Consider the following 65544-nt stretch of genomic DNA (forward strand, 5'->3'; position numbering starts at 1 on the left):
TTAATAAAAAAATAGCATTGACCCATATTTTCAAGAAACAAAAGCCTTTAAAATTTAAATTAATTTAAATAAACATGTTGTGGGATGTTTAAAATGAGTAAGAAAATGAAGAAATTTAAATACAAATGTTTACTTAAACATTCACATATATTTATAAGGATTGACTTACCGAAGTTTATTACATTTTATATGCGGATATTTGTTATACTCGTCAGAGGGTATTATAAAATTGGCCATGAGCACGTTTTAAAAAAAATATAAAATTTTAGCTTTGCTGTTTTTTTTATTTTTTGGATAAAATTCTTTCAGATATAACTGCGCTGGTTTTCAATTTTCGTTTTTTGTCAACCAATTTCAATTAACCGGCTGCACAAGAAAAATGCAGGCTAAATGCAGTAAAGCAAGTGTCGCTAAAACACAAACCACAACTGACATTATTCTACTTTGGGTTTGACTTCGCTTAGTTCAGGGGTAAAAAAGTTTTTAATTTGCTTTCATAGCCTTTTAAACTTTTTAGATTCGTTTTTTTTTCGTCTATGTGTACACAATTTGGTGGCAGATTAAATAAGCAAGCAAAGCGTACATGTATATGTATAACCTGAAATATACATATGAATGAAACACCTTTCAGCGAGTTTGTGCGCAGAAAAGTATGCAACAGAAATTTCGGGGTCGCGCTTTTCGTGCTACATTTAAAGCTTAATAAGCGTTTCAGCTGCTCAACTTTAATATGGAAAGCATGTGTGAAGGGAGGGTAGTCTTTTTTTTTTTTGGAAGAATGGCGAAAGTGGGCTTGGTTGTCTGTAAGCATACAATTTGGAAGAATTTGGGGCTGGATTTGCGGGTTACAGTGTAAGCAGCCAATCAAGAAAATCATGAGATAAGTTGGGTTACACCTTTTTTAACATAATTGAAGAATGTGAGTGGACTAAAAAAGTATGTTTGTTATAAAATTGAAGGACCAGACCATCCTTCTTAAGTTTAAATTATTGCAGAAAGGCATTAGAAATAAGACATTTGGAAAAGATTTACCCAGATAGCTTAAAAATTGGCAGATTGAATCGTGTAGAATCGGCGGACTTGAATTATGCTGATCAATCATATTTGTATTTGTATTTATTATAAAATTTCATCCTAACGCTACAAGTTTGGAACTTATAAGTTAAAGCGCTAGTCACTACGAGTTTGCAAATATCTAATTGTTACATTATACTTAAAACTAATTTTCATAAAAACTAACCTAAGTCGCCTTCTATTTTTACTTTAATTTACGTAATACTGTTTTTAAGGTGTGTGAATAATTTTATCTTGAATTGCGTGGCACTGCTAATATTTTTAAGATGGTTTGGGAGCTGATTCCAAGATCGAATAGCATTAATTAAAAATTGTCTTTCGGATGTCAATGATCTAGGTCTTATGCAAGTAAGGTTGTTTGCTCTTCTAGAGGATGTAAATTGAAGTTTTTCGAAAAGATACAAAGGTTCTTTTTGGAAAATAATTTTTTGCAGAAAAATTAAGTTCCGCATCTTTATCCATTCATTTAGCGAGATATCGAATAATTTCAGCGAAAATTCGGATACGTGATCTGTACGTGGTTGGTTGAATATATACCTGGCTATGCAATTAAATAGAACTTTAATTCTGTTCTTACTGGTAGTGTCACAGTTTGAAAAAACTTCTACTCCATAAAATAGCGCTGGAACAATGCAGGTTTTAGCTATTAGTAAACGTATATGGGTGGGCAGGCAATTTTTAGTTACGGATAATGTCCTTATTATGCCATATGTTTTCCCTACAGACTTTTTAATATGAGCATTCCAGGTAAGAGTTCTGTTGAATGTAAAACCTAAGTTTACAGCTGTATCAACGTACTCAAGTGGCGTGCTATTCATACTCAGTGGCTGCAAATTGTTAAAAATCATCTTTCTTTTACTTATGACAAGACATTTTGATTTTGATGGGTTGATCCCAAGTCCATTGTTGCCGGCCCACTCATTTATACGTTAAAGTTCTCTGTTACAAACATCTATACATTCATTTATTCTGTTTAAAGGACGACTCTCATACATTTGGACATCATCAGCATACAAGTGTACATTACATTCAGATAACGCATTGGGAAGGTCATTAACATATAAGGTAAACAATAAGGGACCAAGCACAGACCCTTGGGGTACACCACGATTAACATTTTCATATGAGGACGAAACGCTAGACAGTACAACGGATTGACGACGATTTTGTAGGTACGAGGACACAAGTTTGACAGAAGTTTTAGAAAACATAAACATATTACGTAGTTTGGCACAAAGGACATTATGGTTTACTGTATCGAAGGCCTTACTATAGTCCAGTTTTTCCTAAAACCAGACTGATTATTAGTAAGCATTGCATTGTCGGACATAAATTTATTAATTTGATCAGCCATGAGATTCTCAAATACCTTTGATAGGTATGGTAAAATGGAGATGGGTCTGTACTCATTATTTGATTTAGGAATCGGAATTATTTTTGCCGCTTTCCAACAGTCCGGATAAGTAGATTTTGTCAGTACAGTATTAAAGGTATAGGTTATGTATGGCAGGATTTTTGGCAGCAGAATTTTTATGAATTTAGGGTTTATGTTGTCAGACCCAGTGGCGTCACTCTTAATTCTTAGTATACTTTGTAGGACATCACACTGATTAACACACAAAAACCTAAATCTAATATCACAGACAGTTTCGGATACAAATCGTGGGTTCAGATATTTATTTTCAGTGATTTCAGGTACTTTGCAGCTTAAGAACTTTTTATTAAGTTCATTTACATTAATGTCTTGTTCAAGTCTTGGTTTAACTTTGCATATTCCCAGCTTTTTAATTATTTTCCATGTCTGAGCAGTGGAAGATGCGTTGTTGAATTTATGGGAATAGAAATTTGCCTTGGCAGTGTCAGTAAGTTTGGTCACTTTTTTTCTCAATGACTTGAACACTGCGTAAGCTTGAGGTGTCCTGTACCTTCTCCACTTATTGTACGCCCCGTCACGCTGTAATATTGCGTCTTTGATGTTTCCTTGGAACCATGGTTTTTCAGAAAAACGAATAACTTTGCTACGAACAGGTACGACACAGTTATATAAATAACAAATATTGTTTTGTAAAAGGTTAACTTGTTCGTCTACTTCGGAAAGGGAATATATGTCATTCCAATTGCACAAATTAAAGGTGGAGTCCAAAATATATATTACTTTTGAATAAAATTTGACTAGCTTTTGTAATTGTCATTCAACGAGATAAGCCATCTGGGCATAGTCACTTAAAGAATTTATATTATTTCCCAACGGAGCCTCGAATTCACAATTAACATTACTGCAAATGTAAACACAAAATAAGAAATATGTATAAGAAAAATCTGAAAATGCTTTATTATAAAAATGTATACTTAGATTTAAATTTCAGATTTCCCTATATTCCTTATATTGACAGGACTTTTTAAAAACTTTTATTTCCGGTCCCTGATTTAACCAAATCATTCTCTTATTAATTTATCTTTATTTTTTCCTATACTTAACAGATAAAAAATAAACCGGGTCAATTTTAAAATCAGGTAAGCTGCCAATTCTGTCTGTCTATTTAACTAATAAAATATATTTTTATATATTTTTATTTAACAGTCAAGGGATCAAGCTTTCTATATATTTCCAAAGTTTCTTGCTTCGCCTTTCAGTCGCATTGAGACAAAAGTTTTCCTTCAATTTAGTTAATTAGCAGACTCACATGTAGACCCTGGCCCTCCTTTTCTCCATTTCCCATCACGAACTGCCTATGAAATTATCATCATGCTCTTTGGGGTCTATTAAAGTTATCTCAGAAAAACTTTTCTTCACGCACTGTATAACACTTTTATTTCAATTTTTGTCCGGCGTTTTCCTTTCTGTTTTGGTTGTCACGGCGAAGCGTTAAAGTCCATGCCTTTTGGGCATCTTTTGCCTTATCAATATTGGAAGTAAGTTCCAGCACACACACACACACACACACACACACACACATAAGGCATAAGAAGGCTGTCGTATGCTGCAGGTCCTGGACCAGTGCTGGTCATATTTTAGAAGATAGGCAAAACATTAAGCGGATTAGTTTTCCTGCTCCGGAAACAAGGACGAGACACCGGTCCAGGTGGGTAGGCCATTAGTTGTACGTCGTCGCAAGCTTTTTGAAGCGGCAGAGAATAGGGGGCAGCGGCCATCTCAAGCTAGTTATAAATTGTTGGCTATTAGTTAAATGAACTTGCCGTTTTCTTGCTCGAGCACGGCTTTGGCCATTTCAGTTAGCAGCCACTAAGCCACTGAAAGAGGCCAACTCAAATAGATTTTCATTTAAATGTTTCCTAAGAACTTAAAGCTTATGAAAGGTGAATGATTCCCAGCGAAATATAGATACATTGAAATGCAAAGTGAGAAAGAGAGAAAGGAAGAGGGTTTGAAAAGGATAAAGTCCCTCCTAGTAGTTGGTTCAACAAGTGAGACTAATTAAGAGAGGTTCTGTTTAGTTTTAAGAGCACTCTTTTCATTGCGGTTGATATGATAACTTATGTCTAAAAATTTGTAAATCAGGCTAAGGAAACCGAGTCATTCTATTACCACAGTGATCATGATTTTATCTCAATTTTTTTTTAAATTGTATTTTACATGATTGACATAAAATTGTAGTAATTAAACATGACAGGGTTGAAAAGCTGCAGCGGCTGAAAAAAGGTTTCTCAACCCGGTCATGTTAAATTACTACAGTTTTATGTCAATCTTGTAAAAATGTACATGAATATTGTAGGCATTTCACAACAATTGTATTCCTACTTTTAGCACCACCAACCAAAGTGCTTTTCGGTCTTTTCGCGTGATTTCATTGTTTTTCAAAAATAAAATGTTAAAAAAATCTCTCGACTGTTTTGACTTTGAGGATCCTAAGTCAAATACTATCATAGCCAAAAAATATCATAGGCTTAGGCAGTAAAATTCAGTTCGGCCGTTAATTAGAGTCAAAGTACCCGAAAAAACGTCCTTTTTGGCTCTTTGAGATCATTTTTCCCAAAATTTAGGGCTGAACAATCGCAAAAAAAATACAAAAAAAATTATAACTTTGCTGTTTTTAAATTTTTCCATTAGTTCTTCGACATATAGTCATGATAAAAAATTTCAGAATTAGGGTTTAAATTTCATCAAAATCGGACGGCTTTATCATATAGCTACCATAGAAATAATAAAAATATATAATAAACTCTCTAATAATTGAGCTGCAAGTCATCATAGATTCAATGATTTTAGACATATACGAAAGTAAATCATAATTTTAATGTTTTAAAAAATATTTAATTCATGCAATAGCTGATAGCTGTTTATTTTAAAATTAAATATATTAACAAATTTGATGTACAGAAATTGTGTTAACGAATGGTGCATTAGTTTTGCAATAATAATGTAGATTTAAAATGAAAAGACAGTTACTAAACACTGACAGGACAGAAGCGAACACAGTTTAGTGATTAACGTAACCGATTTTAGCAAATACCTTATATTTTAATGCGACTTATTCGGAATAACATATTTTAAAAATGATGTTTTGTTAATTTGTCACGGAGTGGTAAACTTTTTCATATGTTCATAAATACGTTCTAGTTATGAACCGAAAATTGTTTGTTTTGCTACGGAAAATTGATTATGAACTGGACCAATGCTTATTTGCATAATCCGAATCAATAACGAGTGGGTTGTGCAGTTGGTAAATGGGCGTTGTGGGGTCGAACTCACAATCAATGGCAATCGGTTACATTGACAATTTTAGCCGCATTTCACGACAATTAGAGTTCATTCAAAATTCAGACGACCTAATTTTGTCTGTCAAACGGTTCGGCAGGTTTTCCCACCAACCCACTAACCAGCAACCACAGGCAGTTAACTTTTTGGCACAGATAGGAATATTTTGTGGGCCACGTCAAAGTTTTTTCTCTCTCTTGATGTTCTTTCATTTCGGCTTGTTTATTCATGAAATTCAATTTCTCTGTTTCTCCATTTTTTATCAGGTGAAGTCAGATGCGGTAGGACTTTACGCACACATGCACGCAGTCAAATGAGATTAATAATAATTTAATTAAAACTCGTGGGCTTAATGCATTTCGCTTGTAACAGACTTCAATGCGGACTTCTGTGCGATGCTCCTCTTTTCTATGGATTTTTTTTGCCTGAAATGGAATTTAATTAAATTTTGCACTTATCGTTTTTACACATCCACATGGACGAAGGCGTCAAACGAAAGTTGGACTGCCATTCAAATGCAGTGCCACGCCCACCAATGACCAATGCTCAACGCTTTTTTTGTTGAAGAGCAGAACCTACATTTTCAGTCATTTTTTTTCTAAGTGTTTTTCTTTCAGTTTTCTCTTTATTTTAATTAATTAATTGACCGTTGTGTTTGTTATTCAATTTGTTTATGTATATGTGGCCTCAAACAGTCATATTCAAAATAAATTTACACAGAATAACACAAACAAAAAATTTATTTAAAACCACCATAAAGTGATAACAGCTTATAAAGTCAAAAATGTTTAATTTTAGGTAAGATTTTTTTTATATGTATAATATCAGTAAATCCATTTTCGTATAAAGAGGGTATCTTAAAGGGTTGTCGATTCAAATTACCAAAATGTTGAAAACCAGATTATTTTTTACCTGTTAACTGCCGAAGAATTTGGTCTAACTGAAGGAGAAAAACATTTTTTTCTTATTTCTTTTTTTAAGGTCTAAGATCAACTCAAAAAGAAAAACCTTTTTAACTTATGTTTACTATGACAAGTTTTATAAATTACATGATTTTAAATAAATAAAATAATATATTATTTTAAAAATGTATACTAAAACAAATTTTAATTTGACTGAGGCCGAAATTTTATTTTTATGAGCTCTTAACAAAACAAATTGATATTGTGATATCAAACACAAACACCACGTGAAAAGAAACTCTAAAAAAATTGACCCTTTAACAAAATATTTCTGCTTTAAAATTATTTGCCCACTGTATGACTATATTTTCGTTTAAAAATTTTACAAATTTTTTCAACATATTTTTATGATAAATGAGTAAATTTATTTGAAATATAAAAATAATAAAATAACAATTAATACGTTAATAAATATCTCCCAGAACCGTGCTCAAGTGAATGGAATAGGGGCATGATTAAAGATTTTATTTTCTTCCCTCAAACACATAAATAATTTTTGTAACCACACCCAAAAAAATAAAATGAAAGTTTTGTTTTAATAAGCGTGTCTTAAAAATATTACAGATAGTATTAGAGTATAAATATTAATTCAATACTAAAAAATATTCATTTTAGGATCAATTTTATACTAAAGAGTGTAAACATTTAGGCTAAGACCTTGTTTTTGAACAACGTAAGATTAATTTTCATAACTTAGTAATTTAATACCCATCTTATTGAGAAATTTTGGACACCCAATAGTTTAATGTTTGCGTCATTATTTCTATGAAAAATTTTTGGTGCACTTAAGGGATTAAACTAGTTTTACAACCTCTGAAGGTCATTTGGGACGTTGCAAAAAAAAGATAAAACCAAATCAGAAAATTTAAAATCCCACCACAGTTGAGTCTAATTGGAATTTCGTTGTTGTTATTGTATGTCACTCATTTATAATGAACTCAAAATATTTGTGTAATCCTTTGTCGCTGTTTAATTACATAATTTAATTTAAAAGCAATTCATTACGTTTGCAATTATTAGTTGTTGTTAGTCTCTTTTGTGCGTTAAATTTTAATCCCTTTCATTAAGGGGGCTCAAAATTTAACCCACTTTTCACTCACTCTTCCCATTGAAACAATCGCAAATTGCAGTAATCGCAAATTTCAATAAAAAAGGAAAGCTTTTGTGACTTTTTTGACTAAACTTAACAATAATGGCCTAACATCAAAAAATACAAACTGGTCAAAAAATGTATTAATCTTATATTTACCGTTGTTAAGCATATTGTAGGAAAGTTAATTAGTTTTTCCCTCTATCTTTCATAGTCATTGAGATATTTGCGTGTATATGAATGCAATTTTAAAAAATCTAATTTTTTTTCCTTTTAAATTCTGTAACATTGTCCTAATTTTTAAAGTTGATCCGAGTGATAGTTTTGGAAAAACAGCTTTGAAAAGTTGTGCGTTCGCTTTCCACTTTTATAGTCACTTGAAACTTTAAACCCGATTTTCTCGAAATTGTGTTTTTAAAGTTGGTTGTTAAGATTTCCCTTACTATACCGATCTTAATGAAAATTAGGACATGTTTTCGAGATGTATAATAATTTACAAGGTCATGATCGAACGATTTTAATTTCAATACAGCAATTTAAAAAAAAAAAAAACAAGAGAGGAAGCAACCTTCGTGAAACCGAAGTTTATATACCCTTCGGCAAGCCGAAGTTCATATACCCTAGCAGCTATTACAAAAAATATCGATTAAAAACGACTAAATTGCGTATATGTATGTACATACATATGTATAAAAATAATGAAGCAATGTCGATTTTGCGCTGAATTTTTCGATCGTTCCCAGTTAAATGATATCGTCGCTCGATCATAAAAAAGTTAAACCAGTAATTCTAATATAGTAAACCTACAAAACTGAAAATTAAATCTACTTCATGTTTGTCTTCAAGTCTGTTTAATTAATTCTTTTGAACTACGCTAATGATTATAATAACGAGTCGATTAACTTAAACAAATTTCTTAACATTTTGGGAAATAATTTTAATGCTAGTAATTTATTTATAATAATTTTTTACTTTACAAATTTGTTTTAAAAATTAATGACAAAATATATTCTTTTTAGAAAGTTTTGGTCTATAGTCTAAATGAAGTCATGAAACAATTTTCAAAATTTGTGAAAAAAAGCATTAAGAAAACATATTCAGGAAACCCCCAACGAAATAGTCAAATAATTAACTTAAAAAAGAAATTTTATATTTTTTATAGGATATAGGAGTTTTGGACGCTCGATATTAGTAACCATTAAAAACAAGGAAGAAATATTAATGTTTGGTTAAACCTAATTTTTTAAAAAATTTACATTCCTTTAATTCTTTTCTATTTTGTAAGTGATTAAATCTCAATTTATTTGCTATTATTTTACGTTTGTCTGATTTGATCTACACTGTTGCCCTCTGTTACCTCTGTTAGTGATCGAGAAATCAAATCAGAATTTCTGTTAATTGTAACAGAACCGAAGAACTCAAAAACATCACACTCCACTCAATTCTCCCGATCATGCGCAGGCGAGGCCTCCGTAAGTGCGAGGGAGACGACCATATTAAGATGAATCGCACACTCACTGGACTCTCGTTTCTCTCGCTCGCTCTCTATTTGAGCGCTAGGTACACCCCCGTCGCCTTTTCCGTTGTTCATCGCTGTATCTGCTTCACCTTTTGGTCCGGCAGGAGAGCGCGAGAGACAGAATTGAGTGATTTTTTGAGTGTGACCCACACTTTGGTGAACCGCGCCTGCGCAGAAAGGCAAAAAGTACCAAAATATCCCTAGAATTGCGCGCTCGCAGCCGAAATAGGCTCAAGCAGCGTTAACGGTGTGCAAGAGCTAGAGTGATTTTTCAAATATAGTACTCGCTAGAGATGGGAAAATGTTGATGACTCTGTGCCAAGCATCGAGAAGCGTGATGTTTTGAAAACTTCGATGTTCTTAGCAAGTAAACTTACATTTTTGTTAAGTAAACGTTCATTTTTAACATATCTGCTCGGTAAACTTTGATGTGTACCGTTTCTGTTGGGAAATCATTTGTCATCGATAGTTGGAAAACATCGATGACATTGTGCCAACATCGATAACTTGTGTTTTATCTCGCTCAAACGCGAAAAAACATCGATGATTCTTGTTTTATCTTGCTCAAACGGCGAAAAAAATTGGTGGTGTTCGGTTGTACGTCGCGCAAAGTCCCGCAAGTCCGCAGAGCAAAATATATCTCACAAAATCGCAAGTTTACAGATTCACTTCAGCTTACGGTGTGTAGCAGAACCACTTAAAAGTAACGACCGGAAGAAATTCAACAATACGCATTGCAAATGCAAGTCTAAAGTGTGCGCAGGCAAACGCAGTGTGAAAGGAAACAGCGAAGCACTGAATTGTTAATTAACGTGTAATAACAATCCGGCAAATAAACCACATACCGTATCCGATCTACAGCAGAAAAACGTGAGCACCTTTAAATCTAAATTTTAATTGTTTTTCGGACCCTTTTATAACGGCCCGCCGCGTGAATTTGTTCCGAAGCGGTGTTTTGTGTTTGATTAACAACAAATTAAGCATAATTAAAACGTTCTCTCTCTGCGTATTTCTCTGAATTTTACCCCAACCGGCGAAAAAGCCGTCGCGTGTTGCTGTCTGTGTTTCTCCGTGCTTGTGAGTGTGTGTGTACTGCATACAGCTTTTTAAACTTTGTGCAAAAAAAGAGGAAAGAACATAATAAGTCCAGCATCCACTCAAATTGATTTTTGTTCTCCTCCGTCGTTATTTTTCCTATTTGCCTTCTCGCGTTCTCCGCTCTTTGTTGTCATTGCCAATTCCCTTTGCGCCTGCATTCGCCGTGATACCCTGTAAATCTGTAAAAACGGCGAGGAATGTGATAAGCCGTCGTTGTTTTGGTGTCCGATTCGCCACCCTTATCGGGTGGAAGGGCCAGTTCTGCATTTTCGCTGCCCAATTCCAAAACCAGTCCCATTATGCTCTCTATACCCTGGCAAAAAAAAAACGCTTCGTTGTTTTACGCGCGTCTTTGCCTCAGTCGCTCTCGTTCTCTCGCGCCCTGAGCGCAAGTCGCTCTTTGCGCTCAATTGTTCAATTGCCAGACAAACTGGCTCTATTTGCACTGGTGTGCGTCCGTGTGCGTGGCGTCAGGCAGTGTTGCAAAGCGCCGCCCAGTTGGACTTAAAAATTCTAATTGGCGTGGGCAGCGGCTCAGGCAAAGCGCGCGTTTTCCTTTGCCTCGTTTCTTTGTTGTTGGTCTCCCACTCATGGCCTGGCTTGTTAGCCCTTAAATGAATTATTTACTTGTTTTGCATTTATAGAACAAACATATTTCGCCCCTTTCAAATCTATACCTGGTTTTTAAACATCATAAATTGGTAATTAATGAAAACCATCGACTTTCTGGATATGGGTAATTAAAAAATTAATTAAATATTTGGTTCGTAAATAATTTTCCAATTCATCTTGGTTTCTCATAGTTCACAAATCAAATATGTATATATGTATGTGATTTTATTATTATTCGTATTTCCGAAATAAAGTAATTGCTAGATGTTAAACAAACTTTTAATGAAGGCACAAGTCTTTCCCCCCATCAATTCAATCCTTAAGGCCATTATAAACAATCTAACACATCAACATCCAATATCTTTGAGTGCGTTTATGCCCTATAAGTGAAACTTTCTATGACTGGACTTGTGAGAATCAATTTTAGAAACCAGCCCTTTTCCCTTTTTTTCCGTTTAATCACTTCCGCGTCGTCAAACGTTTGACTCTGACTCGCAAAAAAGGCGTTGCCAGGGTCCTTTTTGATACATATATACATATATATATATATGAAATATAAGTCTTATCAGACCTTGCCAAGGCAACAAATTTATCCCAAGAAAACTTTTTGCAGCTTTACCGTTTTCATTGTTGTTTTTGTTGCTGCCTGCAGCTGGGGAAACTCAATTGTGATTACTTTTAAAGGCGAAACCGTCGCCGTCGCCGTCGTCGTCGCCTCGCTGCACTTGAAAACGGATTTGAATCTCCCATACACTGAGAATTTTGCATTGCAAAAACATAAAACCCATGTTCAACCAATAAAAAGTCTTTATGTGCCGAACTGGTTTTTAACGTGAGCGATAATGCTTGAAGTTTTATCTAAAAAGATTTAAAATCGATAAGATTAGATTTCAAATCTTCCTAATTTCTGACTGGTTTCTTTTTGTTATATAAACTAGACTCCGAATCTAAGACACCCTCTTCGGAAGCACGTTTTTTCCATTCTGAAAATATTTTAAAATCTAGTAAGAAAGATGAAATGCACTAACAAATGTTCCATTTCCTTAAATTAGTTAATTTTTGTATGTTTGTTAAAAAATATAACACACTGAAATCAAAATAATAATCGTAATCATAACAAAACTATTTTAGGAACGTCAAATTAATATAAACTATAACCAGAATGGTTACAGTTTGTTTTATTAAAACTGTTTAATGGATTTTCGGATATATGTGACTATACTTATAAAAGATCCTATAGTCTAAGGAACTTCGAAATAATTCAAAATCTGAACACTGATTTTAATGAGAAAATATAAAAATGAATTAAAAACTCGTAGTACTAGAAAGCAGAGTATTTGCTCTTTATCATCACTTTTTAGTTCTTGCAGCTTTTTTCAGTGCAGCGCACAACATCGCCCTTGTTTTCTTTGTTACTGCGGGGAAATATCAGTTACTATATTTACGAATGCGGGGGAGTAACTTTCTGGAGCTCAGCTCACAGCAATTATTCCAATCGGTTATTCATAGCAAACAATTATTGCTGAAATTACATTTTATGGCATTACACGAAATCTGCTGAGCCCATTATTTAACAGAAGTTCAATTTGACCCTATATAAATAACAAAAATTGTGTTTTGCAATAAATTAATTACTTACAACAGTTTTATTTTCATTCAGACTAAAGAAAAGTAAAAGTTAATTCATATTAAATAAATTAGCAACTGTATGTTAAAAGATTGATTTTGCACGTTTTAGATTAAATGGAGGAGGAGACATTGTTTAGGGGTTACTCCCTGAATAAAAGTTTTGAAGCGCAAGTTCTTTCAATTCTATGATGACATATAGTATTAGAAATTTTTGTAAACCCGATTTTAAGTATATTTTTGGTTAATTTTGAAACAAATTAGGCGACGTATATTAACTTTAAGGCAAGGGAAATGATTTAACTACCAACAAGTTTATTTGTTTGATTTTTAATTAAAAAGCTTCGTACTTACTTACCTAATTCAAATATTTACTATTGATCAAAAAGAATCTCTGTCTAGAGAACACGTTCGTTATTTGTATTTGTATATACTTACATGTAACTTAAAGTTTATTAAAGAAAATAAGAGGATATGTAGTTGCTACCAAGATGTTCATTTGTTCACATTTAAATCACATTTTTTTTTAGAGATTTATTTGAGAGAACAATGTGTAAATAAAATGCATTTTTACTGCAATTGTGGAAAGGCATCCAAGCTTCTTGCCTGGCTCCATCTCAACCAGTTTTCCTATACTTTCGTCCCCTTTCTCCTCGCTTTTGGGTCCGCTTTTCTTTGAGTCCACGGCTTTTGGTTGCTTCGCTTTACGCTTTTGTTGCAATTTCTTTTTAGGCATGTGTTTCCCACCTTCTCTGCAAATTTTTCGCACTCGGCCTGTTTTGTGCAATCGCTTTGTCGCCGTCGTCTTCGTCGTCTTCGTCGTCAACGTCATCAGCGTTTTGCCTTTTTTGTTGTGTGCATTTTCCTTGCCGTTTTCCATTTACTTTTCCCCAGTCGCTTCGCTCGTTCGTTCGTTCTGCTGCGTTGGATTTCAACCTGTCAAGGGGGCGCAAGGGGGCGGTGGGTGTTGGGGTGGTCCGCCTGCCCTGTGTAAGTGTGTGTGTGTGTGTGTGTGAGTATCTGTGTGTGCGTTGGCTGGGCTGCAGATTGAGGTCTGTACTTTGTTGCACTTTCTTGCCCGCCTGCATTTTCTAACTGGTTGGGCTAGAACCCATCGTCGCTAAGTCGTCGCTGCCGCTGCCGATGCCGATGCCGCTGTGAGTGCAGACTGCAGTCTGTAGGCCGTTGACTGCATTGAGTGGCGTCTCCTTCCTGCCCCGCCACTCCCCCTTACCAGCCCCTTTGCCGCCCCCCAAAAGCACCGCCTCTTATTGTTGACCCTGCGCGCCACTTATTTCGTTCCTCTTCGCCTGCATCTTCTGCTGCTGGTGCCAGTGCAGTGCATTTCTTTTGCTTCGAAGCCCCACCAGAGCCAAGCACTCAACCCGTTTGGTGGTGGCTACAGTTAGGGTACAGTGGGCACTCAGTGCGAGAACTTCTATTTCGGATCGTATTGGACGAGTACACTCAAATTTTGGCTTAGCTCTACTAACTTCACACCCAATTGTGCTACTAATTTGTTGGCTTTGTCGAAATTTAATTAAAATATTTACCTTATTTGCTTATTTTCCATGTTGAAACTTAACATGAACAACTCGTATGTTTAGAAAATTCATCGCAAATTTGTTTTGAATGCCACAAACAAATAGTTAATATCCAAATCAGATATTTGCTTCAAAAATTATTAAGAAAATATGTTGAAAACACGTCTTCGATAAATACTCCTGGCCGGCAGATGGCGCTACATCTTTATTACTTGTAGCGGCGCCATCTGAGGATGGAATATTCATTAAAAAACTGCTTAACAGAGTTATAGATCGGGGCAACCACTTTAATCAATATCCTTAGAATTTTGCAGATCAACATTAAATGACTATTCGTGATTTTATTTCCCATATAAATGTGCATAAAGTTAGCAGAACAACTTTTGAAATTTAAACTTTTTTCTTATCGACAATTTGCCGTTATTTATCCGTAAATTATTCGTGAAAGAAAAAAATTTGCCGCTCAATTTTTTAAAAAATTATGAGATGTTCTGCTAACTTGATATCAAGTTAGCAGAACATCTTACTAAACTTCAACTTTTCCAAAAAATTTTTAACTGGCAATTCCAAGCTAAAAAAATTTTGGAAAAGTTAAAGTTTAATAAGATGTTCTGCTAACTTGATATCAAGTTAGCAGAACAACTATGTTTTTTTAAAAAAAAATCCTTAAAACAGGAGCGGCAAATTTTTTTCTTTCACGAATAATTTACGGATAAATAACGGCAAATTGCCAGCTAAAAATTTTTTGGAAAAGTTGAAGTTTAGTAAGATGTTCTGCTAACTTGATATCAAGTTAGCAGAACATCTCATAATTTTTAAAAAAATTGAGCGGCAAATTTTTTTCTTTCACGAATAATCTACGGATAAATAACGGCAAATTGTCGATAAGAAAAAAGTTTAAATTTCAAAAGTTGTTCTGCTAACTTTATGCACATCCCATATAAGACTGCAAAAGCAAAGGACGCAACCCCAGCATGTTACTCTTCTTCAAGAGGGGTTTACTGCCATAAATCATTGCGTTGAAACGAAGGAGTTGTCTTAATGGTTTCAGACCATCAATTTTATGTTCTTTTCTGTGATGCCGGATGAATTAGCAAATACATTCCTTTCCTTTGGCAAAGACTTGTCATACCGAGTCCGTCCTGTTGTGCAGAAGTGGGCATAGGCTTTTTCTGTAAGGGCTTTTGGTTGGTGGTGCTGCTACCTCGCCACTTAACCGCTTTTCCGTCTTTTGGCTTTTGTCTTTTCACACTCTACACTGAAGGTATGGGGTTTGTAGGATGAGGAACGGTGTAGGTGTAGGTGTAGGTGTAGGAGCAACCACCTGACCTGCCAAGCAATTGGCATATGCCACCGAATGTCATTTAATCCACCCAGCCACCCACTCGAGTCGCCCGTTCTGCTCCGTTCTCTGGGCTGGTGAAATATGCAAGGCAAATGTAATCATTATTGATTTTGTGGTCTCTCTGGAACTGAGTACTGAGCCATTCCGGAAAGCAGGGGACTGACTGGGCATTCGCACACATTAGTATGTTAGATTATCCAAGCCGTTGCTGCTGAGGCTGCTTAAATATGCAAAACGTTGGCGATCCTTGCGGGCGGCAGAGGGTGGACGCGGGTGCACGGATGGGTGGGGGCGCCTAAAGAGACCAAGGACCCGTCACACACATTAGAAATTTAACAGGTTAATGTCCAAAGTCGTAAACGAGACCATTTATTTATGGCCACATCCCGTCATTTCCTCGACCCTCTTTCTCAGTCAGTCAGGTTTTCCTAATTTTCATAAAATATATGAGACCACCTCCACTCGAGTGTGTGCGTGTCGTGAACATAAAAATCTGTAAAACAAGCGCTTGCCTTGAGAGACCTTGAAGGGCTTTGATAATGACTGCTGCCTCTCTCTAACCGCCTCACCCCCTTTCGCTTCATCCCCGGCCCCTTTGTCACCCCCTTTGTCACCCCCTTTGTTGCCAGCATAAGCTTTATGTTGTTGAGCTCCTTTTGGGGGTTGGAGAAGCGCTCGTTTCTTTTTTCGGGCCAGCTGTCAGATTTGTCAAAGGATTGAAGGACTCGAGCGACTTGGGGCAGCTTGTGTGGCAGGAAGTTGCTTTGGCGGCACAGGAGCGCGGCGAGGAAATGCATGAAGTTGTGGGGAGGCGGTAAAAAGGATCTGGATTCGGAGGGAATGTATCTATCAATCTTCATAATTGCACGCGAAGGGTAGGGCTGGAGTTGCGCTTGTTCGCTGTATCTGCGGATGGCAAATACATAGCGCAGCCATTATTCACGGAGAGCAACAACTAGACGAATTTGGAGAGCATTTTTTTGTTAGTCTTTTAAATTGATTGTAAACGAGAACGAATTTTAACATTGAAAAGTGTAGCTAGGTTTATTATATATCTTCCCCATTATTGTTAGATTTTCTTTTGTTGTGCCAGAAATGTAAAGGTGATCTGGACTCTCTAAGGTGGCAGTCGTCATGTACGTATACAGCCGTGCATCATTTGCAATTATCTATGAACACATCCCGGATACATTTCTCCTCCACCGAAATGTATGTTTTTACTTGATAGTCAAGGAAGTATTTATCAATTCAAAATGATATCTGGTCAATCTGAAAAGTATTCGCAATCGGCTCAACCAGTTTGATTTGCATCTCGAAATGTGTATCTGCAGTGTGGAAAACCAGTTGGGTGGGCACATTAAGACCGAAAATAGCTGATATTTCATCAATTCTGTTGACAGTTGCAAAACGTATCGCAAGTTGCCTAAATTGCATCTAGTGAGACCACCCCGTCTGGAGAAGTGAAACACCAACCGATAGCCAGGCAATCGTGTTCGCCAATCAAAAACGCATTCGGATTTCAGGCCATCCTTTCCCTGTATCTTTCAGTTGCTATGCCGCATCTCGACTAGACATTCATCCAAGCGTCCACTTAATCAGTGGCGTGACCATTTCTAGGAACTTTTTTGAGCCCGGCACAGCAGCTGCCTCACCATGTTGTTGTTGCTAATTACCACACAGCCAAATAGCGAGCCGCAAAAAGGCAAAGCACCAGAAACTGCAATAAACATTGATTTTTCCAAAGACGTCGAAGCGGCTTTAGCCTCTTGTCCATATTGGTGTCGTCGCTGGGCCATATTTGGCCAAAGCAAAACGATTTTTCTTTCCCAAGAAAAGGCAAAAAAATTGCCCAATTTGTCGTAGACACATTGCTAAGATAACATTTAATTTTGCCGGTTGAAATCAATTAGCAACTGTAAACTGCATTGTTACCCTGATGCTAAATGTCAACCTATAAATTTCGCTCGCATTTTCTTCGTGCGAAATAATATATGTATCTCAAAGATACAGCGATATGGCAACAAATCTTAAGGCATGTCGGCAATTCGAACAATTCTAAACGGGTCGACATCTCGACAGAGACTTCGACCTGTTTATGCAAATCAGGCGAGAGGCAGAGAATATCTTGTTCGCAAATTTCTATACAAAAAGTTGATCAAAAATATACAAAAGCGCGAAAAAAATAAAAACATTTTTATTGAGTTAAACTGCCTGCAATGTGTGGGCTGGCCTATAAATGCTTTCAACGAGGAGAAAATACAATAGGGGCATGAGGCAAGTAGGGGCGAGCAAGCCAATTGCGGGGCGTATGCGATTATTAAGGCAATTTGATGATTAATACTTGTAGTTTGTAGTAATGGAAGCGTATCAGAGGTTGCGGATGATTGACATTGAAGGGAACCCTTAAGTTTTTCGTGTCTTGTTAACATTCCATTTTTTTTAAACTCAAAGGACAACAGATTTTATAATTTTAAATTTGTACTATACAAAGACTCAAATTTCTTACTGTTTGAAAGCTAACTAAATTCGTAAACGGTACGGTATACGCTCATTTGAAAACTTTATGACTAATGTGTGCACTATTCAAATACTTATGACAAAATGCAGTTAAACAGTTAAAAAAAAAACGTAAAAAACAAACACAAAAATCGTAATTTTATGTTTTGTTAACTTAACTTAAGAAGTAAACAAATTAAAATAAACGTTTAAAAAAATCATACAAATCCTAATTTTATGTCTTGTTTATTAACTTAATTAGGAAAAAAGGTGATAATTAATAAAAGCAACATTTTTTTGTTTGTTTGAAAACATTTTTTTTTCGGCACTGCCAGAAATGTGAGAATAACAGACCAAATCTAATAAGACCATATCTAAACTTGTTTTAATTTTGCACGAAACTTCAATGTTTTTAAACGTGCTCTCGCATTAGCTTTCTGTTGATACTCTCACCTAACCTTTTTTATTTTGACATTTAATGTTTTCGCTGATTTCGTGTAAACATTTTGTCCGGCAATTAATTATTTTAAACGTGACGCATAGCGAGAGAGCTAGCGCTCTCCAGCTTTGAGTTTGATAAACAATTATGATGGCTCTCTAAAAACGCCTTCTGTTTCTGTTTATTTGATTTTAAATGTTTTTTTTTTCGCTGTTGCTTTTTCGCTTTTGATCAAGTAAACTAAACGTGTGTGTGTGCCACAGTTGTTGGTTTTGCTTTTGTTTATGTGTCGGCATTTTCATTCATAGTCAGTCGGACAGTTTTAGATGATAAATCTTTTTATGCGAGGGGCAGCACGCGCTATTTTTTTTTATGTACTCATCGCGGTTGTATCTGTAGAGGAAAATGTGTGCTCTGTGTGTTATGGCATTATCATTAGCTCTTGGGACTTTTCGTTCTCTTCCTCAGGCAAGTTCATTAACTTTTAGATTGTGCGCGGGGGCAACAATTTGTCAAAAATTCTGTCTGACATGCGATTTTTTAATTATTATTTTATATACCCGTATTATGTGCACATAATTTCTGTTTATATTTTGTTTACTTCTTTCTCGCTTTCTGGCATTCTCCATCCAAGCTGACCCATATGCGTTCTGATCATTTCGTCTCCATACTTCGCTATTTATGCTTGACATGCGAGCTACCAAATAAAAGTTTGCCCAAGCAATTAAGAAGGCCCAGACAAAGTTGTGTCCGGTTTTAATTTTTGGAGTTGTCTTTGATTAGTTGCTGCTGCCCCACTTGACCAAATGATGGACACACTGACTGACTGGCTGACTGACTGACTGACTGACTGACTTGCTACCTGCTGAGCTGGTTTACTTTGGCTTTTAACATCTGTGTGTTTAGGGGTTAGCAGTACCAGTTCCGTTTCGTAGCCCAAGTGACGTCACAATGATTTAAAACCAGAAGAGTTTAGACTATGTTGAGCACCTGTCTACGAGATAACAACGGATTATGCCATTTAAGTCATAATTCGCATATTGTTTATGCAAATAGTGATGTGGGAAAAGCATATATACCCTGTTATTGAATCCAAGTCAAGGGTACATTAAGTACCGGTTCAATAAAACAAGCGTAGAAACCAACCGGACTTATTTTATCCTCTATTTATCAGCTTCCTTGTGCAAAAAGAGACAAAAGATTAAATCAGTCATTTTATTTGCATATCAAACTCGATTAAATTTTAAAGAAATACTGATGGGATTTTATGAAATTTAAGCAATCTTGTTCCCACAGTGCGCACTGTGTCTAGTAAGGAGTAATTTTCCGTTTCCTGGTCCAATCTAAACATTCCAAATGTGTTTTCCAACAGCTGGTTGCCAAAGTAACATAGCCGCAAGAGAAAAATCCAATAAATTCATCTTTTAGCGGCCAAGATTGTTTATCTTTCAGATACTTTCCTTAGCTCATATAGTTTTCCGTCTTAAAATTATTTACTTTGCTTGAGTTGCTATTAAATTGGAAGTTTGTGCCTGAGTTAATTTCATATGCAAATGTTTCCGGTGAAGATTCTAATTTATTTACTTGAATGATTTAAAACTATTTTGTTTTCCACTTGCTTAGAACCGTATACTCATTACATATTCTTTTTCTTCTCGTTTCAGGTACGTGTCCATGCATTGAATTTTGCGCCAAACAATTTTGAAAGCATTTCCCATTTCGTGTACGATTTTTTCCCCGCCCATTAAATGTCTGGCTGTGAATAGATTTCTGGGAATGAACTTTTTCCAGTAGCAGATGTTTCAGTAATTACGGCATTCAGTCTAGTTGGCTAGCAAGCGATTTAGCCATCAACAAATTAGGATTAATCATTGAAACAGAAGTAAGAGATTAAGAGGGAGAAAAAAGCATTGGGGTACTTTAATAGGGCAAATATCGCACAGAATTAAGATACCTTTTATTGTTGCAAATAACTAAGATCGTCAAGACTACTTTGTGCTTTTTCCTATATACCCGTTCATTGCTTGACTAGTCTTCTGGACTTTTATCTAAATCAATTACTTCTTTTGCCACCACAAATCTAGGGCATTAACTAGCAAAATCAATATTTGAACAATCGGGTTTTGGTTCCGAGGCAAACCCAAGAATAACTAACAATTTCCGCTCTAGAGAAAGGAAGTCGGTTATTTCCAATGCGGATTTCAGATCCCCTTTTTCAATCACATTCATTTGCGGTCGGTTCGGGAGCGGCATCTAAAAGCGGCGTATAAGCTTGATGACTGACAAATACGTATTAGAGAAATGTTTGAAAAATCTTTTTTTTTTTGGCGAGGAAAAAACTAGTTATTTCTGCAACTCTTCTGCCTGTTTTTTTCGTGTTTAAGAAAAGTTTTCCCCGCTCGGGCAGCTGGTGGTTATCTAGTAGCAAAAACTCGTATAATGGTCGAGAGACGTTCGTCTCTTTGTGATGCCTGGGCCACAGTCAGAGCCAGATTCAGAAAGTTTTCCATCATAATCTACTTAACTTTTGCTGCAATCAATTGCAGACTTTTGTAGCAGCGTTGTGCCGCTTCATTGCATTTTACACAGCCTCTCCAGTGGTTCTCCTCCCGTATCTGTGCCCAGATTTCTTTGTGTAGATACAAAACGAACTGAGAGATACTTTGCCTTTGCTTTTCGCATTCGTCGAGCGGGCCGTTAATAGAAAAGTTGTCAATGTTTTTTTTTAGTGGGCAGAAGGGGCGAGTGTCAGCCCGCTCTTATCTTATCAGTGCAAAGCGGGGGGAGGTAAAGTTGTAACATTCTGCTGCCTGTCTTTTGCATAGTCTGGGCTGAGGATGCATCTGCGTTTCGTCCGGCTTCAGATATAGATACAACAGCAGATACAACTGCATCAACAGCACCGGGTACGAGTTTATGCTATAAGTAAAAGCTATCTAAATACGAACACAAAGAGAGAGAGAGAGAAAGAGAGAGTACACACACAAAAGCTCGCAATATACGTAGATACAGCCCACAGGCGGCACATGTATTCTGTAGATACAATATCTTAAAGATGCATTGAAGCGTAATTGTTGTTACCTATCCCAACAGTCGCTCTCTTTCTCTCTCTCTCTCTTTCTTGTTTTCCCCTTGCGTGCAGGTCTTATTGAGCTTGTTAATATTATTGAACAAAAACAAGTAAAGCTATTGGTTTCGTCCAGCACCGAAGGTTACAGAGTATAAATCAAAGAAAGGGCAATGTTCTTTACAATGATTGTTCTTTAAACGCAACAAAGGGCAATGCATAAACGTTATATTGAATGCTGAAACACACGAGATTTCCTATTTTATTATAGTACATTTACAACATTTAAGAATTTTTGCATTTTATTTATTCTATCACATCCTCTAAAAAAAAAATCTTGTTTCTGAAGCTATTGCAGTCGACCTCTCTAAATGTTACTGGAATAGCTACTTTTACCATTTTTTAAATTATAAAATAATCATTTTGTTAAAGTAAATCGACGGCCAAGGAGAGCAACTTACTAGGTCCGGGATAAAGAGTTATATATCATTCGAAATGATTTCCCATACAGACTTATCAAACTAATTAACTTCCTCTGAAGCGGTCTTTTCGACTGACCTGCTTAGTCACCTTGGAGCAAAATGCCAACTCTAAATTGGACTGGGGATTCAAAGGCTTGAGTCAAGCCATGTTGAATCCTCAAGCCCCCTTAAGCCCTCGTCTTCCCCATTGTATCTAAGTATCTCGTTTTTCAAAATTGACACATGAGTCTGGGTACTATCAGACTCCATCTCCCTCTTGCATCGCTCTCTGTCTCTCTCTCTTTTCGATTTAGTTTGAGTTTAAGGCTTTGTGCTGCGCTGACTTCTGGCTAATTGTTTGCTGCTGTTTTGTTATTGCGTTGGCAGTATCTATCTGAGCGAGTAAGTGGATGTATCTGTGAGTATCGAGTATCTATTTGCCATCGTTCTGTTGTCTCGTTTGCGCACATAATTGTAATTGATAGTTTGACTTTTACAAAGCGAGGTAGAGAGAGTCAGAGAGTCGGATGCACTGTGCGAGTGCAATGTGCATTAGTTAAGGGCTCTGTTTACGGGCCCGCTTCTCTGTAGTTGCTTCTGTGACAGGGTAATCGGATAGCTACGAAAATAGTCCAGCCCAAAGACCTTCAGCTTGACTTGGGACGCAGTCGAATCGCTTGAACTGTGATATTTTCCGCATTAAACCTTTGCAAACCAGTTTTCCCACCACAATGGCAAACATTACTCATACGCCAAGTGGAACATTAGCACTTCTCTCGGGAGACTCTAGCTCAATTCTTCGCTAAATTATGTGCATTTCAAATGTGTGAGCAAGGAAAAAAGTTCATTCTCCTCTTCCTTATCCGTTTTGTTGTTATTCTATCGCAAACTCAATCAAATGGTTAAGTTCTCTTCTTATCCCGCTTGCTCACTGCACTGAAAACAACGTTTGTTTTCTGTGGACTCATTTCATTATAAATTTATTTAAAAGTTATAAAAAAAACACAAAATAATTTGTATTGTTTGTTCAAGATAAATAATATTTTTTTAATAAAACTCTTACTACCTTAAAGTATACGAGGGCAAGTAAATATAGTAAACTATATTATATTTCTGTCATCGTAGATGTTCGACTTTTCACGTCCTCCAGATATATACGTTTAGGTCAAAAAGTATAATATTTTTTCCAGTGCATTTGCAGCAAAATCTTTTTTGCATGTGTGTGTTTCTCGTTCCGTTGCTTACTTTTCCTCTCTTCCTTTTCTTGCTTTTTCCTCGGCTGTTGGTTGCTTGTGTTTTTTTTTTTGCGTATATCAAGCGTTCATTGCCCGCGATTTGCTGTGCCTGCTTTTTTCTTGCTTTTTTTGTTGTTTGTATGCTTTTAGCTTTGCTGCATTTTGATTTTATTTCTTTTTATTTTTAACGCACAGTTTGTTAATCTGCATTTTTTTGCCTCATTGTGGGGTTCTGTTTTTATTTTAAATTCGCATTATTTTGCATTCTGTTACGATGAAGTCAGATAAAAACGATAAGAGGGGGTGTTAAGTAGGTGTTGTGGGTTAGTAATTGATGCCCCCAAGGTCAAAGAGTTGACCTTCTTTTCAATAACTCTTTTGTGATGGTTTAAATCGATACCGATACGTGATAAATGTAGAAATAAATAATGTCGTATTTCGAAATCATAATTAGATTATGACAGAATAGTCAATTTATTTTTCATATATTGTTTGTTAGTGATGTAGTTTTTGTAGTAGGTAATCTATCTTCATAGATTGTAGGCATTTCCGATTAAAAGGAAATAGTTTCTGTTATCGTGTAATTATGACTGATTATAAAAATTAATTTCAAAAATTATTTACTAAAAAATTACAAAACAGTTGATCTTACTTAAACGTTTTAAAAATTCCTTAAAAAAATATTACTACCAACTAATAAACCAACTTACAAATAAAAAGGATTTTTTTTATTGTGTTTTTGCCAAAATGTGCGGCAAACGTCAGATGGCTCGAAAAAAGGATATAAATTGTCGTATCCTTTTCTTACTTGTTATAAATCTTAAAATGCTTCATGTTTTATTGGTTGGCTAGTGTATATTACTAATCGCATCGATTTAGGAAACCTTTTACTACACATTTATCGCAGTTGTATTCCACCCCACAACACTTTCCGATTGCTTATCAATTTATGGTCATAGACGCCGTTGTTGTTGCTATTGAGCGGCCAATTCTGTTCTTTCAGCCATTTAACAGTCGGTAAAGTCTGTATGAATGTGCAATTTTATATTTATAGAGCTCCGCATGTAAGGGCTTCATTTACTCGTGCTTTGTCTTGCTGCCGTATTAAATTTGCCGCTTTAATTTAACTTGAACGTAATCGAAAAATGGCTAGAAAGAGAGAGAGAGAAGCAAGCGAAACAAGCTGTTTCGCATTTTATTTTAAATTCTATTTTTATTCACTTGCCCATGCGTTTTGCTTTCCTCGCTTTGCTTTGTTTTTGCTGCCTTTTTGCATTCTTACTTTGGCCTGCCAACTATTTTTGTTTACTATTTACTTTGTGTTGTTGTCGCTCACTGTCCCCGCCGGCATTTGCAGGGGTGGCGGAGCGGAGATGAGGGCTTAGTGCGTTGATTTCCCGACCTAGCCGGCGACAATATTTGTTGTGCACTCGACGCTAAAGCCGCCAGGAGAGACAGGAGTGCGGCGCGGGGAGGAGAGCACCAGGATCCACAAAAGCGGTCGGCAGGGGCACGGGGAGCAGACAAAGGCCAATGGGAAGGCAGTCCGTCCGGCATTCCTAGCACTAGACTGAAGAAGCCTAGGCATTTTTGCGGTTACCGTGGGCCAGGCATCAGAAAAATATGAATGAAATAAATAAACACATCGGTATATGTTAATAAATTACGTGGGTACGAATAATACAAATTGGCATAATTTGTAAGTGTCATAAAAATCGAATTTCAGGAGAACTTATTGAGCTTTAAGGGATTACCTTGGTTTCCTCGTACAAAAAAGGCCTACTTTCAAAAATTTGTTTTCATATAAAAAATAAAATTTTAACATTTATTTATTTTAGAGTTACATATTCAACAAATATATTGTGAAATTAAAAAAAAAAAAAAGGTTCAAATTTAGGCAGTCGTTTTCGGAAGTATCTTCGGAAAAAAAATATCATCAACAGTAAATAAGCTAATCTACACGATATTGCAAGGTTTTTTTCCTTTTCCTATTTTAAAAGCTTAGTATTCAAATTTTGTTACACTATTCATACTTATTTATGTTACCATGTTCTCAAGATTTTGAAATTACATTGGAATAACAATTCCAATTAACAATCTACTTTATCGACTAAGATTTATATTTGACACAATTTTGTTGAGAGTCATAATTTAACTTCAACCGGGAATTACACCGCTATCCGCATTTCGACCACAAAAGCTTCCCACACCTGATTGTTTATGGTTATTATGGCCTCCACTGTGCCAGCTCTGGGTCTCCCCTTTGGGCTCCCCTTTGTGCTCCCCTTTAGCGCTACGCCAGTGCCTGGCTGCCAAATGAGTTTTGTAGTTGCTGCCGCTGTTGGGTTGCATGCCACTCGCAACGGCGCAAAAGTTCCTAGACCACTCAAAAAAAAAATAAAAAAATAAAAAAAAACACAAAATTTATATGCGCCGTCGCGCATGCAGTCGCTGCCTCAGTCGACGTCGAATGTTGACACGTACAACGAAGTCGCGCCTTGTATGGCTTTCAATGGCAAGCAGATTATTAATATTGCAAATGTGTGCGGAGAGCAGAGTGGCGATAGCAGCAAGCTGCGACTGAGCATCCGAGCCTATAAATGTGCCTTGGCATTAGGACTATGGGTTTATCTGCCTTTAAGATGGCCTATCAGGGTGGATTAGGCAAGTATTTCACATTTACGGTTGGAAAAGTCATACTAAACCGGTTATGAAGTGAACTACCTGAAGTCGAGCCCCCTTTTTAGCGATTTGAATAGCTCGATTGCGAAAAATAGTTCACTTTACGTTAAAGTTTCAAGTATATATGTAAGTCAGTTTAATTAATGTCAGTCTTGGACTAAAGGACTTTGATCGGTTTTATTTAATTCATACAATTTTTAATGTATAGTTTTGCATCTATCATTTAGCAAAAACTAGCCCAGTTTAATCTAATGAAAATGGTTGTAATGACACTTATATAGATATAGAAAATTTAAATTTACCAACCCAGTAATGTTATTTTTTTTCTCACAAAATTAAATATTTCTATTCAAATTTTTTACTTGAATAGTTTGAAAGGGTAAACCAAAAAGTGTATACGTTAGAAAAACTTTAAATTCCTTTTTTTGAGTTAATAATAATGAGATTTTAAAATGTATTTTTCTGAGCTTGAAACCAACATCCCCAACCTCAAAAACATGTGTGAAAGAATCTAAAGAAATCATTTTTAAGATTTTCTTCGCAACTGAGATTGCAGATGATCCGTTGATTACTAGAAATAATTGCAAATCTTTCGGAGAGACTGCGCTCCATCTCTGTCTCGCTTCTTCCTATTCTCAGAGCCGTAGGGCAACGTCATTATCAATATCAAAACTTCATCATCGACTTGGCAGAGAACGCATATCGCACATTGCACATTGCTCGTGGGCAACGTCGACATGCGCCTCTTTTGTCTGTTGACTTCCACTGGGTGCATCTGTGTGCATATATATGTACGTATATATGTATGTACATATACCGGGCATGGGCATACTCCACTCGGGTACGATATGTACATATCGGTGTATATATTGCGACTGTCTGCTGCGCTACAGAGTTGTATAGCAATTGAATATTTGCAAGAGATTTCCGTTCATTAAACCCGACAGCCAGCAGCCGCAGAAGCGGCATAGAAAGAGATGGGTATGCAGGGCGAGACAGAGAGGGGAGGACCACCGTAGGCGGACTTTTGGGCCTCGAGGGGGATCCGTTTAAGGGGAGGAGACGGAGGTAGAGACGGCAGCGGGCCCGGTACTTGCTGCTGCTGAATTTAATTTTTTATTTCATCCTCCCTCGAAGCGAAGAAGTAGATAAGCGAGCGAGATAGAGCGAGTGTGAGTGCGAGAACGAGAGAGACGGAGGCATAGAGCTTTGGCTATAATTAAATTCCTCTTTAAAGTTTCGCGCGTCGATTTTGTATGCATCAAGTGTGGATCAGAGGCATGATGATGCTGAACTCGGAAAACTTATTTCCCAGAAGTCTATTTATTGACAATACTTTTGCAAACTTCCAATATGTAAGGAACAATTTTGTGCTGATCCACATACTTATGGGTTACTAATGAGATTGCGATGGAAACACATATGCCCCACAAAGTCAGAAAGTTACGAAACAAAACTACTTTAAAGTTCATTTCTTTAATTGACCCAACCTTTTTCGAGGTCTGTCTGCAGCGAAGTACATTTACGAGTTTGCCAGGCAAGATTTCGCCCTCGCTTGTTTCCAGATGAAGTGGCCAAAAAGCTGTTAAAATTGATAAAAAGAGATTAGACCCTCCGCGACGGCCAACTTTAGCCCAGCGTTTCGAATGATGCGAACTACAACAGCAAGTTTACCCCGAAGGATTGCTTTGCTTGCATATTGATTGAAAGTTCATTATATCGCCTTCGCCGAAATGTATCCACCCATCAAAGTTGCAGCCACCCAACGCTGCTTCAAAGTTTGACACAAGTTGGGAAGCGCAACCGCAACTTAAAGTTGGGCTCGAAGTTTCTGGGGATTCTGCGGAGAACTCTTGAGCTTTCTTGCCCGCCCTCCAGCTCTTTTAGCAGTTCCTAATTGCTGCACGTTGCATGTTCTCGGGTTCATCTGGGGCATGTAAACTACTTCCACCAAACCAAACTCAGTCGAACTGAAGCGAACCGAACTCGTCATAATACCCTTGAAGGATTTTCTGTGGCCAAAAACCAAAGAGACTTGTTCCGAGTTGGTGGGAATGAATGAATGACCGACTGATGTGTGCGGCGGCTACCAATCCGGATATCTTTGCTGTCTTGGCCAGGCAAAGATTGCGATTCAACTTGAACCAGGAAAACATGTTTGCAACTTGCAGCTCGGTGGCAATGAAAACTGTTTGGCAAAGAAGGAGGAAAAGAAAAACCTGCAGGTTCCACAACTTTGGCTCCAGTTCGGATGGCGAAGAGGCACGCCAAGTTTTTCCTGGCCAAACCTGCCTCCGTTCCTCGTTTGGCCGAAGAACATGTTTGGCCATTTTCTGCTGGCTGTATCCCCGTTTTCCGTTCCCCCCGGTTTCTATTATCCCATGCATTTTATGTGGCTTTGGCTTCTTTTCTTTCTCGTTGGTTTTGCCCGCTGCTGCATGCATTGATGCATTTTTCTTGCTAACAACAGCTAGTTGTGGCCAAGAGGAGGGCGGGGTCTTGCCTTTTTTCTATGCAGGTATGTTAGCCCGGTCTGGTCTGGTTTGGTTTGCTTTCTTTCTCTCTTTTTCGGACTGGCTTTTCACGTTGTCGTTGCTTGTACTAAATATGCACTAAATGCTATTTATTTCTTATGTGTCTGTAAGTTTGCGAGTGCACTATAGTGCGAGTATGTGTTTGTGTGGCAGTGAAGCAGCATAAGTTTGTTGGATCTCATTCTAAAAAGCGGATAAACGAACGAAAAATGCACTCGAGTGCTCCCAAAAATTTAAACCAAATAAAAAAAACGGTTAAACCTTAAAATGACTCGGAATTTAGTCAGCTAATGATCTATTTTTCCAATAATTAAGTAGAGAAGAAAATATTTAAACTGGGCTTCAAACAAATTAATAAATTGTTTTGGAATTCGGGATTTGAATATTTATGCGCCATTGTTCTGTTATAAAAAAACCAAAAATACTTGGGGGTTGTTCATTAGCTTTTTAAAATATGACTAAACCGTTTGATTTTAAACTCACTGTTTGAGGGACAATAAAGTGTAATAGTTTGTAAGAAGATATTCTACGTTCAAGTTAATACTGCAAGATAAATATTTAAAATGAAGTACTTAAACGGATTAGTAAAAGAAGAAGCTTTATTTCATAGGGTAGTGGCCAACGAAAATTGTTCTTCTGTTAGATTTAAACCTGCGCACAATATATGTACATATCTACCTTTCTAGAGCACTTCGTTTCCGACCGTTTGGCATATTTTCAGCAGCTTCCAGCTATACCCACACATTACCCCAGCGCTATGGCTCTGGCAATTATTTCAAAAAGTGATTTTCGTTATACAAAAATATTGCATAACTGCGAGTGTGGGTTGGGCTTTGGCTTTAGTTCGGTGTCGGTTGGTTTTTCGTTGTTCGTTTTTCGGGTATCTCCCTGTTGGTTGTCCTAAAAGCAAACTTTGTGCGGTAGTTGTTTTGATATGTATTTTCTTTTTTTTGCCTCGGAAAAATGTATGAATTTTTAAAAAAAGAATTTATAAAAGAGTTGTTTTTGAGTACATTTTAAATTTAGCTTGAGTCAATCTTTTAGAAGTGGCATTGCTGACATTCTGTGGCCTCAAATTGAATTTGCGTTTGTGGATCATCTTTGAAAGAGGCCGCCGAACGGCACTTGAAATGAATGCTTTCTCGTCCGCCAACTTCATCAGCGACTTGTCAAACTTTGTTTGTTTACCAATTTGCAACGAAACCGAACCAAACTGAACCCAATGGAGCTTGAGTCTCGACCATCAATCACAGAAGTATCATTTGGCTTGCCCATAACCAGAACGTATCTTTCAGTTGGCCTTTGGCGCTTTATGGAGGTCTTAGAACGGGGAGAAAATACAAAATAAAAGTGAACTTTGAACAAAAGCATTTTTCAAGCATTTCCTTAAGCGTTTCGCTCAAGTTTCATTAGGCAAAGCTAACTTTTAGCACAGAATAATGCTATATAGAGTGGGTAGAGAAAACGGGGCAGGAGCAACAAAAGGTTCCCGAAAGGCTGTGGGCAGCCTTTCCATTATGCGATGAGCTCGGGCCGAGCGTCGAAAAGAGGTCTTTATTAAAACCCAATTTGTTATTTATGCTCTGCGTTTTAATTAAATTTTTAAACATTTATTTGCCGCAGCACAAATCACAATTTCTGCACCGCCTCGCCAGCTCTGGTGAACTGCTACTTTAATTGAAATTCCTTTTTCCATTGCGTTATTTTCCCCACAGATTTTTTATTTCGCTAAGACATAATTATATTTTCTGGCCAGCTCAAATCCAATAAGCATTATGACTTGCCGCTTTCCTCGTGCCCTTAAGACATCGTTTGTCCTGGCCTCCGCCTGAAATCAGCCCTCACATACTCCGTCCCCGGCACTCAGGCCCGTAAAAATGTAATGTACTGCCCATATTTTGTCTCTAAAAATAACTGAGAGGAAAACTTTTTGGGCTGCCTTAAATTTTATGGCCTCAACGACTGTCGCGCTAAATATCCTTGCTCTTGGCGCAACTCTCTTGCCCTCCTGCCCATTTGGGAGGTCCTTCTGCAATGGGACACATTTTTGCCGCTTTATTGAATTAAAAATTCAAAATTTGCTTTGGCAGGGCAATTTCTTTCTCACTCGGCATCATCGACAGCCACCACTCTTGCCCCCGGCCCATCATTAAATTAATAAATTAAAATGAAAAGCACTTTGTTTCAGACTCCATCTTAGAGCTACGCAGAAAGACGCTCTAGTTCCCTCTCTGGGCACAAAAGCGATGAAATTATAAATTTATGTCATTTACTTACTTGGAGCTGCAACAATTTTAAATTAGCACTGACGTTCGATCAAAATGAGCGGAAGAGATTTTTGAACGCTTTATAATTGGAACTGATTGTCCCTCTGCGAAGCTCATTAAGGCTTAAAGTTAGTTGGAGTCGATTATTACCATGCACTAAACCCAGGGACCTAGTAATCAGCACTTCTTTTGGTTGTTAATACATAATTTGAAATTAACATTAAAATAATTTATTTTCTTTTAAGAAAATTTAATAAATAAATGTTCACTAATAGCTTGGGTTTTTTTTTAATAAACAGAAGAGAGACCTTGCCTATAATGAATACATTTATATATATTTTTTTTTAAGAAAACCTTAAATATGTATATTTAGTGGTTTAATGGTTAATTTTTAAGGAGATAATTTCGTTGCCTTGTTATTTTTAGATTTTGTCATATTTAAGGTTTCGAATGTAGCCCACTGTTTCTGACATCGGAAAACTTCCTTCGGGGGCGACTGTCTGCGTCTTCCTGCTTCTTAATAGATTTTGTATTTTGATTGATTGCCTCGCTTATTCAATTGTGTTTGTTGTACCCCCCACCTCTGCGCCCCAGCCCTCACTAAACCAGTCAGCCTGGCTAAACCACCACCCACCTCCCCCGAGGCACAAAGTCGCGTCTGCCTTGGCTTATGAAGCGTGTGATTGCTTTACTCACAGCTCCGCTTCTAAGTTGGTCTGGTCTGACAGGATTTAACTGCATTATTAGTTAAATCTGTAGCATAAATTTCAATATCGATGCGGCAACCTCATCCTTTTTGCGTCTTCACCCGTTTCCCGGGGCTTTTTGTGTAGGCGGTGAGGCGAGGGCAACCTAAATGAATTTTAATGCCTTTTAAAGCGACTTTCATATGCTGACTGGGTTCATGTTCCAGTTGTTTTTGTGGTTCTTGTTGCTGTGAAACCATACTAGGGACCCAGTGTGTGTGGCTTAGACTTGCACTGTTAGATACTTTTCGAAGTGCACTGTTGCATAAAAGCCGAGAACGAAAAGCTCTCGTTCTCTCAATACCCCTAAATCTGCAACCCACGGCCCAACTTTTACGTCAGTAAGCATGTAAGCTAATACCAGTCGAAAAAGTTGAAATCAGCCACGCCTCTCAGAGTGTACACCGATGACTTTTGGCCGACAAAATGTTTGAAACCAAAGACGTACAATGGGTCAGAGCGAAAGGATTAAGATGCCATGGCTTGGGCTTTTCGAGTTCTCGATATGTTGCTCAATTTCCCGTCGATGCTGCAGCAACATAGCTGCAGGATGAACACAGAGATTTCAGCTGCAACATCCTGTGCCAAAGTTGTGCTTCTAATTAGCGGCAGGATAACGAGACCGAGCGGTCAGTTATATTCAATTAGCTAATTAATGACCAGGGCCTGAAGGGGTTGCCTCTTAACTTAAATTGGCTGTGGCTTTGTAATATACGACTAGAGATTAATGGAGAGTTACTTGCGGTGGTGTTGCACATTGCGGCTGAACATGATTACATTTCGATTGGGATCGATGAATGAAGAAGAATAAAGATGAATGAAGAAATTTTATAACTATTTATAGAGATAATCTGAAGTGCTTCTTATCTTCACTTCTCTATAAATTTCTCAATATTGTACGCTATCAACAATTTAAATGTAGTTATCCTCATCAATGGGATTTTAATTTGTTTCTTTTTTTTATGCCAACTTCAATTCTATTTCCATTATACTTCACCTATATACGAATAGATCAAAAACTCTGTTGGATTCAATGGGAAACAAATTTTGTTTAAGAAATTACCGCCGCCTTTGATGGCTTATGTCTGGCGATGATGATGAAGAAGATGAAAGATAATGATGATGATGGCACGCCAAATCGCATTTCATGCTTCGGCATAATCATCTTTGGGTGCTAAAAAGGCGAATGCCCCCTGAAGAGAGGTGCAAACGAGGAGGGGCGGGGGTGCATGTAATTTATGCGACTTGCAACGGTGCCTTCCGCTACTGCAACAACAAACCAAACAAAGATAGAAACAAACATGGCCTGGGCCATATTTTCAGTCGGTTGTTATTTTTTCTCCCTATTTTTCTAGCTTTTCTCCTCTTGTTTTTAATAAGATTTCTTTTAGCAGACGATGACGATGTCTCAAGACAGGTGTACATGCCATACAGGTGCAGGTCCATATGTCCATATGTTTCTCTGTGTGCGCGTGTGTTTTTTGCTTGGCAACATTTGTAATGTTTCGCCCCGTTGACGTCGTCGGCGTTAATAAAGATGCGCCTCCATCTTGGACCTAAGCCCGCTGAGCTGCAGCCGAAGCTAGGTGGCGTCTGTACTCACTTGTCTATGGGTGGCCTACTTAATTTATGAGACGCGAGAATTCGTTGCACTGTGCAAAAGAGGGAGCGGAAGCTACACGCTGCAATTTGTAATTAGTGCAGGGTGCAGAGCGTAAATCTGCAGCCAAAGAAAATGTATCTGGCAGATACTTAGTGCCTCGCTGGCGACAACCGGCGACAACGGAACGGAGCGGAGCGGAACAGACCAGATAATTTGCAGAAAGCCATGGCAAACATCGTGTGATTGACCGCGTTAGGGCAAATAGTTGAGGATGAGTGCGGAAATTGAGTGATTTTCCTCGGGGTGTAAAGGTGAAAAAATGCAGGAGGTAAATAAGAAACGCTATGCAGATCTAATGAAAAATTAAATGGGATGCAGGGTGAAAAGCTAAATGTTATTCACTGCTCACTCTTAACGTGAAAACAAACTCAGGAACCTTTGGTTTTTTTTTTTTACCAAATAATGTAATATATTTAACTAACTGATACTTATTATTTTAATAATTGTATTTTTGTTTTAGTATTTCGTTAGAAGAATTATTATTAAAGTAAATATTATCTATCAATGCATGCTTAACTTTTCTTTTCATTTTTTTTTTGTATTTTATTTTAAAACCCAATCAGTTGCCAAAAAGTTAAATTTGCAGTACTTAATTCGATGTAAGGAATGTAATTATAAAATATTTGTGCCAACGAGCAGTTCATCACATTCGGTAAATAGTTATACCGCATTTGAAATAACTCCCTTAGTCAGCATTCCTTCATGTATGCACACAAGCTTTTTAATCGCAAATAGTTGTCAGTTACTACCCCTAAAACGTTGAACCGCAAATCCGTCCGAGAAGTCAAATTATAAACATGAATTGTGGAAGATTCGGCTGCAATGAGTGGCCTCATTAAAGTTATTATCAGGCTGCCGAGCAGACTGTTGGCGAACTTTTCGCTGACACTGTGCGTATGGCCGGGGCAGCCACAACAAAGACCAGCTGGGGAGATTTTTAATGTCGAAGGGGGGAGGGGCTAGAGCTCGAAACGATTTGGACCGACTGGCGGAATGAAAATGTAAATGCACAATAAAGTAGAAGGATTAAGGATTGTGTAACAACCGCACACATGAATGGAGAAAAGGAAAGGAAAGGACAATGCAACAAACAATGACAGGAGTGACAAAAATGTTGGCACAGGTTTTGCCTTCAACATAACATGTTTTACTTTTTCATTTTGGCCAGCATTCTTTATCATCCATCCTCGTGTGGATGATGATGACGGCGATGTGGACATGTGCTTTGTCAAAAGAGAAAGACAAAACGATGATATATATGACATAGCCAGAAGCAAATCCACTCGCATATGTAGAATATTTTGATACCTAAATGTCAGGCGGGTAAAGTGAAGTGACATTTAATTAGACTGTCCCAAACTGATGACCGGGTCAAAAAACGTTATCAAAAAGAGCAGCCTCTGCAAAACAGTCACAAATATTTGAAGTACACACAAATACTGGAATAGTTGGGCAAAGGTAAAACCCCCAGATTCTCTTGTTGAACTTAAGCTAATCAATTCAAAATTTAAGCGCCCTGTAACAACCTTTTTGAGATGCTTCCTACTTGGAATGCATTTTAGGCATTCTAAATATAAATGTATAATTTACTCGCCCAGCTTTGTTTATTAATCCAGCGTTTAGTTGTAGTCATTAAAGGGAATGACGTGTCCCTCCCAAATATGCAAATCCTTTGCTCGACGTGAAGGGAAAAGCTTAGGCAACTGATTGCCAAAGGGGCGGTCATAAGCCAAAGTAATTGGAAATTAAATTGGGGGATTTCCGTGAGTGGAAGTGATAGCCACGTGACAATCAAAGCCAAAACCCACTCACGACTCACATACTCGTTGCTAGCTTTGGATCCAATATCTGCTCCCCGTTGATGGCCAATAATTGCTTTAACATAGCGGACTGACTGACAGAGAATATCATTTTACCATTAATAGAGAGACGGAGGAGTATCCTGCTCATGCTGAAATAGAAATAGAAAATAGAAAACTACACAATACATATAGAAATGCGGTAACAGGCACGGAAAAAGATTGCTTTCCTTTGAGTGTGGGGAAGTCTGTGGTTATGGCATAGAGTAATTTTAATAGGTCATCATATTAAGGGATTCCCGGACAATTCGTTTGCTTTCTGGTTATGGTTATTGTTGTTATCGCAGAGCGGGGGCGCTTTGTTTGTGTATCGATTGTGTGGCAACGGATGCTGTGTACTACCGCCCACTTTCCTCCCCGCCCTCTGCCCATTTCTCTGCCCGGTTATTGGCCATTTGCCCACGCGATGACATGTGCGTTTAATTGCGTTTTACTTATTTGACACAAATTAATATGGCAGTCGCCGTTTGCTCCACCCTTTCCGAATGCCCGTGGCGAATCCACATAAGTATGCTATAATTCTCCCCTAAACTCTGTTCTCGGGTAATTAAATATTTCTGCAACACTTGCGGCAGCTCGGCAAAGGTATGTACAGAAAAATACCCTTTTAGACGGGGCAAGAAAAGGCAACGAAGTTTCCCATCAAGTGGGAAATCTTTTAAAGTTCACTGGGACTCTGTGTGTGTGTGTGTGTGTGAGTGGCATTCACCGCATCATAAATCAAATTATGACGACCTGACGAGCAGCAGGAGTCATGACCGAAATGTTATTAAGTGCAGCCAAGGGACCAAAACGAAAGCCCAAGAACATCGAGCGATCCGAGAACCCTTGACCACTTTCAACTGGGAAGTTTGTTCGAGTATTTTACGTTATTAATATTAATATTATTACAAGAGACGACACAAGTTTTCGTATGTGATCCAGGCCGTGAGTGTACACATAATTATGCAATTTAATGAGTTTTCACTTTGCTGTCGCAGCCCCCGGGCTACTCCACCTTCAGGGAGATACACACAAACCGCCCACAACTCCAGCCCCTTTGCTAGGACAGCTGCACATGTGCATAATTAATTTAAAAAATTCATTTCATTTAAGGGTTTTATCGAATGTACGGGCGTTTTAAAGGCTTTGAATATTTCGTTTGTTTTTAATTTTGTCCACTTTCACATACTACACTTCCAAGTGTCTAGAATGTACAGCATTACACTATCGTCGATATAGGAAAAATAGGACCAGCATCCAAGGTGCGCAGTGTAACGAAAATGTTGTTAAAGGCATGTGACGGCGGCGGTGATGATGACGATGATGCGGTTGACTTTGCCACAACAACGGCAACGTCGGCAACGACAACTTGACAAGGGAGCCGAGACTGGTGGCTAGAAAGGCCAGGCGGGGTGAAAGCCTCCGTTCCAGCCTCCTTTGCCTGCTGGTGATGTTTGCCCAGAACCCCTGCCACAGTATCTTCTACCATTTTCCCTGGGCTGCCATAAACGAAACGAAAACTCCTCACGACGACGATGAAATTGACGTATAAAGTCAACGGCGTCAACAAAGTCGCTCCGCCACTCTCGGCTCCCTTTCTCCAGATCTCCAGATCTCCAGGTTTCCAACTCATCGCTGAACACATGACAGCACTTTTGAGGCCTGTGTGTGTCACGTTCAGCATTTAGCGTTTATTGTGTCTGTGTATTTGTTTTTCTTTTTTCTGATATGGCCCAAAATTGAATTGAAAAAGTTGCGGAAAGGTGCCTAGGAGAGGTCTTCCAGTTATGGGAGCCCCGAAGTAGACTACTGTTATTGTTCTGGCTTTTTATTAAACCCGCTCTGCCAGAATTTTCAAACGAGATGGATGAGAATGTAAATGAGTTTGAAAACGTAGTTTGTGTCTGGGTTACTTCTATTTGCCAACTTTGATGAAGCTGGCAAAGGAGAATTGCAAAGGATGGATGAGCACATTCTTTTGTGATTTGTGCCTTTGTTTTTGCCTTGCAGGAAATTAGAAATCTTCTCACACAGCCACATTTCCCATCGTCGCCGTCCTCGTCGTGTGCGTGTGGAAAGCCAAAGAAAATTAGAAAGCAAACTGGTTTGGCTGCCATTACAGACATTGGCATTTATATGTCGAGTTAATTAAAAGAAAACTAGTTATGCTAGTACTGCTCCTGCGCTCCACCAACAAAAAGTCATTAAAAAGTGGAAAAGAAGTCGGAGTCGAAGCCAGAGTTGTCTGTCAGACAGTGCGTATGATTGATAATGAGTTGGGACTCAAGTTAAGGAGAGGGAGTAACTCTGTTCAGACATCTTCATTTTCCTCAGCTCATCCTGTCTGCGCAATGCAAAGAATGCACATTTCTTGCAACGGAACGTATTATTTTATTGCACTTGCCTCGGTCACTTTTGCAGACCATCCCTCGAAGTCTCGTCTCCCATTGTGTGCGCCCAGAACTGTCATTGTTGTCCTGCCATCTCCTGCTGGGTAGCTCCTCCTCCGCCACCGACCTTCAACTGCGGTGTTCCCTGGTGGGCAACCTTAAGACTTCGCTGCGGGCGTTCACCAGTGCCGAGCAATAGATATTAACATGGGTTTGTTTGGTGGTTGGAATGGAAGGGGAACCGATACCGGCAGTGATGAGCTTCTAATGGTGGCTCCATTGTCATACCTGTAGGTCCAATTTACATATTGCCCGGCCAGTTGAGTAAAACATGGGAAGGAGCTGGAATTGTTAATTCCGTTTTACTTTCATCTTTGATGCGGGCAGATGGCTGTTAAAGGGGTTCTAAGACTTTAAGTCCTATAAATATAAGTTCAAGTTTTGATTTAAACATGCTTTCTGATGAAAGCTCTAGGCGATTTTTCAAAAAAACATGTTAAATTGATGTCATAACGAATATGGAAAAAGGTTATGGTGCAACACCGAAGTTAACTCACAATTTTTAATAGAAATGTTTAAGAACTATTTAATGTTTGGTTTCTTCTGTAAAAAAAAAAAATCAGTTTGCCAGATCTTTACTTACAACATCGTAGTTGACCTGACATTAATCACCATTTGCACTGGCTATTCACCTAACTTCATGAACAGGAGGGAAATTACTAACTAGAACATTCAAATTAGGCGTGGCCGTGGCCCATGTCGCTATCCTGTCAAATGTTAAGTGCAGCAGACTCACACAAATTATGCGCATTTTTGGTGGACAGTGTAAGCTTCAGAATTGTATTTCTCTCAGTTTCTGGCTTTTTCTGTCTAGGTGAGCTGGGCCAACGTTACATGGGGAATTAGTCCGCATAATTTCATAAACAACTCTGCCATGAAGGGGGTGTGGTGGAGCCGAGGGAAATGACAGGAAGCTTTTGGTAGTCATCGCGTTGGTCGCTGTGCAAATATTTCTTGTGCCCCCCCGGGAATGATTTCTGCCTGATGCTGATGCTGATGCTGCCGCCAGCATTAGTACATATCCGAACATATGCATACGAACGAACACGTTGTACGGCGAGTTATGCTGGGAATTTGTGTAAAGGAGCCGGGGACGGAGCCAGCGAAAAATGTGTACGAGTATCTGTACTAAATTGCATATGAAGTGATTTCAAGCGTAAGAAACGCCCCAACAACAACAGTAGAAGTACATCAATATTGTATATACAAATATATGTACGAGTACATGTACATATGTACATATGAGTCGCAGCGTTTGGAATATGCGGAAAACTTGGCGCAGGTTCAAAAAAAAAAAAAAAAAGTCACAAAAAAAAAAAAAAAAGAGAAAGAAGAATTTCATATCAAAATTACAAACAGGCCCAGGACAGGGGCCAACTCTCTGCCAGAAAATGTGGATGATGAACGAGTCCGGTTGGGGACCCTCTCGTCCTCATTGTTGTTGCTCAGCCAAAAGTGCCGGAAGTCGTGAACTCTGCATGAGAATGTGATTAAATGCACTGCTGGCACTTTGTGCACAAAACTAATTTGGCTAATTTCATGATTTATTGGTCCGAGTGGAAAATTAAATTTTATAAATGAATTTTAAAATGATTTATGCGTTACAAACTAACTAAATTTTGATTTCATCTCTCTCTCTTTTCAGCTTAGGCACCCAATATATATACATCTCTTAATGCATCAGCTAAGCAACAGTATTTTTGCTCAACATTAAATGTACGAAAACTCCCAAGGCAGAAGAATACTAGACATATTTTCATAGCCGTGATTATTTGTTGCATTTGGATAGAACCACTGGAGATACGAGCAGCAAAGAGAACGCAGCGAGCTTAAGCCAACAACGTAGTACGACTAGCAAAAGACACCACCAATTTAATTTTTATCTAGAAAACCATACAATACCGCAAGCAAAGTAGCCAAAATCTCTTATGTATAGTATATGTATCGATCATTTATGATTGACGTATAGCAAAGTTATATTTACAAAACCCATAACTTAGTCGGAAAGTGAGCCCATAAAAAGACAAAGCCACTGCTGCGATACAGACCGCTGATTACGGTCAGATCCAGATACATTTTCATCTAAACCGAGTTAAGAAAAAGGTAGCAAAATAGATACCATGGAAGACAATAACACGAGCAGCAGTGCGGGCGGTGCGTCCATCAAACACGAGGATCCATCGGTGACACTCACAATAAGGCTGATTATGCAAGGAAAGGTAAGTTGGAATAAATTTCAAATTCGATTAAAATAAAATATATAAAATCGTGCTGTTGGAAAACAATATTTTTAAAATGTCACCAAATGGTAATGGTGTCAAAATAAAGAATTAAAAAGTGAGGACATGATAAGGATTAGTTGAAATAATTATCGATTAATCGTTATTAAGGGTGTATTCGTTTTAACAAAGTTTAAAAAGTTTCAGAGACCTTCCTCTAAAAATATTATACAGAAAACAATCCTTTAGGAGCCATGTATGCAGAGGCATCCAATCAATGTAACCTAAAACTGACTCCACTTTATTTAAATCGAGTGCAAATGTCTATTAAAATATGAACGCTTTTATGCACACCATTGAGCTCTGATATCTTAAATATTTATAGACCTTTTTTCCAATCCACACGAAAATCAATAAAGAGAATGGAAGGCGCAGAGGGCAAAACAAAAAAAGCATCCTGGTCAGAGCAAACATTATTGAAAAAAGAAATTACAAATTAATGCGTGAATTTTGTATGCAAATTAAAATTAAATACGCGCCACGTCACGCATTATGCCATCGCATTTAAGGTAAACGAAATGGAGAATTGTGGAGAAACTACGGGGGAGTCAGAGTTATGCATATGTACGATGTACATACGTAGAGCTATAAATACAGGGCCATAAAAGTGAGACGAAGTAAGGCATCGGCTATTAAACAATCATTACGGCTCCCAGATATGAGTAATAAAAAACAAAAACAAATAAAATACACCAATTTATAAATTGTTTTCGTTGCGTACAATAACAAAATGATGTGAGTTGCAACTGGCATGTAGGACCAGGGACTTTATTGCATAGCAAATCTGCCTGCGGGACAACGGGTTAAACCAGTCGCAAAAAGATGGCATACAAAAAATTAATTATTAAAATATTTGCCTGGACAAATTAACCAACAAATCGGGGACAGGGCGCATTGTGTGCGCTTTAATCAAGGAAATGTTTTCATAGCAATTACCCAGCACAAACACCAGGAGGTGGGCAATTTTTAAAATGAAATAATTCGAGAGTTTATACTGAAAAATGTTAAGAAATATAGATGTTTATTGACTCATTTGCGATATTAGTCTTCATTCCAATTAGGTTACAATGTTTCTTATGTTTCGATTTTGAGTAGCTTTAATTTATTTAAAAGATAAAGTCTGAAGCCGTTCAATAAATTTTAAGGTGGAAAAAATACTTCAGTTTTTGAGTCTCCATTATCTCCATAGTCACAATGACCCAAAAAGCATATTGTTTTCCATTGAAATGGAGCCCCTTTATTTCAGGCAGTGATTCACAGCAGCCGAAGTAGTCAAGATAAAGCGGCATTAAACAAAGAGATAGAAAAACCGACACTAAATAGATGCTTATTTATTTAATAACAGTCAACAGCCATTAAAAACTATTATTCAACCACATTACCCGCCAACAACAATCCAGTAAAGGCTGTCACGCAAATCCGCAGCGTCGTTGTTGTTTCTTGGGTTGAGTTTAGGTGCGATGCGCTGAGAGGCTTGCCACTTGAGAGGAGTAAGCCAGAAGATGGGGAAGCTGGTAAGACTCCGACCCCCGAGCACGTGTTGAGCTGGCAAAGCTGTCATTTATCTTTTTAGCCGTACTCGCCGCAGAAGGCGACAGAAAGAGCTGATTTGCAGCTTTAGATTTGCCCAGGCATCGATATAATTATAATTTTTGGTCGTCGTTGAATAATATTTTTAATACCACAAGCAATTGAAAGGCCGAGACAGGTGCAGATAGGACGACAAGCCAGTGCAACGAGGTGTAGGGAAGGGGCCTTTTACATGATGTGTAGCTGAAAATTGGCAATAAGGCCAGAAATATGTTTAGACGCGACAGTTTATGGCAGATATAGCAGCCAAATAGACAAAGCAAGCAAAATTAAGCCAAATTGGAGTGGGGTAGTGCTGGGGAAGTGTCTTCCTAGCAGAGATTGGTATGCCTACCTGGTGCGGGATCCCTCCGCAGATCACGAATCTCTTGAATAATTGCGCACTTTTTGGCTTTTACATAGTATAGCTGCGAGAAAGGCGTCTGTATGGGAATAAATATTGTGTAAATGCAAATTCTGCACATTTTCTGAGATTTTCTTTTTCTTGCCAACGCAAGGATTCGGGTAATAAATTCCCAAGACACTTTTGTACGGCGCCGACAGACTAAGGCTGTCATTTGTTGTTGGTCTTTTGATCGATAGTTATAGATTAGCATGATTTATGCGATTTTCTCAACAGCCGCGCAGATGTGAATAAATTTGAAGCGCAATGCAAATCAAGTGGCGAGCGGGAAGAAAATAACGACAGCGGCAAATAAACAGCGAACCTACTGTCAACTGAGTTGGCATAAAATTGCATCAAACACAAATCTCAACATCCGTATCGATAAAGTTTAATTGTCTTCAAATAGAGGCGACCATATAAGTTATAGAAAAGCTTCCAAGCTAAACAAAACAAATTTAACAATAAATGTCTGCTCCTTTACACTTATATAATTTGTTATGAAGAAGCTTTTTATCTGTTACGTAGTAAATCAGTGCAATTTAAAATACAAATACCAATTTTAGAAATTTACTACATTTTATATCCTTTCAATAGAAAGGACACTTTTTTGAAACTTGAATCTAGATAGCTTTCAAAATGAGAAACTAGCTTTGCTAGACAGACAGATGGGCATGAATCAAGAATATGAATATTTTAGCTTTATTTGACTGAAATTTAAATACCCTGGTACAATGGTATAAAAATGTCAACGACAAATTCAATTGAATAATAATAAATATAGCGTAAAAGTAATTCAATTGTGATTAATCCGTACCGTTATTCCACAAATCCACAAGTCAATTATAATTGTAATTATTTATTAATGGAAAATTATATATAAATATGAGATTGGATACTATCCAATCCATACAGTCGGCGACACACAACAAGGTCATCGCCAGAGCCAAAGTTGCCATTGTTGAGCAAGTATTTTTGATATTTTCTTGCGTCTCTAATTAACTTTGGTATATTATTTTCATGCAGAAAGTCGCATTTGGTGCCTGGGTCTGAGTCTGACTCAGAGGCAGAGTCAGAGGCAGAGGCACAGTTGCAGCCGCGTCCAAAGTCGTGATGCAGTTAATTAATTTATGAAAAACGAAAACAGAAACGCGAGGAAAAAATAAACAAATTAGCCATGCGATCGAGCGACAGAGGGTGCAAGAAAAAACACATTTTTCTTTTGTTTTGAGCCCGGGCTGTTGGGTTTTTTTTTTTGGTTTTTCTTTTCACCTTTTTATTTCTTGGCAGGCATTCGCAAATTGCATAGAAAAGAAAACGTAATGTGGGTTGCTCTCTCGCCTAGAATTGTCAGGGCAGTAGACAGAGATATTTGTTGCAGTTGTTCTTATTTTTGAATCATGCATTTTTAATTAGTGAAATTGCACGACGTCGACGACGGCACCTTTATGCGAATTTTCAACACAGTCTGCCAGATTTCCCAAGCACTTGTCTAATTTTAATTAACTATTTTTCGAAGCGTCCGATTTTAGGGCATGGTTATGTAATGTATTCGTTGGGTGTAGCAATGGACTAAACTCAACAGTTGTGTTGACGTTTTATAATTTATATAATTTATTAGTTGCTTTTTATTGTTATTATGTTTTCAATGTTTTCCAATTCAATTACTTAAACTAAAGCCTGCCCTCCAAAGCGCGTTTCGGTCGCCCTTTGCCTGCAGGAGACATTTCTCATTCGTCCGTGCGTTGTTTTCGTTATTTAATCAAATTAAAAATATGCCACTTGCTGCGTGCTGGCATGGCCATGTACTGCATCTGGTCCTGGCAAATTGTAAATAATTTAATTGTACAATTTTTTTTGTGTTTCGCCTGCCAGCGGCAGCAGCAGCAGCAACAGCAACAACACAACGTCCAAAAATTCGATATAAAAAGTTTGCAGGGCGACAAATGCACTGCATGATTTATTGGATGGGGCAGCGGAGGGGCGGAACATGTGTGCCACAGCAGGCCATGTGTGCACTGCACACCTCCGCCCAACCCCGCCCCGCCCCCTGTGTCACATTGCATTTTCCAACGTTTGTGGCCAGTTTTTCTTGCATTTTTCCTTGCCGCACAGCTCCCATAAATGGTTCTCACGGTTTTGCAATTGCTGTCAGAGATTTTTTGCTGCTGATGGTGTTGTTAGTGTGGCTGCTGTTCTCTTTGTTGCTGCAATTCACTTATTTTTATACAATTTCCAAAGCCGCCACACATTAAAAACAAAATCCGCAAAGATCACAAAAGGGGAAAAACATGAAACAAGTCATGCTCCTCGAACTTTTTTTTTTTTTTTTTTTTTTTTTTTTTTTTTGGTTGTTGTTTGAGCTAAAGCCAAAGTCGCGATTTTCTTTTCTCATTTCTCCGTCTTTTTACTGTCTGCTCCACTAACATCAAAAACTCTTTTTCCTCAACTCCCTTTTTCAACTGCTTTTATTGTGGCCCACAATTAGCGTTGTCCATTCTTTAGACTTCAACTTTAATGTCTTTTCAGTTATTGTTTGTTTTTTTTTTCTCCAATGACCATTGTTATTGCCATAATCTTCATAGCAAGCCGTGTTTCGTCTTATAGTGATAAATGGAACTAGTCATATTTTACGCTTGGCTTGATATGGTGTGGGAAAATACCAAGAGATATGCACAGGCAATTAGGGATGAGTTTGCTGATCTATATTTCATGATTATGCAACCAAATCACCAGCCTAGAACAATTCTGTAACTCGAAAACTAAAACTGTTTCATACCTTGCGGGAGTCACCATTCAAAACTTGTAATGCATGAGTATTTAGGGTTGTTGATGTGAAGTTCATGATGTAAGAGGCAGAGGGTATTATAATTTCAGTCAAAAGTGTGCAGTCATGTCCGTCAATTATTCCATTTCTACGCAAACTAGTCCCTCAGTTTTATTGTTATATTGATGAAATTTCTCTCATTTAAGTTATAAGTCCGAACGGGATGGACTTAAAATTGTTTTCATCCAAGCTTTATTTAACATTTTTAAAATCCTATTCACCCTTTTTACCCTCACAGTTTTGACATTGTTATTTCACCAAAGACCGACCGATTCGCAATAATCCCTTGTGAAAAACAAAACAAAATCAATAACAACCGAACAATCAAAACTTATTTCCTGACCACAGAACGGAATGTTGGCATTCTGAAACGGCTCCCTACATGTCAACTTTTCCTATGCATATTTTATGCAAGCAATCCAAACCAAACCGGGCTGAGCCCAACAAGCTGTGGACCAAACCCAAAACATTCAACAAAAGGCAGTTGAAAATGTTCCATCTGGACCGCAAAGTGTTTTTTGCATACGAAAATCGCACGCATGTGAAAATCGGAAAATGCGAAAATGCGAAAATGCCAAATGCCAAATGCGATTGTTCATTGTTGCAGGAGTTGTGTGGAGGAATGCTGTGAATTTAATTGTCGGCGTGCAGAACAGCAGGGAATTGGCGGGGTAAAGTGAGCAAAAGCCAAATCAATGCAATCAAGTGAAAGTCCCGAATTTCCCACTTTCCACCGTAATCAAACGGCGGGAGGTAGAGGGGATGAAGCTATGTCAGCCAGATCCGATTTATGCAAATTGGGCAAACTTCTGAACGGAACTGGCTTGCAATCGCAACAACATAATTGAATGAAAGCAGCGGGCGGATGGAGGAATCTGGGCGGACCTTAGAGCGGCCTGTGGCCACATTATTAATGATGATGACGCCGAGCCGCTGATGAGCAGCCATCAACCTGAATGACTATGAGGGACATCACACCGAAAGTGCGTAGTCTCTGGGCCGCGCCACACTCAGATACCACTTACGCAGCTACAATTTATATCTGCTCAAGTTTGTGACAGCAAACTTGTCCTATAAATTACACTGGTCGTCGAAATATTCGTCTATAAGTGCAGACAGGCGTAGAAACGCATCTAAGATGGGTTCGCTGCCGTCCAACGATAATTGCGCCAATAATTATGCCAATTCGCTCTGACATTTGTGTACAATAAATATCTACATAGCCGAATAAACGGGCCTGCATCCAAATCACCCAAGAGTGGCCAAAATGCAAGCAGCGCATAAAAATTCGGACAAATACAGGGACAGAGGGGGGAAGGGGGCGAGATTTCCCTCGCACATTGTTTTGCCCAGTTTGCAATTTGGCTGGCAAACTGCCCGCACCGAGATATATTAGTTGGGTTTGGGTGCGCTCTTTTAGACGGCACAATGGATTGCTGCACTTTGGATTTGTGAAGGTTGTTCTATGGTTTATGGCCAGAAAATTGAATGGGTGCGAGTGGCAACATTTAAACATGACCAAATAAATTGTTCGAAATCTGAAATGCGTAGAAATTAAGTTTGTAATTTGTTTGGTTATCTTTAAAGGAAAATGTCTGTTAAAACATAAAGCCTTAGGTTAAGTCATAAAATGCTGTAAATGCATATAATGCAGTTTAATGTTTTAAAAAAATTGACAGTGTTCTGTTAATTAACAATTTGTGATTTATGGTGGATTACAAAATCCATCATGCAACTAAATTTCTGTTTGCTAGCTTACTTAAAGATACATAAAAATTATGTTTTTTTTTTGTTTTTTTAAGCCCATTGGACCATTATTTAAATAAGTGTATAAAGGAGCTTTTGTTTCATTAATTGATGAAAAAGATACATTTTAAAATGAACTGAAATATTGACTACCCGCGAAGTGGGGATCAAAAGCGTAAGGTAAAAGATAAATTGATTGGCATGAGCAAAAGACTACTTTGCCATCCCTTCTTTGTAGCTCCCTCATTTCCGCTCTCCGCTTTAATTTTTCGCAAAAGCAAGCCGTGTTTTTTTTTTTTTTTTTTATTTGTTAAAAACTCAGTTACTGTCTGTGGCAGTGCTGATATTTACAATCAATTAAAACGCGTAAAACGCTCTGGCCGCAAATTTCATTACGTGCGCGACAGTTCCCGGCGACGACAGGCGACTGACTGTGAAAGGGAAATGTGTTCGCTTCGGGCTGGGTTTGAGTTTGGGTTTGGGTTTGGGTTTTCTGGTTGCCACTGTGGGTGATGAGGGGCGTGGCGCGTGTGAATGCTTTCTGTGGCAATTAAATATGCAAAAGTAGTTACACACACACGCGATGCCGAAGCCGATGCCGATGCCGATGCCGATGCCTCTCTTTGGTGTATGCTCCGGCATAATATCACTTAATATTTAATCAAATTTAAGCATCGTCGTTGACAGTGGCAGGCAAAAAACACGAAACTCGCTTAAAGTGTTTTCGATGTCCGCAGAGTTGGTGGCCTTGGGCAAGATACATCTTAAGAGCATTTAAAAGTTACTTTGCAACATGTTTTCCAATGCTAAAATGCTTAACATATTTTTCAAATTTTGTTTCTTTGCAGGAAGTTGGTAGTATTATTGGTAAAAAGGGTGAAATTGTCAACAGATTTCGTGAAGAGGTAAACATACACAGCTCCAAATCCTATAGAGATTCCCACTTAACTTTATTATTCCTCCTCAGTCTGGTGCCAAAATCAACATTTCGGATGGCTCATGCCCGGAACGTATTGTGACTGTGTCTGGTACAACTAATGCAATCTTTTCGGCATTTACGCTCATTACAAAGAAGTTCGAAGAGGTATGTGTGCGGTACAACTAGCAAGTCCCTATAATAGAGGCCCCCAACCCAATCACCCGTTTCACATTACTAACTTCTGACCCGTTTCAGTGGTGCTCGCAGTTCAATGATGTAGGCAAAGTTGGCAAAACTCAAATACCCATTCGATTGATTGTGCCCGCCAGTCAATGTGGATCGTTAATTGGTAAGTGGACTGTGCTTATCGAAAGTCATAAACACTAATGCTTTTCATTCACACTCGGTGCAGGCAAGAGTGGTTCAAAGATCAAGGAAATTCGCCAGACCACGGGCTGCTCCATCCAAGTGGCCAGTGAAATGCTGCCCAATTCAACAGAGCGGGCGGTTACCTTGAGCGGCAGTGCCGAGCAGATTACCCAGTGCATCTATCAGATATGTCTTGTCATGTTGGAGGTGAGTCTGCTGCACATTATCCCGACAAACGACTCCAACTTAGAAGCATTACAATATAATTTGGCTAAGCAAACTTTCGATAAACAGTATTCAACTGCAAATTAATCAACTCAAGTTGGCCTAAAACAGTATTTGCGTCTTTTCAAAAAAATAGTTAGCTTTGCTTTAAAACGATTTCCGTTTAAATAAACAATGAACGAACAAAAATGTCACATTAATCGAATGTACAAACATAAGAACAAAATGGCAAATTGCAATTTATTGTCTCTTATTTTACCATTAAAAATAATTAAGATGAATATTTATGCACATAGCTGAAAATCTATTTCAGGCAAATAGTTGGCGAAGTTTGTTTGCCTGACTTTTCATTTAGTACTTACTAATTATTATTTCGGTCAACAGTCCCCGCCACGCGGTGCTACCATACCGTACCGACCAAAACCGCAGGTTACTGGCCCCGTCATCCTGGCCAATGGACAGGCCTTCACCATTCAAGGAAACTACGCAGTGCCCACACAAGAGGTATGTAGGTGATCAGGCTGGCTGATTTTTTTAAGAAAACCAGGCTAAACGTGTTGTTAAGATCAGTGAACAGTGTTGTGTACTCTAATGCCAGCCACTGCAGCTATATCTCGCTCTGTCTCAATCCTAACCGATTCCACATAAGTCCAGCTAAACAATTTTGTATCTATTTGATTTTGCCCCGACCTAGTCCAACTATCTTTTTTGGTTATTGCGCGTCTTCACTTTCTGTTTTTCCTCTTAATATCTCTTCAGTTCTTGTCACTCTACTTCTCTGTCTATATTTCTCGATCTTGTGTTTCCGCCGATAATCCAGATCCACCTGCTCGTCTCTATAGAACCCGATTATTATTTGCGACACCGTCCACGAGTCCTTCCCCTTCTTTCTCCGTAAACTCTTTAATTGGAGACCCCAGAAAGATGTCCAGAGGAGCACCTCCTACGATTTGTGACCCGTTTTTGACCCTTTTGACCCTTCTGAACCCTACCTCTCAATCTATTGTACTGATTACCGCTACCGCTACCGATTCCGATACCGATACCGATTACCGCTCCCCATCGTCGTACCCATGAGATTCATCTATTTTCAAGTCCAAGTGGTGACCCCGATCAGTGAACTAATGTGTTAACAAACTTTACAGCCATCGAATCGACGATAACAATTAACGAAACAATTTTAAAATAAACTTTAAATATGTATTTTTGTTTTGTTTTTAGTTTCTTTTGCACTCTCTTCTCTCAGGTTAAGAGCGTGTGGCTGCGAGGAGAGTGCGTGCGCGATCGGTATCTCTCTCAGTCTCTTCGGCATCTGTCTCTGTGTCGCTGCGAGAGTCTCCGGGAATCTCCGAGAATCTCCGAGAATCGAATCAGCAGCATCCTGAGGGGAGAATCGTTGGGCTCCACCTCAGAGAAAAGTGTTGAAGGCGTGGCGAGGCGAGGCGAGTGAGTTCGTGTGAAAGAAAGAAAGGCTCGCGGGGAGCTGGGGCTAGAACTCTCACTCTTCACTCTCTGCTCAGTCTCTCTGTGTCTCTAAGTTCTGTTCTGAAGAGGGCTCGCTGGCAGCGTGTGTGAAGAAGTATGTTCAAACTACACTAGTCCACCTCTCTCTCTCTCTCTTTCTCCAAACCCATCAACATACATATATCCGCCATATCTATCCAGCCCAAAAGAAACCTACTTTTTAATCAAATACCTCGACACACAACAAGATCCACAAAATATAAAACTCCTCTTTGAGCGCCAGTTAACTAACCGTATCGTATCAAATATTGAATAATTCGACACCCAAACCATATATATATACATTAACTTATTTGCCAAACTCCTGCGTTCTCTTGATATCTCTCTTGGTTTTTGTGTAGTACAGTCAATCATTGAAATTTAGTTTTCCGTACCAACGGATGTATCCGAATGACCAACATCAAGAGCAACACAACTGCAAAGCTCACAAGAGCAGTTGTTGACACATTTAGATGAGTTTCCGCCAGAACAACAATGCAATTAGCATCTACAACAACAGCATACTGTTCCAATACCATCCTGCCCGAGCCCTCACATCTGACACACTCTTAATACTTTCTCGCCACTCCTCTATCCGCATCAATAAATATTGTTTATAACTCTGTTTAAAAGTCCCATACCAAAATTGAATTTTGTGCTCTACAGAACCACAGTCAACTGAAAACAACAGAAAAACAAACAGCAAACAAATTCTATTCAATCCAGTTCAATTCAGCCCACAGTCGGTACAGTCAGCTCAGTACAAGTACAGTACAAGTACAGTACAGCACAACACGGTAAAGTTCAGTTCAGTTCTCCGACCTTCAGAGCCCCCCTCGCCAGCCATTGCCCCAACGAAAAATAAAAGTTTCTCAAAACTAAAAAAGACAAAGTTTTTGTTGTCGCATCAAATTCAATTAATGTCCATACAAAATTTAATAAATCAAAAACTAGTTGTACCATCCATTTGCGATATATATATCTCTCTCTCTCTGTCTCTCTCCCACCAATCGCTCTCTCACTCTCTCCTCCTGGTCCTGGTTATTGTCGGTGTTGGTTTACAATTCGTTAGCCTAATGCAGGGTGTAGTGTGTAAAACCCCAACAGTTGTCAACAATGGATACAGTTTGGAGGGTTAACTTTTAAAGCTGCGATAAAATGCCTTTTTTTTACAGTGTAATCCCGATATTTGATTTTGATTTGCCGTAGCAATAAAGGAAGTCTGTTGGCAACTGTACCCCCCACCTGCGCTAATCCGTCGGCATTAGTCCCACATCTTTAGAGTCCTTCATGATGTTGTATGCCCCTGAAGCCTTTGGTTCTACTGAGCCCTGAATCCGTCCCACTCGAAGTAAAAGTCCCTTCTCTGTCCCTCCTCTTAGATGTCATCATTTGTTATTAGAGCACCATCTCCCGATATCATTTATACTTTGTTCTGCGTTGCAACATATCCCGTTGAGAATCCCCGCCCTCACACCAGAAACTTGCACACACGACTCGAAAGCTTTCTCCAAGAGTTTCTCTAGCGATACGTCTATATTTAAACATGTATCTGATAAGCTTACATCTCTCCATAGCAACTACAAAGTTAAGATCTTAATTAACTTGCTCTGAAAGACATTTATTTGTGGTATACAATTTTCGTTCTTCTACTTTTCTTTCTTCCTTGTTCACATTTTTTGAATCGCAAAATAAAAAAAAAAAAACACGAAAACAAAATTGTAACTCCACACACGCACACCAAACATACACAACCGTAATGATCAATCAATCAATCGAACATAGACCTGTCCAGTATTTCCACTTGCTCTGGCTACCGGCGGTCTACATGCTGGTATCTCAGGCTTGGCGGATCCTTTGTTAAAGGGGGCACATTTACAAGGAGCGATACCAGCACACCACCATCACCTACAGCAAATGCCCGATGTGAGTTTAAAGCTATCGATGCGATTCGGTTCAAGAACACGAACAATCTCTACCAGACTCTTGAAAGAAACTGTATTCGTTTAACCAATATAATCAAACGCAACAAGACCCGAGAATCCACCTCCGCCAGGCAGAGCATGATGATGTACCGCCCCCCGTCACCTGCCTGCACCCCCCAAGCACCTGTCAAAAAAAAAAACACTCAGAAAAAATATTAAAATTGGAATTTCTTAAATTTTATGCTGTGGGTATACAAGATCTTAAACAACAATAACTTGCAAAAAACAAAACTTCTTATTTTAAAGTTTGCCTTTTTGGCAAGAACAAATCTAACCGACATTTCAACATTTGTAAAACAATAAACAATTAAATTATTTATTTAATATATTACATCTGACCAAAGACGTTACGATTAAGGATGTTTGAGTTCTTTTTCGAGATTTATTTTTATAAGAGGATAAGCATTAGATAAAGGAAAGACAAAGATAAATTTCAGAACAAAACAATTGTTTTTAGATGACAGAGTTCAGGAAGAAGCCATTTAAAAGTACAAAAAACTTAAACTTTACAATTGCTAAAAAAAAATTTTAAAAAAATTGAGGTAGAAAAAACTTAACAGTGTTCAAACTTTTTAATTTGATTTTGTTGAATAACTTTGTAAAACGTACAGTGCACGTTTTGTGTCGCTTTATTTAAGTATACTTAAAGTGTAAAGATACTACAAAAAGACGCCCACAGCAACTAAAGAAACAAATTTATAAAATTTGGTTTGTTCAAGAAGTGAAAACGAAAAAGAACGTTTTGGGCAAATTGTTGGTTTTTAACTTACCCAGACCTTTGATCGCCTAAAAGCAAACAATTTTCTTCTGAGTGTAGATAGTTGTGTTTGTATGTTGCTGTTGTAATTCTACCCTCCATAGTAACTTTCTCAGTAGCCCCCAGTTCCGGTTTTTGTAGCTTGTGTACCCAGTTTACTACCTTTGGCATTTCTTTTACGATCCCCCGTCGCCGCTACCGTTGGCAGCATTCCAATGACATTAGCATTGGGCCAACTGCAGCTCCCGGTCCAAGTCCAGGTCCCTGAAGTCGTTTGCCGCCACAAAGTCGGCGGCCGAAGTCACACTGAAAATCAACCACAAGGGGACTTGGAATACGAGGACCAAGGCGAAACCCTTAACCCAGCCAAAAGGCATTAAAAAATGCACTTTATGATCCCCCATCTCATTCCTCTCCAAAATTAAAGTTTTTCGTAGTTTTGGAAAATTGTTTCAACTTGTTTTCTTTCTATCTGTATCTGTGTGTTTGCCGTTTATGTGTTGTGTGCTTGGCAAAAAGTGTTTGTTAATATGCCAACACACACAAGTTTTTATGACAGTTTTCGCTAGATAATCCATTGTAGTTTCCCCGCTCCGCCCCATTCTCTCTCCCTCTCTCTCTCTGTCTCTGTCACTGAACTTTTTATTGAGTTGCAATTCATTTTTGGGTCATAAAATATTTCCATAGCGCATGTTTTATTTGTTTCATTTGAAATTCGTATTGCATTTTGATAAATATTTCAGTTCTTGTTTTCTAAGCTCTCACACACACACATACACACACACATATGCATCCCCCACACACACTCACATACATATGCATCTCTCCCACTCACACAGGCACACAGAAATAAAAGCACACAAAGCATTTCAATATTGTATGATTTATTTGAGATTTTCTCTAACCCTTTTTTTGTGCGCTCCTTTCTAGTGAATAATCTATTCCCTGCCTCCGTTTCCCTTTCTCCTCTTCAGATGCATTCAGATGCAATTATTCAAAACGTTTGTGCGAGTGTTGCATTTGATTTGATTAATTTATAATGCGCGTGCATAGCCGCCATTTTCTACCGACAGGCACCCCCATTTCGAGTCCTAGTTTATGTGCACATGTGTGCGTGCGTGTCAGTGTGTGTATGTTATTTGCTGTAGGTGTTATTGGTGAAAAGATTAAAACATAAAAAAAACTTCAGAATGCAGGAAAAAAGGTTCACCCAAACCAGATTAAGGAAAAAATCATACAAATAAAGTCATATGCAGAATCATAAGCATACTTTTTAGAGTAAACTCAAGTTAAATCAAGCCATAAGTCCGTTTGGAGTAGGTTTATATATGAGAAAAACCCAAGCGTAAACTTTCCTTAGGTGTACCCTTTGTAAACCTATTCAATGTGTCAACTTTCTCTCCACCTCTCTCCATCCGTCTTATTGTCTCTGTACCTATATATTTTGTAAAGCCAACTTGTAAATTATGTAGATACATTAACCAAGTAAGACAGCGGGTAATCCAGATCCATACACATCAACGTACACTGCACAAAAATACGTACACACACACACACTCATTGCCGAGCCGATGGCTCCATGTACAAAGAATAAAACACGACCCCCATTACAATCCACTCGATGGTGTATGTAAAAAGAGCTGAAGATCTAGTATTCCGTTTGCTTTTGCCTACTGCATTCTCTGTTCTTGTAACTATTTGTTTGATGCTTTTGCGTTTCTGTTTCTGTTTCCGTTTCCGTTTCCGTTCCAACCCCCTTCCCTTTTGTTATGTTCCATCTGCGTTACCTATTACTGGATGTTGACGCGCGTTGTGTTGTGATCTTGTGATCTCTTCCCTTCCCCGAAAACAGACCCCCGCCCCCAGATAAATAGATGATAATTAACCCAACTGTATACATACACACACACACCTTAACCCACGAAGCCCCTGAACCCCAGAGAAAATGATGAAATCTAAACCTAATGTGTCTCTCCTCTTCCCGCTCCGCGAACAGGTGGCGAAGAACCCGCTGGCCAGTCTGGCTGCCTTGGGTCTGGCTGGGATGAATCCGGCCAGCACCGGGGGCATCAACCACACAGGTGAGTTGAGCGCTTCTGCGGCCAGATGCCAGACAGATTTCCAATCTAATCTAGGCTCTGCCCCAGCAGCCTTGGCTGCACTGGCCGGGTCGCAACTGCGTACAGCGAATCCCGCGAACCGAGCCCAGCAGCAGCAGCACGAGATGACCGTCTCGAACGACCTGATTGGCTGCATCATCGGCAAGGGCGGCACCAAGATAGCCGAGATCCGCCAGATCTCCGGCGCCATGATCCGGATCTCGAATTGCGAGGAGCGCGAGGGCGGCAACACCGACCGCACCATCACCATCAGCGGCAATCCGGACTCGGTGGCCCTGGCCCAATACTTAATCAATATGAGGTGAGTGCATCGATCTCGTTCTGCCTCTCATCAGCTATCTCTCTGTATGTGTGAGCGAGCGTTTGTTTGTTGCGTGTCTTGTTGTCTAACATCAATTTTGTCGAATTGACTTGCTAATTGACAAAGAGAAGGTATAAGGAGGTCGTCGGTCGTAGGTCGTGGATCGTGGGTCGTGGGTTGTAGGTGAACTCTCAGTCGCGGAGTGGCGGTGCGTTCAAATGTCCACACCCGTCCAGACCAGGACGAGGCCCGGGGAGGTGGGTGGGTAGGTTGTGGGAGGGTCAGGGATTAACACGAATTCGTAGCCTAAGCCACACACATGTCCTAGCCTGTAAGTCGTAAGCCCGGCTAAGCCAAAACTAGCACCACAAATCGTATGATTTTCCACCCTCACACCCCTAGATCGTAGTTCACATCGAACGCTAGCCTAACCAACTGTTCTAGCTAATAGAAAACTATAAATATCTAACTGTATAAACCTAGCATCTAGTCTTACCAACCATGTATTAAATAAAAGTTCAGCAGGCCCCGGCCAAATCCGAGGATGAGCAGGAGGCGGATGATTATGAGGATGAAGGGGCCAGCACCGAATTAATCTACGCATCGCACACTTTTCACACAACTGAAAATGACAATCAAAAAGAAAAAGAAAAAACTGGACCTGATCCAATTGGTACTTCAAACTGCAGTTCAACTCCAAAACGATCCAAAAACCTCTATTCCCGTCCAAACAAAAAAAAAAAAAAAAAAAAAAATACCGACCCAGCCGAATCCCACCACCTAGTTCATCCTCCAAATCAAACCAACTCTTTCGGTCCATGCCTCCCCATAAAAAGAGAACAGCTCACCAAAAGTTTTCTATCCTACCATCCAAAATTTGAACGCCGCTCTCCCACCAAAACCCCCCCAAAATCGCTGAAAAAATGCCCTTCTTCTTTATCTCTCTCTCTCCGTCAACTCCGAACCGTTCCTCCACACAAAACCTCCTTAACCTTTTGCATAACAAAACACGAAAAGAATCGATAAGAGATCAAATAAAAAACCAACTCAATTCCACAAAATCGAAAAAGAACCAAATGTTTTGAAACTACCTATCACCTGCCAGAAAGCAAAAAGAAACCGAAACAAATACCAACAATATCCCAATTTGTTCCTTTCTTTCTCTCTCTCTTTCTATCTACCTTAACCGAACCTCGTCCACAGTGTTGAGCTGCAGAAGGCCAATCTACTGGAGCAGGCCCAGGCCCAGCAGAACGGAGCCGCTGCCGCCGCTCCCGGTGCTGCTGCTGCCGGAGTGGCCGGAGTTGCCGGCGTGGCCGCAGTTGCCGGAGCAGCAGCTCCGCCGTCCGGCACAAACGGAGCCATTCCCGCCAGCGTGGCCAGCGCCAGCGTGGCCAATGGCACCGCACCGACGGCCAACGGTGGCGGCAGCAACGGCAGCATCGGCAGCCTCTCCGCCCCCGGATACGCCAGTGCCAATGGCGGCGGCCAGGCCACGAACGGATCGGTTGGTGTGAATCCGGCGGCGGCGGCCGCTGCCCTGTCCAGTCCGCTGGCCTCGGCCCTGCAGCTGCTCACGAAGCCGGGAGCGCTGAGCGCGTTGTCCAATCTGAGCGCCCTGGACCTGCTCAACCTGACCACGCTGGGCAACAACAACGGCGGCAGCGGCACTCCGGGCGGACCGCCGGTGCAGACAACGGGCGTGAACCGGGCCAAGGGCCACTATGCCACCTCGCGGTTCCGGCAGCACCAGACGGAGACCGGCGGCGAGGCGGAGAAGCCGCGCAACAAGTTCAATCCCTACTAGGAGTAGGGCTGCAGCTGCGTCAGCCGGAGAGCAGTGGAGTTGTAGTCGCTTAGTCGCTTAGTTTTATAGGATTTCCATATGATAGCGTTGCGAAAGCTTTAGACTTTAGAGATTCTCGAGGAAGAAACAAAATTGTATAAAATTCGCTTTTTACTTTTGTGTGGTATGCGTACAAGCTACGATCGTATTCATATTGTATTCAGATTCGTATTCGAAGTTTCAAGACAATTTTTGCATCTAGTTGAAGCACATTATCCAAGTAATTGATAGACAGACTCAGACTCAGACTCTATGCAATATTTATCAGTGTTTTTGAAAAACAAACTAACCAACAACAATAAGCAGTCACACTTAGTTCGGCCGCATAGGGCAGCTAGACATTTAATTAATCGATCAGAATCACACAATCACACAATATCAAGCACCTTAGCATTATTGTGTATCGAATATATAAGGACAGGGTCATCTGTGCATGGCCCGATCGAGATATTTTGACCAAGTGACCAAGGACCCTAGTGGGCGCTATAGATTTTGGACCCCAAACTTTTGATAAATGCCTACTAACATATATATATATAGAAGGGTACATACAGAACTGTATCTCGTACATTACAGAAATTGCCAAATTTTAGCGCATCCTCTAGTAGCGTTCTTTGAAGCTTTAGATTAGATTAGATCGTGTTTATCGGAGTCGAAAACCGAATACGGAATACCGAATATCGATTTAGAGCAGGTGTACCGAGCATAAATGTATCCTCAACAGCCAACAATCTTTCCCCAATCCATTCATTGTAACATAGAACACGCTCCAATATATTATAATCCATTGTAATCTTTTAGACTGTAAGCACTAAATGTATTTTTTCCCTATATATACGATTATATATAAACATTAAGCATAAAGACCTAAAAGCCATTTGTCGAGAACAGAAGCAGCAGCAGCAGAGAAAAGTGAAACAGACAGAGTATGAAAAGAAAAGAACCTTCTATAAGAAGTTTACAAAGAAGAAATTCCAATGCGTTGAGCCCCCGAGCCGAAAAGGGAGCGATGAGATTCAAGCTCTGAGCAGGGGGGATCAACGACCTCTACGGACCAATTCGCTCTAATTGACGCAATCCACGCAATGAGCGTACAAAAACCAACTATTTGAATAGAAAAACGAACACACAGAGTAAACACATGGAAACGCCAAGAAAAGGCGGTCAGAGAAACATATTCTAGGCATATGTTCAATAAGAGGAGAAAAATTTGAATGAATTTGAAGTAAAACGTTATCATGTATTAGACTTTAAGTCTTTGATTGGTTAAATAATTTGATTTTTACAAATTTTCCCAATCCCTTTTGTATTTATTATGCGATTGTAAATTTTTGTTATTATTTTTAGCCAAAACACTTTTGAATTGGTCGAAAAAAAATGTTGAAAAAGTATTTGGAAATTTAATTTTCTCTACCCGTAAAGTACATGAAATTATTGTAGCTACTTTAAAGGAACTTTAATTGATTTTCTTATTATATTTACAAGTAGTTTTAAGACAAATGACACATTATGTAACACATTAAGCTAAGCGGGCTTACGATTTTATAACCAAATTATATCCCTAACTTATACATCTACATGCATACCCACATACCCATAAATACATATATGCGAACATACTTATTATGGCTCATTAACACAAAGTAGCTAAAAAAGTAAAATTCTTATAATGAATAATGATACTTCTTGACATTAACAAAAATAGACACACATTTAGAAAAGGCTTTACTTGTAGAACAACAACAACAACAACAACAAATGAAGGAACAGCAATAACGGCAAGAAACAAAGCAAAACTATTTATATTCAATGAAAAAATGATGGAAAATACATACAAGAGTTTGTAATAAAGTGAAAAATGAATACTAATCGGACCGCAAAAGAGGTTCTGCATAATCATTCGTAGTTGGGGAAAGCGACTTACCGTTGAGTGGGAGAAGTTTTAACACAATTTATGGCACACTTCTAATGCACACTACCATTCCATTTTGCCTTTCAGAATATCAATGGAGACTGCTGGTCTGCCCATACCCGGTTACCACTACATTGCGCCCAGTGCAATTGTTAAAACACCCATTCACTAAATGCAACAATTAACCGCAAGCTATACAACAGCCACGCAGCCAACTGAAGGTGGAGGAAGATCCTGGCCGGAGGATGCTGGATGCTGGATGGAGGATGCTGGATTGAGGATGGAGCAGGACACAGGCAGAGAAGCAGCAGAAACATGAAACATAAACGTCAAATGTTAAATCATAAGCAATATAACAAAAAAAAAAAAAAAAAAAAAAGAAGGAAATTTAAGGAGAACAGAACTCATACGACACTGTCAGCGATCACACATTGAATACATTACACTCATACCCCCAGACACACACCACACTCATAGACAGACTCGAAGAGAACCATACATACACGTTATATTTATTCATTGATTCTTATTAATTATGATATTTTTCATTAAGTTTTAAATGCAAGGGCAAAACAAATACAAGAACTTTTATGTTAAACCGTTTTCAAGGGGGCCCAACGGATCACGTGTGGCCACCTAAAGTAAGAACAGAACAGCAATTAATTGTAAGATTAGTCAAAATGAAGACAAAATAAAAAGTATAAAAATCAATTAACCACGTAAACATACAAAAATGCGAAAACGGCAGCAATTTCAAAATGCAGTTAATTCTAAGCCAACTATTTGTGCATGAGCATGACCAAAAAAAGAAACAACAAACAACAAACACAAGAAAAACAAAAACAAAAAGTAAAAGTAAAAGAAAAGAAATGGAAAAAAGGAGAACGGATATGGATATGGATGAGACATTGAACATACAAGCAAACAAACCAAGCAAGCAAAGACAGACAGATAGATGATTACAGACACAACATAAATTATATTTACAGCAAATTGCATCTAGCATTGATGTTTGCGTTTGTTAGTTGTTTGTTTATATGTATACATATATATTATATATAGACACGGCGATATATTGATATGATAATTTTTATTTTATTATTTCTATTATGGTAATTGTTATCGAAATTGTATTTGTGATTTTTGAATATGTTTAGACTGATGTGCAAAATTAATTCTGTTTATTAATTACAAGTAAACTACACATAACAAATTATGGACTAAATACTAGATATCTCTCTCTTTCGTTCTATATTCTATGAATTTACTCATTTATTCAAAATTAGATTTAATTTGTTGACAGCAACAAATATTGATAAACAAAAATCTAACTAGCAAAAGGATTTCCAATTGAATATCTTATCAAATATGTTGTAGTTTCTTTCGTTTGGTTTCTAGTGAAAATGCCTACTGCTGAATGGTAAACCACATTTAATCTACTTACAAATTAGCGAAAACAATTCGAGTTACAATAATAATTTATAAGCACTTTTGCGGCGATTTAAAAGACTTTCTGAAGCGTTGAAAAAAACGAGAAATGGATTTAAATATTATATTACAATTATGCTTAAATTAAAGTATAATTTAAATTTATTAGCTGTTAAATTTATACGCAAAAAAAAACTAAAAAACAAAACAAAAAACAACCACAACAAAGAGAACATCAAAAATAAACTGATTTTCAATGTTAAAATTAAATTAATTTTATTCTAATTTAGTTCATAGGCTGGGCAGTTAAAACCAAAAAAAAAAAACAAAAATACACAAGTGTGGTAATTACTTTAAGTCACACAAAAACGTTTAGTTACTTATACACACTAATTCACAACAAAGCCTCTGGATATGAGCTAAACGGTGTCGAAAACCGAAGGTGAAAGCGAGAGCATCAGTTTGCAAAATGGCAAAATGTGTCAAATTTTATTATACATATTAATTATTTAGTAAGAAAAATTATCAAAGCATAAAAGAAAACAAAAAACATATCCACAGCAACCGAAAACCAATCTAACCAGAACTTATTATATTATCCAACAAGAGATTCAAAATGAACAAGTTATAAATCCAATCAATGCATACATTTAACGGCAAACATATCCCAGAGAACGCAATGCATAAATCTATATAAATATCTATGATTTATTACTACCCCTACATGTTATCGCGGTATATCTTTTGACATGAATAATTGATTGATCTTTAGTTTCATCAGCCATTGATAATTTAACATCTTCCGCTCACACAAAAAAGACAAACTTATGAAACAACAAAACTTGATTACAGGAAATTGTTAATAGCATAAAGATTAATACTATAAATAAATAAACATGTAAACCACAATAGGACGAGCCTAGCCAAAAACGTAAGCTCCTCTTGTTGAATAGAGTATACCGATGAACTACTCGAGGATCGAGCATCAGGCAGGCGGTGGATAAATGATATCATATGGCGAAACTATTTCGTGATTTTAGTGACAAATATATTTCGCTGACGACAAACAATTTGAAGCAATCATTTTGAAATCAAGAACTTCGGTTCCCAACTTAAGTCGGAACGGAAGGGAAGAGAAAATATTGAGAAACAGAAAAGAAAAAAACAGTCAAGAAACCGTATATCTATATATAAATAAATGATATATCTATATATAAATATACATAAATTAAATATATACTTATTATTATGTACACTTGTATTTAAATGTATTTGAAATATTTAGTAAATTTTTTGCGCAAGTTACACAAAAAGAAAAAAGAAAAATAACAAACAAAAACACTAAAAAAAGATGAAGGCGGCGGCTATGGAGATAGACGGGTCAACAGTGGCTAAGTGGGATTATTTGTAATATAAAACTAATGAAAGGGATAATTAATTTATGTGTATGTGTGTATAAGAGAAATAGCTCAAAAAGATTTCACAAACAATTTTTACTAAATATGCGTGTAATTAATGTAATTATTAACGACATTTTGTTGATATCTTGTAAATTTGCAAAGGAAAAATACGTGTAAGAAAAGCAATTTTAATGGTGCCTTAAAAACCAAACCAAGCAAATTTCTTCTAGCCTGCCTTGCCTGCCCCCCCTCAGCGAACTCAACAGTACTCAACTGGATGGCATGTGAGTTTTCCACTCCTTTCTCCCACTCTTCTCGATACTTCCCACGGGCTCCAGTCTATTTTGGCCGATCCGATCAGATCGGATCGGACCAAGTGGCAGGACCCGTTGATATCGTGCGATATGCTTAACTAAAGCTGTGTTATCGTTTCGACATAAGAACTTATCCCTTTTAGCGACACGTGGTGACGGTGACCCACACAATTGCTCAAAAGCTATCCGAGTCTGTGCGCAGTTGCCCGTTACACTTCGATTTCGAAATCGAATTAGAATCCGAGTTTGATTTGGATTCGGTTTACAAGCGAACTTAGCTGCAAGAACAAGAACAAGAACACGTAGTGGACGTACGACACTGAGACCCAAGAGAATATCAACAATTAGCCCGAGCAAATGAATACCCAGAACACAAGCAAAACAACAAACATATTATTAATATTATATACATATACAGCAAACCAAACACACATATTAATGTTTCTCTCAGTGTAATTACAAATCACTTGAATGTATTTGCTCACACTTTTACAATACATGTCGAAGAACTCTACACAATAAGCAACAAACGTAAAAGCATTTAAGGCACTTGATCGGTCGAATGAATTTGGATCGTTGGATGGATGCAAGGTCATTGTTAAAGAAACGCAACTGTAGGAAAAGAGTATAAAAAAAAAACAGTATAAAGGAAAACCAATCCAAACAAAACAAAATAAAAAAAAAACATATTTATATACAGATATAAAGAAAAATTGAAACTTAACATTAAGGTATTTTAGATATTCTTATTTAATATCCAGAAAAAGACAAGAAATTATACGAGCAAAGTTTTAATTTAGACGCAGAGATAGGGGAGAGAAATGGGAGATCGGGTCTAAGTAATGAACAAATATATGTGTATTTAACTAACTAAATATCGGTGTTAGAATCGTTAAGGAAATTTAGAAATTTGAAAAGGAAATGGCAGGATCACAGAGAGGCCGCCTTGCGATTTACGGGAGAGTGCTCTACCGATTCTTCCTGCTGGAGAACGCTAACAATCCTGTTATTCGATTCAGTTACTTACAAACAAGTACATATGTCTTTTTGGTTGCCACATTATCGCATTTGTAGCGTATGAGTCGCATACACAGAGGGAGAACGAAAAAATATAACTACGTGTATTCCAATTCATCAAAGCAATTGAAGAATTAATAGAACACCTAGACAGGGACGGAGCTATGTAAAATATGTACGTTCACTTGTCACTAGAAATATACGAAACATCTAAGGTTTCTCAGCATAACAAAGCGAATCAAAGCAAAAACCAATTATCGAGCATAATATCTTATAAACCTACGTAGAGCAACAACTTAACCACTTACGTACATATTTATACACATGCATGTATACATATAGACAGCAGCAACAGGGTCTCATAGCTTCTTCAGACAATATAGGTAGGTACACATATCCCTGGGTGTTGGAATCGGGCCGAAACGAACCGACAAACCGAATAGATATTGAGGCGGCGCAGCGCAGCGTAGTGCAGTACACTAAAATTCAACGGTGTTTTCAATGAAATTAGCATATGTATATGTTTATGTATATGTGTGTGTTTGTATATGTGTAACAAAAACATTTGAAGATCTCGAAATCCAAAAATGGGAACCGAAAACCAAGAAGATCACTGCATTTCCTTGTTAATCAGCATGTGGATGTGGATAATGAAGGGAGGCAAACTATTTGCCTAGCATGTCGAACTCTATCTTACTCTCATCTTTGGAGAAGACGAAAAGAATGAATATGCAGCATAAAATTGATAAAACTGAACAATTGGGATCAACTTATATTTTAAATATAAGATTAAATTGTAAAGACAAAACCAAAGCAAACCTTTTAATTAAGCCCCGGAGTTTGTAGAGGTTACGGTTACGTACTACATACCATATGTATATCAAGCAACGCCTCAAAATGTAGAGGAGGAGAACACAATTTGTGCCAAAACAATGAGGTAGCAGGCGAAGCAGACGAACAATAGATACCAAACTTAAACTGGCCAAAAGCACAACAGCAGCCACAAACGACAAACACAAAGTAAATGTTAATTCTTTGCTTTGCTTTGTTTTTTTTCGGGGAACAACACATAGGAATTATACGAATTTCAATGGATTCACAGTCGTCAGACAGCTACTCACAAAAGTATTTAAATGTTCACACTTGCTCAAGGCAAAGCACTTAAAGGAGCTTATTTAACGAAAACCAAAACCAAAACCAAAACCACAACTAAAACCAAATCAAATCAATACTAAACCATATAGATGTGTGTATTCATTTCCACATAAATAATATTCAATCTGGCTGTATTCGCAGTTTAATTGCTAGAAGGTGCCAAAGATCCCAGATGAACCAAAGCTAAATTGGACTTGGACGGCAGTTCATTCCCCATTGGTTTCGTTGCATACTTTTAGGCGAAACTTTGAGGCGTTCGAGATTTACGTTGCATACACAGCAAAAAACTAAGTAAAATAAATTATCGATTAATTGGAAAAATTAAGAGTAAACAAAAGCAAAAACTAACTAAACATATTTACAAGTTGAAGAAAACTGCAAGGCAATCATATAACTAGAGCTTCAATAATAAAAAAAGGACAAATGTCATAAGGGGAGGGAATTATGGCTATGAAACCAGTTAAAATGCCTAGAGAGTGTTTTGGATAAATATATATTTAAGCAATACTCACAAATGGATTTAAACTATTTGCGTTATGATTGTGGTTAAAGCAAAACAAAGGAGGGGTTAAAAGAACAAAACCAAAAGTTAGTGCCAATTTTTAGTGCAAATTTTTGCGTAATTGTTTTCATTTCAACGTTATTAAAGATACACCAAAGTTAAAAAATAATGCAAACGAACAGTTGGTTTCAGAACCACCAATTTTTGGGAAATTTCAAACCAGAGACAAGGAGGACCTAAAAAGGCAAGCACCGACGGACGAACTTAAGGCAAACCAACACGTAGCACTCAGCACCGCATAGTTTTCGATCTGAACCAAAGTGTGTAGTGTAGTGTAGAGGCTAACTAACCCACGTACATGTAGCTTAGCTCAAGATACATTTTCACCATTCTTTTGCACTCGACAGCCGGACTGGGAAACTTTCTGGGAGGCTTTAGCATTGCCTTAGGTCCCAGGATACATTTTGAAAGCATCAGAACAGGAATTTTTAGGTTACCGACACTCAAAGAAAAACTATGGAAACACAAACACACACGCAAAAAGAAGCGATGCCATGTTAAGTCGGCAATGGAAAATATAAAATAAAAGTTAAGCCATAAGTGAAATTAATATTGTTTATCTGTGTACAACAATAATATTAAAATAATTCTTAAATGTGTATTATGACTCTGTAAAGAACAAAACAAACTGAACAACACTCATTGCGAACTCATTGACACACGGCCACGGCTATATCGGAGTGACATGTCCCATGGGACAGATTCGATCAGACCGCTCGGAGGAGACCGAAACTCCGCGATCAGTGAGGCGTTGGGAGTTCCGATCTCTGACCCGGACAGCCCTATAGACGATGCTCTTCATATGTTGGACTTTAGACACAGACATGCCCGAACTCACACAGAACTTAATCACAATAAGCAATCAGAACGGTATTAAAGAATTCTTAAATAATGGCAAAATGTACAAGAAAACGGTAAATGCGAGTTGAAATAAACAATACAAAGTAATGAAACAAAACTCGAAAAGCAAAACATTATTTACAACATATTTACAATTCTATAAATTATATTTAAAAGTATTTACATATATATGAAGAACAAACTCAAATTGTAAGTATGTGCGACCCCACATAGAACCCCGAAAACAGGACACGGTCTCACACACACACACACACACGCACACTCACATCTACTCGACTCACGCATACGTAGGCATCGCCATCAGGGTGTAACGGTACAGGACGAGTAAATCAGGAGAGCGAAACTCTGGGACTGCCTTCTCTGACCACACCGACATTTACACTAGACAAACGCTCACATTTATGTGCAATACGACAGACTCCAAACACACAGTCACACGCAAAGTTAAGTGCATTATAATTGAATTTATAGAGTTAAACGAAGCTATTAAGTGAAATTATTTAAACTGATTAACTGATTATGATTATTATTAACGATGCATACGCATTTACTCACAACTCATATACACACCTATATAT

The 65544-nt window shown here is 38.2% G+C and overlaps 1 protein-coding gene across 18 annotated transcripts; it reads left to right on the forward strand.

The window, feature by feature from the left end:
* The first annotated feature begins 9914 nt into the window (after positions 1–9914).
* On the forward strand, positions 9915–58940 carry LOC108143208 (poly(rC)-binding protein 3). 18 transcript variants are annotated; one of them, XM_017267479.2, is made up of 11 exons: positions 9915–10232; positions 39114–39687; positions 47141–47197; positions 47260–47376; positions 47467–47560; positions 47624–47787; positions 48190–48309; positions 51094–51234; positions 54047–54131; positions 54186–54471; positions 55675–58168. In XM_017267479.2, exons 2-11 carry the CDS (start codon positions 39589–39591, stop codon positions 56276–56278), a joined length of 1767 nt encoding a protein of 588 aa, XP_017122968.1. In that variant the 5' UTR covers positions 9915–10232; positions 39114–39588; the 3' UTR covers positions 56279–58168. The 18 variants fall into 18 exon arrangements, with proteins under 18 accessions (XP_017122968.1, XP_017122969.1, XP_017122970.1 ...); XM_017267480.2 differs by having other exon boundaries at positions 54198–54471; XM_017267481.2 differs by having other exon boundaries at positions 54201–54471.
* The last annotated feature ends 6604 nt before the right edge of the window (positions 58941–65544 follow it).

Source organism: Drosophila elegans, unplaced genomic scaffold (genome assembly GCF_018152505.1).
Source record: "Drosophila elegans isolate 14027-0461.03 unplaced genomic scaffold, ASM1815250v1 contig_208, whole genome shotgun sequence".
Taxonomy (NCBI): domain Eukaryota; kingdom Metazoa; phylum Arthropoda; class Insecta; order Diptera; family Drosophilidae; genus Drosophila; species Drosophila elegans.

Bases quoted from the DNA above. Each gene is read 5' to 3' on its own strand.
- LOC108143208 (XM_017267477.2), top strand. From the start codon at position 39,589: ATGGAAGACAATAACACGAGCAGCAGTGCGGGCGGTGCGTCCATCAAA. The intron at 47,198-47,259 runs GTAAACATACAC...ATTCCTCCTCAG, and splicing joins TCAACAGATTTCGTGAAGAG to TCTGGTGCCAAAATCAACAT. The intron at 48,310-51,093 runs GTATGTAGGTGA...AATCGAACATAG, and splicing joins ACGCAGTGCCCACACAAGAG to ACCTGTCCAGTATTTCCACT.